Source organism: Pistacia vera, unplaced genomic scaffold (genome assembly GCF_008641045.1).
Source record: "Pistacia vera cultivar Batoury unplaced genomic scaffold, PisVer_v2 Contig320, whole genome shotgun sequence".
NCBI lineage: Eukaryota > Viridiplantae > Streptophyta > Magnoliopsida > Sapindales > Anacardiaceae > Pistacia > Pistacia vera.
The window spans coordinates 1,190,399-1,262,487 of record NW_022196136.1 but is presented as its reverse complement, the minus strand read 5'-3'; the positions used below and the strand labels follow the sequence as shown (position 1 = coordinate 1,262,487).

The 72,089-nt window shown below is 35.8% G+C and overlaps 2 protein-coding genes and 1 non-coding gene across 7 annotated transcripts; 1 reads left to right on the top strand and 2 right to left on the bottom strand.

Moving 5' to 3' along the window:
- Positions 1-17,036: 17,036 nt before the first annotated feature.
- LOC116137070 (ankyrin repeat-containing protein NPR4-like) lies at positions 17,037-20,872 on the bottom strand. Of its 5 annotated transcripts, none has more exons than XM_031422759.1 (5): positions 20,588-20,872; positions 19,941-20,426; positions 18,369-18,488; positions 17,798-18,246; positions 17,037-17,717 (listed from the first exon to the last, which is right to left on the bottom strand). In XM_031422759.1, the coding sequence occupies exons 3-5, from the start codon at positions 18,472-18,474 to the stop codon at positions 17,106-17,108; spliced, it is 1,167 nt and encodes a 388-aa protein (XP_031278619.1). In that variant the 5' UTR covers positions 18,475-18,488; positions 19,941-20,426; positions 20,588-20,872; the 3' UTR covers positions 17,037-17,105. The 5 variants fall into 5 exon arrangements, 4 of the variants coding, with proteins under 4 accessions (XP_031278619.1, XP_031278620.1, XP_031278618.1 ...); XM_031422760.1 differs by having other exon boundaries at positions 20,599-20,872; XM_031422758.1 differs by having other exon boundaries at positions 20,668-20,867.
- Positions 20,873-26,094: 5,222 nt separating this feature from the next.
- Positions 26,095-26,201, bottom strand: LOC116137205. The gene has a single exon (XR_004129130.1). It is a non-coding gene; the product is annotated as a small nucleolar RNA R71 (small nucleolar RNA).
- Positions 26,202-40,163: 13,962 nt separating this feature from the next.
- On the top strand, positions 40,164-59,800 carry LOC116137062 (ubiquitin carboxyl-terminal hydrolase 13-like). Its single transcript, XM_031422751.1, has 14 exons — positions 40,164-40,293; positions 55,580-55,689; positions 55,796-55,915; positions 56,085-56,207; positions 56,907-56,984; positions 57,318-57,406; positions 57,541-57,649; positions 58,443-58,511; positions 58,592-58,702; positions 58,933-58,991; positions 59,126-59,303; positions 59,391-59,492; positions 59,610-59,675; positions 59,753-59,800. Exons 1-14 carry the CDS (start codon positions 40,164-40,166, stop codon positions 59,798-59,800), a joined length of 1,392 nt encoding a protein of 463 aa, XP_031278611.1.
- Positions 59,801-72,089: the final 12,289 nt, after the last annotated feature.

Sequence of the window (72,089 nt, the reverse complement as noted above, 5' to 3'; positions counted from 1 at the left end):
GCTTGACCATGGCACCATTTACTCAACAGCACTTTGCATTCTCCACTTCAAAAGACCGACACCTCCTGCATCACCAGCTTGGACTGCGGGAAAAGGCCTATTAGGGTCCTTCAAGCCCAGTATTTTCATTGGTGAAGAGTTCTTTGTTCATATTAAAATGGGTTTAGAAAAGAATGGCCGAATTCCCTCCAGTCTCGATCTGAATAATGCAGGATATATTGTAAGAAATAACAGGAAAAATGACAACAACATGGACTGCAAATCTAAAGAACTACATCACACGCATAACATTTTGTTTTTTGAGATTGAAACATAGGTATAATAATTCATATATGTATATTTTGAATCAGTATTCTGTTCTAGGGATAAAAAAAAATAGTATCATAACCACTATTAACAATTATGTACAGTCACACCGGTGCACGTCACACAAGGGAAACAAAAGCAGTATCTGTAACCATAAACATTGGACCAAGTCATAGCTTTAGAGGTATCATTTGCTATCATAAGTTGAGAATATTAACATCTGAAAATTGTAAATTTTTGTCATGACAGATTGAAGCCATTAGAACTTAATACCCATAAACTAGATAAACTCAAATTTCTTACGTCCACTCCCATCAAACTGTCTAACTCTTGGTGCCTTAGAAGAGATGGAAGAGGTACATAAATCAAAACATTTCTCATATCAAACATTAAGAGATCACAACATTTGGCAGATAAAAAATAATGACTTAATAAGGAAACCAAAGGAACGATCAGAAGCAGAGAATGTCACAGGATAATAGCAATTTCATCAATGTGTTTTACATAACATCTACAAAGCACATATCAATCATTAAAAAAAAAAAAAAAAAAAAAAAAAAAAAAAAAAAAAAAAAAAAAAAAAAAAAAATTAGTAATTAAGCCACATTAGACGTCCTAAAAATCAATATGACAAGCAGATTATATTGGACTTTTAGCAAAAGTTCAATAGCAAAATCAATGGAGGAAGTGACACGATGGAGAAGGAAAGCAAAAAGCCGACTTCAGCTACAAGAGTGTACAACCGAGTAAAGCACTAATTTCTTAGGCCCAACAAAGTAGCTTCATTTCTCTCTTTCAGGAGCAGCCATCACTTGGCATACAATATAACCTGTCTTTTCATCAAACACCTTGTGCTGCAAAATGATTAACTGTCACAAAGCACTTAATCTAATACATTATGCAAATAATAATAACAACAGCCAGTGACAAAGTTCTCGATTTTCATCATGGGTTTAATATTCGACACTTTACAAGAGTTAGCAAGGGTACATTGTGTTAACAACTAGTGATAAAGAACCTTATGCTACTTCATCAATTGCTACTATAGTGCAGAATAGTTGCATCATGCTTGGAAGAAGAGTACTTTTGATAATGAACTAGGTGCTTTTGCATTCATTGCTACTTCATCAATCTACTTACTGTACCTATCTATTTATTTACTTGTCTAATGGTTGGTTAGACTTAGGGTAACAAAAAAATGTTGTGTTTTCTGTATATTATTATGGATTGGATTAATCTTTCTAGTTTCTAGTGGGTATCCCTAATTCTCTCATCTCTCATATGTTAGAGTAAGTGCTATAGAGCCAATCCATTTTGTAAATTTTGACTCTGGTAAATAATGTTTATAATCAAGAAAAGGCAGTTTCCTATATCATAGCATCTGATTATATTCGTATAAGAAAATGATATATGTCCTTAGGATGGTAGAACCGTGACAAGGGTATCGAGTGTTTTAAATCTCGATATTGAGAACCCTATGAGCACAAATGGTTATCATTCTATAAATGTCCGTAGCCCTAGTATTATCCTGACTTATGGCATAGATAATACGGTAAGACTATCATAGTGTTGAATGACATTGTCGAAAGACAATGACAAAACTCACTTGTCAAATTGTTTGGTGATGACCTGGTGCAACACACATGGGTACTTGCTGACAGACCGATTAGAGGATTCCACATAGATGATAACCCTAGTGTCTATGGAATAAATCCTCTAAGGGATGGTGGTGCATGTGATCCTTAGACTGGAGATCATCGGAGCACCTAGTGTACCAGTTAGTGTAGTTTGACACTAGCCTAACATAGCTTTATTAAGGACTATCAAAGCAGTAGTGATTGACTGTATCGAGAAGTGTATTAAGGCTATGGTGGATCAACATAGGATTCATCACTGCCGGGTACGGGAAAAGTTATCTCATTGTGCAATTCGGTTAAATTGGCAATGACAATAAATCTGTGGCCACAGTGGGATTGAGTTGTCACTCAATCCAATTTATTATTCTGGTTGTTGGTCCAATAATCGAATACCAATATATCAAGGGTGACATCTAAGGTAGACACTACTTATGTACCTTAGTCTTGATAAGATAACAAATGAAGAAAGAATTTGATTGCATGGTAACTATACCATTGACAGGTATCAGTACTTCATTGATCCCTATGTGTTGGGTGACCATGATGTCTGGCTAGAGGCCAATCTTGGTCTGTGTGTAGTGAGACGATTAATTAGTGGTTAATTATTATACTACTCACTGCTAACATATTAAGGAGCCCATGACTCACACACACAGAAAGTAGTTTGAGGATTTTGGTTTAAAGGGAATTTTCGTCTTTTAAGACGAAAGGGTATATTGGTAATTTCACAGTGCAATTAAATTTGCTGAAGTTGTTGCCTCTATTCAATTTTAATATTGAAATATGTATCCATATATTTAAATGGATTATTATTATTTAATATTAATATATATATACTTTAATATATTAATATTTGTGGATTTTAATAATAATAATAATTAGTAAGTAAATACCAATATGGCTTGTTTGGTTGCAAGGATGGATTAATAATATAATCCATGGCTATTCCTAAATGGAATAGGGTTTTAATTAGTTACAATATATAAGTGCAACTTAAATTAAAACACATAATATAATTTTTTTCTTTTCAAAAATCCCTAGCCACCCTTCGCTTTGTGAGAATTGTGTTTCAATTCTTATGAAAATTCCAAAGAAGCAATTGAATTAATCTAGCCAATTAATTCGATTATGATTGTTCTTGCCTTCATGTGGATATCATAAGTGCAATCCTTTTATTAGATTGATTTGTGATGAATAGTGTTGTGAACAGTACCGTGAACAACATCAACGAACAATATTTGATGAACAATGCGATAAATAGTATCAGTGAACAGTGTTCATGAATAGTACTTATGAACTATATAGGTGAATAGTGTTTCGTGAACAATGTGATGAATAGCATTGGTGGACAGTGCGATGAATAGTGCCAATAAACAGTAAAGATGGAGCCTCCAAATATGGGTATGAACTAAATCCTTGTATGAATTTGTAGTTTTTGAATTAAAAGAATGTAAAACATATTTTTATCAAACTCTGATCATGGGATTTGAGTAATTGAAGAGCCAAAATTTTTGTTTTATCCATTACCATGGTTCATCAATTACTAATAGTGGTTTCAGAGACTAGGGTTTGGTAATATATGTTTTAATTGAATTGATTGATTGATTGATAACCTGTATTGTTTACAAGAATTGCATCATTAGGTTTTTCATTCTATTCAATTGATTTATTGAACTTGATAATCTTTAATTTGTTGATGATTTGCAAATTGGTATGATTTAATAAGGATTTTTCGTTGGATATCAGTTGTTGAGTTGATTGGCAAAAATTCTTAGGCGTTTTGTTGCTGATTGAATTGATCTGCTTCAAATCAGTAATGTTCGCCGCAGTGATAAAAATCATCGCTACAGAGATAAGGCTATGCAAAATTATCCGAAATCCAATCTGATATGAAAAAATTGGATATCCGAAAATTCGGATCGGATTCGGATAGTAATAATTTAAAAATTTGAATATCCGGATTGGATACAGATTAACCATTCTAAACAACCGGATATCCATATCCGATCTAGATTTTACATTTTTAAACAAAACGACGTCGTTTTGTATTCCCTTTACATTTTGTATTTAAGTTTTAACTCTACCCTAAAAGGCTAAAATCTCACCCAAGCCACAACTCACTCACGATCTCTTCACTCTCTCATCGCCAACAATCAATCCAACACAATCTTCACTCTTTCCGTTTCTCAACAATTGTGGTTGCCACCGAATTGGACTCTCTATAGTCTGTACGCAGGTTTGCTGGTTAGGTGCAAGTGCTAGACATATATAAGGTAAAATGATGAAAGACAATCTAGGGTTTTCCAATTTCTAATTTTTTATGGCTAAGTCTTCAAATTGGATTCTCTACTACGATTTTTGGTCTCTAATTTTTGGACTAATTCAATTCTCTTCTCTCTCTTTTTTCACAACAACCATTTTGGCATTTTCCTCCATTGAGCCACTCCTCTTTTTGCCATATCAGTAAAGGTTAGTATTCATTGAGCATTGTAATGATGTAATATTTTTGGGGGTTTTTCCAGGATTGACAATATAAATATATTGGTGTAGTATATGATGAATTTGTGCTGCTTTGGATCTAATTTTGACCTCTTGAACCTCTGTAGCGTTAACTATTACTAAAGCCTAAAGTTTGCTTAAATTTATCCCTCTTATTTAGTGTTTTGATAGTGGAACCAGTTAGTTATTAGTTCATTCATTCTCTCTCTTTTTTTTTTTTTTTTTTTTTTTGGTAGAAATTAAAATAATTGGCCTAAAGGTTGGTTAGATGAGTGGTCTAGGACTCCAGGATGGTTTGCGAGGAGGCTTTCAGTTGTAGAATTATTGAATTAATAAGAACAAAAATGTCTAACAATAAAGAAGGAAGGTCTGCATCCAAGAAAAGAAAGCAACATCCCTTTACTCGCCATTTAATTTTTGTTATCATTGATTGTGGCTGTGCAATGTTAATTTAATATTTTAATTATGTTGAGAAATCAAGTCTCCTAGTTTTCTCATATTGTATCTTTAGTAGCTGTATAAGATAGATTTGTATTTTGTATTTTGTATCTAGATAATTATAGCTATTATTCTGGATCATAAACTTTAGGATCCAAGACTTGTATATTGGCTATTTATATATACTGATTGTGAAAATAATATTGTAGCTTTTTCCTTAACATCTCTTGTTTCCTACTATTCCTTTGTTTTCTACTAATTATTCAAGGTTTAACCTTGATTTTAATGGTGAAAATTAATTTTCAAAGTTATGGCCATAATCTATAATCATACACAACCTTACCCTAATATACATTTATTTTGTGTATACTAATTTGAGCATGTGCTAATTATATCTTTATGGTGCATTCAATTTATTGATATCATAATGATAATCTTAGAAGATTCATCTAAATCATGTAAGTATCACTTAAAAATAAAATGGGATTAAGTGATAAAAGAGAGTATACAAATATAAATGCATATACAAGCTGTAGAGTTTTCATAAAGCTAAAGATCTGATATCTACTAGAAGTCTATAACTATAGAGAATAACATTAACAAAATTAAGAAGCCATGAAGTGTAGGAAACTCCGGAAAGTTGATTCATCACAAGGCCAAACAATGCTCTTCCGGCTATCAAAACCATACTCTTCAGCAGTTTTATCAAGCAGTTGCGAGAAAGTTGGATTCTTCAAGTATGATAATGGAACATGAATCTCCTTAATTCTTCACCCACATAAACTACGAAGTGTCCCTTTGGAGCTCTTCTCCTATCGTTTTGCTGGAATTGCTTTGGCATTTTGGCAAAGTATATAGACACAAGAAATTAAAACTTAAGAGTTAAGAGAGCAATTGAAAGTAAGTGTGTTTATGTGCCCAGAAGAAATGTGTATATATAGAAGATGATGTTGTTTGTCTTTTTGTCCAATGTTGACAACGTCGAGGTACATTTTATGTAACGTGTGATGGGAAAGAGCTAAATAATTATACAAGTTGTTGTGTGGCTAATAAAGGCATGATTGCATTATTTCACTTTATTTTGTGCAGTTCACTTAATTTTGGCTGTTTTTACTTGTTAATTATTTATTTCAAATGTTTTAATTGATATATTCTTTTGTATTGATATTGTAGATGTCATCTACCGGTGAAAATACTAGTACTACTTGTGGGACTTCAAATGCCGTTCATACATCGACACCGGTGACAAGGGGCAATGTGAATCCTACTTCTGAAAATGTCGTATCTCCACTAGGAACACTACCACCACCAACACCATGAGCATCCAAACGTGTAAGTTCTACCACTAGTAGTACTAGAAAGAATGCTTTTGATGTGTGGAACCATTTCAGTAAAAATGATTGTGAGAATAGGGAGAAAATGACAGCTTCATGTAACTATTGTGGGGCTAGTCTTGGTTGTGGAAGTAAAAGTGGTAATACTGTTCTACATAATCACTTAAACCGGTGTTATAAATACCCTTTCAATTTAGTGGACAAGAGACAAAAAACCTTAGTTTTTCAACAACACTCAGGTGACTTCTCTAGTGGTGTTGCACCTACTTCCACCTCCACACCACATTCACTTGTGACTTGGAAATTTGATCAAGATATGATTAGACAGGTTGTAGCTAAAATGATAATTATTGATGAGTTACCGTTTAGGCATGTGGATCATGAGGGGTTCCGATACATTATGAGTGTAGCACAACCGAGGTTTCAAGTTCCCTCTCATACTACTGTGGCTAGGGATTGTTTGAACATTTATATTGATGAGAGACAAAAGTTGAAAAATTATTTTAGTAAATACTCTTATAGTGTTTGTCTAACCACTAATACATGGACATCTTGTCAAAATCTTAATTACATGTGTCTTACGGCTCACTTTATTGATGATGATTGGAAAATGAACAAAAGAATTTTAAACTTTTGTCCGATTACTAGCCATAAAGGTTTAATTATTGGAAAGTCAATTGAAAGATGTTTGATTGATTGGGGTATTTCTAAGGTGTTCACAGTGACGGTTGACAATGCAAGTTCTAACAATGTTTGAATAACTTATCTTAAACATCGGTTAGAACATTGGAATGGAAGTGTGTTGAATGGTTCCTTTCTTCACATGAGATGTTGTGCACATTTATTGAGTCTAACTATTAAAGAGGGGTTAAAAGATATGGATGACTCAATATTTAGAATTCGTTATGCAATCAGATATGTGAGGTCTTCTCCAGCGAGATTACATAGGTTTAAGGAGTGTGTGGAGCAAGAAAAAATTGAAACAAAAACTCTTTTAGTTCTTGATGTAGAAACAAGATGGAACTCCACTTACTTGATGTTGGATGTCGCTTTAAAATTTCAGAAAGTATTCGACTTGTTGGAAATCCAAGATAATAAGTATAGAGAAGAGCTTACTAGTAGGGAAAGGTCAAAGGGTTTGCCTACGCCTACTGATTGGGAATATGCTCGATACTTATTGCCTTTTTTGAAAGTTTTTTATGATGCAACTCTACGTGTGTCAAGTTCCCTTTATGTTACCACTAATGTATACATGGAGGAGATATATGGCATTGGCTTGAAGATTTTGACATGGTGTACAAGTAATGATTCGAGCTTACGTTTGATGGCAGCAAAAATGAGAGGAAAACATGAAAAATATCTGGGAAATGTTGATAATATCAACATGATTTTATTAATTATAGTGGTATTAGATCCTAGCAAAAAGTTAGAATATGTATATTGGCCTATTGATAAGTCGTATGATGATGATAAAGTTGGTAAACTAAAAACAAAAGTTCATGACACTTTGTTTGCTCTATTTGAGGAATATAGTTTGGCTAAGGCTTCTCCTAGTGCGCAATCAAGTCAGCAAACTAAACTTACAAGAAATATTGATTTGACTGATGCAAATGTTACTCCTCAAGTCGCTATGAAGGCTATGTTTAAAGAGCAAAAGGCTGGACAACATGCTTTGGAGCCTAAATCTGAGTTGGAAAAATATTTAAAGGAAGAATGTGAAGATGATGAAGACGAGAACTTTGATATCCTGACTTGGTGGAAGATGAATTCATCAAGATATCAAATTCTCTCTTTGATGGCATGAGATGTTTTGGCTATGCCTGTTTCTACTGTTGCATCGGAGTCAGCTTTCAGTATTGGGGGTCGTATATTAGATACATTTCATAGTTCTCTTACTCCTAAGTCAGTGGAGGCTCTTATTTGTACACAATATTGGATTCGGGCTACGCATGCACCGTTAGTCAATGAGGAGAGCTTGGATGAATTATCAGAAATTGAGTCAGGTGAAACTTTTGCTTTATTTTCAAATAATTAATATTTAGTTATAACTTACATCTTTTGTGTTGAATATATTTGGCATCATTACTCATATTATGTTTTTGTCCAACTTTTTGTAGGGATTTCATCTTTGGCAATGGAAAATTCTCGTGTTCATCTAGATGATTGTTGACTAAGACCATTTCTATGTCATTTTGTATTGGTGCAGCCCCCCAAAAGGTAGAATATTGATTTTTTATTGTTTAATTAGTTTTACCAAGAATATGATTTTTTTTTTCCCCAAATACAATTTAATTATATGTTGGATAAAGAATCTTGTTATGTTAATGTTGTTGATTGCCTTCTGGTTATTTGATGTTGTATTGTGTAATGTGTTGATTGTTGAAGTGGGAAAATCCAGCCAATTGGAGGGGCTGGTTTGTTTGATTGGAAAAATAAAAGTGTTTTAATTTATGAGTATGACTTTGTTGGTTGTATACTTGCTGTTTTGGATCCAATAACATTGCTTGGACATTTTAGAGGTTGCTAACATAATGTTGTCTTTATATATTAGTAGGTTGAATTAAATTTTAGAGATGAATAATTAAAGAAGCATAAATTCTAGACTTAAAGTTTGTATTTTGTAAATTGCAGGTTGGAAGCATAAAGGCATGCTTTAACTTGAGAATGAAGAACCCTGCTCGCAATTCAGTCCAGGAAGGAAATAGAGTGAAGCTGGTGTGATGAAGTTGGCATGAAGATAAAAAAATGTATTAGTATTAAGTTGCTGTTTTATTTGTCTTTTTATTAAATTTGTAATTGAAATTTGGGTAATAGATTTTGTGTTAAGTTGGCATTAAACAACTTGTGGATTAATTTGTTGATAATCATGCATTGTAACTTCAATTTTATTAGAAGAATTATTTGATTTTAAAATTTTAATAAGAATTTTCTAACATTTGGATAGATTTTGGATATCCACATATTTTGGATCAGATTCGAATCAGGATATATCCTGATCCGAAAATCTGGATTGAATAAAAAATAGGGCCATTCGGATCGGATATCCGGATTTGACTGCCCTATGTAGAGATGGGCCATAAATTAGTGCTCGCCGCAGCGATATAAAACATCGTTGTGGCAATCGCATTAGTGTGTGCGCGCTGATTGAAAATCAATGCATGCTGTGGCGATATAAACCATTGCTGCGGCGGTCGCACTTGTGCATGTGCACTAGTTGAAAAATCAGAGCATGCCAAGGCAATATAAATCATCGTTGCAGCTAGCACACTTTTAAGTGTGCAGAAGCGCAAGTGAAAAGTTTCAATACTTTTGGACCAAAACGTAGATCTACAAATTATCAAGGGGTAATTTGTAATCAACCCACATCAAATAAAAAATTGTATTTTTTTCATTGTATGCAATGTTCTTTGTTTGAAAAATTGCATGCTGTCTAGTACATGAGCCTTAGACCTATGGTTTATTTAATTTTTGGGTATGTGTATAAATTTCTAAATAAATAGGACATGCGTGTCTCTCCCTCTTTATGTACTTCTTCCTCTCATCTTACTCCCCTCGTCTATAACGCAAAGTTTTTGATTTATTGATGTAAATTAGAATAGCATTTACTTTATTATAAATTCCTTCTATAACGATCGTGATAAAGAAATGAAGGAGTGATGAAGAGGCAAACTTGAAGACCCAAGTTTTGTTTTGACCTTAGGTCGACCTATCGGTTTTGCTAGGCTCGAGAAAATTGGTTTTAGTTAGGCCATGTACCAGTACGTTGAATTTTATGCTTAGAATGCATGCTAAGGTTGAATTTTTAATAACATGCCTATCAATGATATTCTAACTAAGATAATAAATTGGTGAGATCGCAAAAATAGAAACCCTTCAACTAAAGTATATTAAATTAATTAAAATGCCTTCCATCACCATGACTTTAATCAAACTACTGTTTGTTGGAACTTTGTTCGCCAAAGCGAAGGGTACACTTCTATCAGTGGGAGGTTAAAGTTCAGTGGAGTTTTCCTTAATGGTGATGGGTCGACTTAAAATGATGTATTTTGCTTGTTCACCAAAGCGAAGGTTGATAAGCATGTCATAGGCATAGTAGAGAAGTACACTTATTATGTCTACGTGGTGACATATAGTGTCCACTTTACTGATACTAAGAATTACACTTGAGGACAATGGTTAGTGCCATTAAATTGTGTAATTGGCTTGTTGGCTTAGTTTACATTTGAGGTTGATAGTTGGAGCTATCAACTACTGTGAATTAAGTTTGTTGGCCTACCTAATCAACCAATTTTAGCTTGTTCGCCTAAGCGAAAGTTTGAAATGGGCTAGATGGGATATCAGTCCACTGGGAAAGCCAATGGGCTTTCTGGAGTTAATAGTGAGGGCTATTGGCTTGAGAAAAATAGTGAGAGCAATTGTTTAATAAAAGACCTTATTAAATAATAATAAACATTATAGTAAAGTTTGTTTTTTCTGCACTTGTAGAATTGTAAAAATTGAGCAACAACAACCTTGCAATGCGTCCGATAATCAACACAGGTCGGATGGTACTAATTCTTCAAACTAGTATAGAGATCTTTGGATTGTACTTAAATTTAAAAGTAAATTATATACCATCAATCGGGCTCTACCTCAAGAGCCTGGTGATGACATCACTGAGACCAGCGAGATGTTTGCTAAAAACATCTGGATGATACTAACATAGAACCTTTTAAGTATATTATGTTAGCATTAGTAGCAACTAAATTCCAAAAGCAATATGAAAACATGGATCTTTCTTTATGATTTTATACCTTCAACATAATGAGAGGTATGAGGTGTTGGAACAATTTTTAAGGTGTAAAATCGATAAGGGTGCGAAAGTTGGCCCTTATGTACTCAAAATGATTGGGTACATTGAAAGGCTTGAGACTTTAGGTTGTGGTTTGAATAATGATTTGACAATTGACTTAGTCTTGCAATCCTTACCTGATTCTTATTCTCAGTTTATAGATAATATGAGCATGAATGAGAGGACTCTTCCTGAGCTCCTAACCCCTTTTAAGACTATAGAGCAAGACATTAAAAGTCTAAACTAGTGATGTTAGTTGCTGCTAACATTAGTAGAGGGGTGGTCAAAAGTAAAGGTAAGGCTAAGGCCAAACTCAAACCTAAGTCCAAGCCTCAGGATGCTTAAAAGTCCAGGGGTGACACCAACAAACATGGGAAATGTGGTTTGCTTTTACTGTGGCAAGCCTGACCACTAGAGGAAACACTACAAGGCCTTCCTAGAGAGAAAGAAGAACCTCTTCTTCTAAAAGGGTGTGTATTGAAATTTATCTCCCGTTACATCTTGGGTCATTGACACTAGGTATGGTTCTCACATTTGTAATAATGTGAAGAGACTATGGCAGAGTAGATTACTTGATCGAGGAGATATGGACCTAATAGTTGGAAATGGAACATGTGATGCTGCATTTGCTGTAGGATCTTATTGTCTGACTTTGCCTATGGGCTTGTTATTTGGAACTTGTGGATTATTATGATTTTCCCTCAGTTTCTAGAAATAATATTTATGTGTCCATTTTGGACAAATGAGAATATTGCTTTTATTACTAATGGGTTGTTGTCTTTTAGTTTAAATAATAACTTTTATGGAACTGTTTCATAATAATTTTATATGTTCCTGAACTAGACAATATGGATATTCTTAAGGTAACAACTATGTCAAGTATGGCAAGTTGAGTTAAAGATACCAGAAGGAGTGTGGGATAGTATCACAACTCACTCCCCCATATACACCCCAACATAATGGTGTGTATGAAGGAGGAATAGGACCTTACTTGATATAGTTAGGACCATGATGAGTTTTAGTAATCTACCCATATCATTCTTGGGTTATGCTCTAAAGACTACAACTCACTCACTTAACTATGTGCCGTCAAAGTTTGTAGATAAGACTCCATATGAACAATGGAGTGGGCGAAAGCCCCTATCTTATCTAAAGATTTGGGTTGCGAAGCTTATGTCAAGAAATTGACTTCAAACAAGCTATGTCTAAAATCTAATAAATGTATCTTTCTAGGGTATCTTAAGGAGACCAAAGGATACTATTTCTACCATCCAGAAGAACGTAAAGTTTTTGTTGCTCGTACTAGTGTCTTCTTAAAGAAGGAATTTCTTCTAAGAGGTACTAGTACAGGAAAAAAAGAACTTGATGAAGTTTTAGTACCACAGGATACATTAGACGAAGGAGGGGATGATGTGCCACAAAAAGTAGTTGAACATTATAAGGAAGTTACTCCACAATCTGTGGATCAAAATGAACCACCTTAAGTAGCATAAAAGTTGCGTAGGTCTAGAAGAGTGAGCTTGAGAGATATGGTTTTCTCGTGACTCAGTATGATGATGTACTGGTCTACCAAGACAATGAACCCAAGACTTACGATGACGCTATATCGGACCTAAATTTTGCTAAATGGCTTGAGGCCATGAAATCTGAGATGGGCTTCATGTACCAGAACCAAGTATGGTCTCTAATGGATCCATTTGAAGGGGTAAAACCCATAGGGTGTAAATGGGTCTTCAAGAAGAAGACTGACATGGGTGGCAAGGTGTATACCTATAAGGCACGACTAGTTGCCAAAGGTTTCAAACAAATTCATGGCATTGACTATGAAGAAACCTTTTCATTGATTGCCATGATTAAGTGTATTTGGATTATGCTTGTGATTACTGCATATCACGACGATAAAATTTGGCAAATGGCTGTCAAAATAGCTTTCCGAAATGAAAAGCTAGGTGAGGATATGTATATTACACAACCGGATGGTTTCGTTCTTGATGGACAAGCTGATAAGATATGCAAGTTGCAAAATCCATTTATGGACTTAAGCAAGCTTCAAGGAGCTAGAACATTCATTTCGATGAAGCTGTAAAATAATTCGATTCATCAAGAATGAAAATGAGCCTTGTGTTTACAAGAAAGTAACTGGGATCGTAGTGGCATTCTTGGTGTTGTATGTCAACGACATACTTCTGATCGGGAATGAAATACCAATCTTGTAGTTTGTAAAAACTTAGTTATCCAAGTGCTTCTCCAAGAAAGACTTAGGAAAAACAGCCTACATCCTTGGAATAAAGATCTATCGTGATAGGTCACGTAGATTACTTGGCCTAAATCAAAGTACGTATATAGACAAGGTATTGCCGAGATTCAATATGGAAGAATCCAAGAAGGGATTTCTTTCGATGTTACATGGTGTTTATCTCTATAAGAATATGTGTCGTAAAACACATGATGAGAGAGATAGAATGAAGAGGATCCCATATGCGTCAATAATTGGATCCATCATATATGCCATGTTATGTACTCGGGTTAATGTCTCATGTGCATTAAGCACTTGTAGTAGATATCAATCAAATCCAGGTGAGCATCACTGGATAGCTGTCAAGAACATTTTTAAGTACCTAAAAAGGACTAAGGATATGTTCTTGGTTTATGGAGGGGAAGATGCGCTCACTGTAAGAGGATACAATGATGCTAATTTTCAATCAGATATAGATGATTATTGCTTATAGTCTAGGTTTGTATTTTGTCTCAATGGAGCTACAATGAGCTGGAAGAGCTCCAAGAAAAGCATTGTAGTGGACTTTATAATAGAAGCCGAGTATATCATATTATTTGACACGGTCTCACCAGCGATCCAAACACATACAGAGTTGATTTCATCTCATCAGAGAAATGGTTGAGAGAAAGGATGTGCAAATTTGCAAAGTACATACTTATGGCAATCTCGTCGATCCACTGACAAAGCTTTTGTGGTAGCAGAAGCATGAAAAGCACTTAAGGTCATTTGGTGTTAAATACATGAATGATTGACTATAGTGTAAGTGGGAGATTGTTAGAGTAGGTGCCCTAGAGCCAATCCATTTTGTAAATATTGACTCTTGTAAATAATGTTTATAATCAATAAAAGACATTTTTCAATATCATAGCATCTGATTATATTTGTATAAGAAAATGATATATGTCTTTAGGATGGTAGAACTTGATGAGGAGTGTTTCAAATCTCAATAATGAGAACCCTATGAGCATAAATGATTGCCATTCTAAAAATGTCTATAGCCCTAGTATTATCCTAACTTAGGGCATAGATAATACGGTAAGACTATCATATTGTTGAACGATCCTATTGAAAGACAGTGACAAATCTCACTTGTAAATGTTGTTTGGTGATGACTTGGTGTGGCACATGGGTGTTTGCTATAGACAAGTTCACTGGACAGACCCACCAAAGGATTCCATATAGATGGTAACCCTAGTGTCTGTGGAATAAATACTCTAATGGATGGTAATACATGTGATCCTTAGACTTGAGATCACCAGAGCGCCTTGTGCACCAATTGGTGTAGTTTGACACTAGCCCAACATAGTTCTATTAATGACTATCAAAACGGTAGTGATTGGCTGTATTGAGAAATGTATTGAGGTTATGGTGGATCAACATAGGATTCACCACTCTCAGGTATGGGAGAAGCTATCTCACTGCACAATTCGGTTAAATTGGCAATGACAATAAATTTGTGGCCACAGTGCATTGAGTTGTTGCTCAATCTAATTTATTATTCCGGTTGTTGGTCCAAAACCGAATACCAATATATTAAGGGTGACATCTGAGGTAGACACTACTTCTGTACCTCAGCCTTGATAAGATACATATGATGAAATAATTTGATTGCACGATAGCCATACCATTTACCGATACCAGTACTTCGCTAATCTGTATGTGTTGGGTAACCATGACGCCCGACTAGAGGCCAATCTTGGTTTGTGTGTAGTGAGACGATTAATTAATGGTTAATCGAGATACTACTCACTGCCAACATATTAAGGAGCCTATGGGTCACACACGTAGGAAGTAGTTTGAGGATTCTGTTTTAAGGAGAATTTTCATCTTTTAAGACGAAAGGGTATATTGGCAATCTTACAGTGCAATTAAATTTGCTGAGGTTGTTACCTGCATTCAATTTTAATGTTGAAATTAAAATTGATGAGATTATACTTAAATATATGTTTCCATATATTTAAATGGATTATTATTATTATTTATATTAATATATATATTTTAATATATTAATATTTGTGGATGTTAATAATAATAATAATAATAATTAGAAAGTAAATACCAATATGGCTTGTTTGGTTGTAAGGATGGATTAGTAATAGAATCCATGGCTATTCTTAAATAGAATAGGGTTTTAATTAGTTACCCTATATATGTGCAACTTAAATTAAAACACATAATCTAATTTTTTCTTTTAAAAAAACCCTAGCCTCCTGTCACTTTGTGAGAATTGTGTTTCAATCCTTATGAAAAATCCAAAGAAGCAATTGAATTAATCTAGCCAATTAATTCAATTGTGATTGTTCCTGCCTTCGTGTGGATATCATAAGTGCAATCCTTTTCTTGGATTATTTGCGACGAATAGTGTTATGAACAGTACCATGAACAATGTTGATGAACAGTACCCAATGAACAATATCAATAAACAGTGTGATAAACAGTATCAATGAATAGTGTTTGTGAACAGTCTTATGAACTGTATTGGTGAACAGTGTTTGTGAATAGTGTGATGAGTAGTATCGGTGAACAGTGCGATGAGCAGTATCGGTTAACAGTAAAGATGGAGCCTCCAAATGTGGGTATGAACTGATCGCTTGTATGGATTTGTAGTTTTTGAATTAAAAGCATGTAAAACATATATTTATCAAACCCTGATCATGGGATTTGAGTAATTGATGAGCCAAAATTTTTGTTTTATCCGCTATCATGGTTCATCGATTACTAACATCAAATCTATTAATTCCACAAATAGCAATAAAATAACCCCTACATGGAAGAGTCAAAACAGAATAAATAACCTAACAGTGTGTACACATACCAAACTAAAAGGATAAGTAAATGAAGGTCAAATAGAATGCTTGTGTGAGAGAAAAGGAGAGCACCTAAAATAGGATTTGACCATCTTCTTGGTTAAGAATTGAAGTGACAAAGTTCCTGCAAAATTAAAGTTTCTTAGTAGACCATCTCGCTTCAGACTCACATTGGTGGCGGCGTAGTCGACCTGGTTTGGCCTGCTTTTGGCTATACATCTTCTAGAATTACTTCACCTCCTGCTTTAAGAGATTCTAAGAATTGATTTGTCCATTGGGATATTACCAAGCTACATGCCAAAACCCTAAAGAGAATCCGTGTGGTTGTCTAATTTGTTTATAGAGGGACCAATAGGGCTCAATTACTAAAGTTTTTGTGATTGATATGTGCCTTGTAGATGCTTTGTAAATCACATTGATGAAATTGCTATTATCCTGTGACCCTAAGGAGGATATGTGGCATACAGAGTTATGAGTTGTGGTCAATTCCTAAACCATCATCAAAGTGATCCTGAAACACTGATGTCCACTAAGAACAACAAACAAATTTCTCAAAGACAGAAGATAAAGAGAAACAAATAACATTGCTTTTACTCAATCAAATGGTTAAGTAACATAAACATGGACTTTTGTTATAAGTTGTAATGTTATTGATTAAATATGAATTTGAGCCACGTTTACATCAGGCACCTAACACATCATCAGCCACTGTGGCCCATTTACTTTATTATAGACTATTTCTTAGCTTCCCCAGACCCGTTTACTTGTGCTTCACTTAATTGGGCTAGATTGATTTTTATTCCCAACATATTATATAGTCATATTGTAGTCTTCTTGACTAATAATATATGGAAAATTGAAAATTAACCTCTCAATTACAATTTCACCATCACTGCTTGCAACAACAATTACTTTAAGGAGAAAAAAATTATTGCATGATTAATACAATACAATAAACTTTCAAGTTCAAGCAAATTAGAACATGGGTTTACTTGGTTTAAACAAAAACCTAGAATGGTATGTTGAAAAAAATATATCTCCAAAGAGAGGATACTGCAACATAGCATATAGAATGGCTGGTACAAACGCAACTACACTAGTAACCATGGTGACACAATTTAATCTATCATGATAAGCTAATAAAAGGGTTGTGCTAAAAGCTACCATCATGGTGATTATGGATATGAAGAGTATAGAGAGTCCAACCATCAATTTAAATGGTAACAACTCAAGAAAATCATCTTCTATATACCGCGATGTAAGGATCGACAAAAACATCAGGATTGAGATAGAAGAGGAGGACAATGCGATTGCATCTGATATGACAAAAACTTGAAACCATGTCTCTTTCAGATGAAGAGGTAATCCTTTACTACTATCGTTACCACCTGGTACACTAAAAACCGTTGCAAAAATTATAGTGGTAATGATTGTTGCAACAAACATACATGAGTTAGAAGTATTCTTCATCCATTGTTCTCCGCTTTTCAATAACTCTTTGTTCTCCTGAGTGAATAACTCTTGAGGTGTTTGGCCATTTGAGTTTTTCTTTTCTAGGAAGGAAGGTTGCACTATTTTTTCTATCTCCTATAGATATCAAACATGTTATATTTCGAAATATGGCAATTAAAATTAGGACAATAATTGACTTTAGAAGATTGAATTACCTTAAACCATAATAATTCTTGCTGCATTTGTAGAGCTGCACCTGATACGATACCAATTCTACTTGGATGTGGTAATTTTGCAGCCAAATGCAATATATTGTTCTGCTGATCCTCATCTTCACAAGTCACAAACAACTCCTTAGTGAAACCTATCTCATATATTAGGTTGAATACGTTGGCATGACGGTATAGAACTGCAATGTGAAATATACTGTAACCATGTTCATCAAGTTGATACATCAAATCAGGATAACGGCCAATGAGCTCAGCCAAAAATTGGGAATTTCCGAATTTTGCAGCCTCAAAAATGAATTTTGAAGGTGTTTGTGTTAGATTTGCTAGCTCCAAGTCATATTGTTTTAACATTTCTTCCCACAGGCATTTGACTAATTGAAGAGCTGGATTTGATTCAAAATCCTTGTTGCGATTCAACTTCATTAATCCTGAGACTAAGAATCAAAGCATGCAATAAATTCTGTACTAATTAATTTAATGGTTGACTAAAATCATGGATAAAAAGTAGTTAAGTGTTGAAGAAATTAACATGAGTTGATAAGCCTCCTGAATAGACCTTGATTTTTGTTGGAAAATATTGAAGGTTTTCGGGCCAAAACATGTAAGGCAGTCTCACAATTTATATCACGTGCCACAGCTAATTCTGGATCATCCTTTAGCATTTTTAATGCGAGATCTGAGCAATTAAATAAAGAATTGTAAGCCAAAAAATTTAAAGCATGTTAATATTTAACTTGCTTCTTTAAATCTGTCTAAATTTTCTTTACTATTTTAAGTTTTTTTAACCTTGCTAGAAAGTTACATACTATTATTTTAAAAATTCCCTAAAGTCATGGTAGGGCAGTTGGCTTTTTAATTTTTTGAAATAAGAAAACATGTCAAGAAATATTGCTATAGTATATATTTATACTTATATTATTGATGGTTATATATATTCATAAGAATAATGATATCTATCTTGAACTTTTTGCCTCATGATATGTTAACATATGTTACACTAAGGGTGCGTTTGGTTGGGGGTTAATCCCCATTATTGTGTTTGGTTGGACAATAATACTCTTATATTTAAAACAAATTGTAGGTCACTTAGGACTACCGTCACCTGTCAGCCACTGGCCAAGCACTATTGGTCATCAGTAGCCACCGCCGATGGTCGTCGGAATGGCGTGCAACCAGCTGTGTGTCGATTTGGCTGTTTTTGGCCAGATCCACAACCATCTAGCCGTTTCTAACCATTAATCTGGCTGAAAATAGCTACATTGGCGCACGACCGGTAGATCCTATCGATCTGTGTCGTTCCAGCAGCCGAAGGTGGCTTGGGGTGGGGGTGAATTTGTTACAAATTAAACTTTTATATGACTAGGGTGTTTTAGCAAAATCTCAAATGTAGGGGGTTAAAAATGATTCACATAATAATAATAATAATAATAATAATAATAATAATAATAATAATATTTAAAAAAGATGGCAATTTAGTCATCTATATAGTATGCTCACCAATTTATTATTCCCAACCAAACATATTAATAGAATATATCTACCAATTTATTCCAACCTAATCAAACATATTTTCTTAAATATTCCCTAGCTCAAACACACCATAATATATAAATAAAGTAATACCTGCATGATATGACAATATTACTTATAATGACATGCTACTTAAAGTATGAAATATAAAAGTTTGAGGATAAATACCATTAATCATGTTTTAAACTTATTATAGATCACAATTTAATCCAAAATATCTCGGCTTCCATACCAATCTGTTATTCCCCTGTCAATATTATATAAAAATACATATATATCACTTGTGATGGAGTTTAGTATAAGAGTTAAGATGTGTAGTATATTTTTTTTTAAAGATTGTTTAAGGGCATACGCTAAGAAAATTAGAAAACAAAAAAGTTTGTATTACAATACATTAAAAATTATGTTTTTTTTTTTTTTTTTTTTTTTAATCTTTTCGTAAATAATATATATCGAAATAAGTAAATTTTTTTTATCTTCTTCTGTCTTTAACATGTACACTTAGAGACACACATTAGACAACCTTTTTCTCTTTAAAAAAAAAAAAAAAAAAAAGTTAATGTAATAAAAAGAAGTTAATTGGAATTTATAGTCTTACCATATAAACCATTGCTGAGACAAGTGAAAAATGGAGCAACTTCGTTGTTCCACTTGAAAACATGATTCGCTTGAGATAATTCATCATATAAAAACTATGTCATCTCCGCTTGTGCTAAAAGAGCAGCCAAAAACACAGGCATCATCTTTTCACCACCTCGAATTGTCAAAAGATCGGGATTCTTCTTCAACATAATCCTAGCAATTCCGGCAGCTCCTGCTGCAGCGGCGCAACAAAAGGCCGTGTTTCCTTTTTGGTCCGGCAGAGTCAGGTCTTTCGGTTGCATCAACTTTATCAGCTCCTCTACAAAGCCAGTTTGTTTGGCTCCTGCCGCAATATGAAGAACAGTTTCATGTCCCTTTGTGATACTGGCACATAACATCGTTGGATCTTTTTCTAACAATTTTTTGGCACTTGTCCAGTCACCTTTTAATGCAGCCTTATAAAGAGGCACACAATTGTTGAGATAAAGGTTTGAATTTTCTCCTGCATGTTTAAATTCAATAGATGAAAACAATTAATAAAGTGTTTGACATAAACATGCATGCAAACTTAAAGAGTGGAGATTTGTTCTTAGGTTTAAATAAAACATTCTTTGTAGAAAGAGGAAGAGAAATATTTATTATTTTAATGGACTCATGTATTACTTTCAGCAAACCTCAAGGACGAATATACTATTATCCCTCAAAGAATATGCGAAAGAGCAGGTGAAGGAGAGTGAGCTCACTAGAAAGGAGATGACGGGAAGGTTTCCTTCGTTCATGAGTTGATTCAGTTGAAGTCGCGTTGGGTGTTAAAAGATCAATAACTATTTGATGATCACCCATTTTGCTCTTTAGAAAGAATATCTTTGAAGAGTTGGTTAATTAAGTCCAGAGGACTAGGGTGGTGAATAAATAATAAGCTAAGTCTTCGTCAATTTAAAAGAGATTATTTTTGTGGGGTAGATGAGTCACTTTGTGGAAATTAATGATACTTTAATTGACTCATCACTCAATAGAATCTAGCGCCAGCTGAAGCACTAGCCAAGTGAAGTATTCATCACTATTTGTGAGCAATGGCCTCATCTATGTTACCATCATCACTTAGGTTTAGTGAAAATACTTGAAGCTCAATTCTACATTTGGTGGAAAAAAATACCATTATTATGTTGCTGTCAACTTTGAAGTGGAGCATACTTAAGACTTAGCCACTCATGAGAACAAAAGGAAACCAAATCTTGTAACTTTTGACTTACAACAGTTTGCATTTATTGACCAAGACCTCACTTTTTTTGTTTTTTGGTTTTAAGGAATCGTAAATAAAGAATATATATATATATATATATATACTCAATGTGGAGGTTTTTAGTTTGTAATTTTCTCATCTTCACAGTTTATGAATCAAGACTAAAAAAAACTGTCTGAATATAAAACAAAAGGTTTGAAGAATTTTAGAGATGATATTTACCGTTGGTATTTAAGTATGGTTCTTTCATAACTTTAGTAAAGATGTCTTTACTAGAGAATTATTCAAATATATAATAATAATTATAATAATTCTATCATTAGGATGTCGTGGTATTAACTTGTCTGAATTATGTATAAAAAAATAATTTGATTAAAATTTTGTTAATAATAATAACTTTTGCTTTGACCCCAGAAGAAAAGGCAAGAATCAGATCACATAATTTTTCCTGTTATTTCAACGGAGAAATGGTGGTTACCGATAAATATAAGGAATCAAAGAAATGGATATAAATCAATTGCACTTGTTTGCTTTTATATGTTGCTATAGCCGTATAAGATGTTAACATTGGTCCAAAAGTCATAACTTTTAATACGTATAAAGTAAACTATGAGCCTTACATCTACATTAATTTAATATAACTAGGCATTAACATGATAAAATGTTGACTGATCACTTGGCCAATAATCCTTTTTATAAGCGGCTCTCAAACAATAAGCTATCTAAAAACTATACTCATGACTAGGTATTTATACCATTTATGTTAGGATTAGATGCTTACTATTAGCTTAAAAGCTATAATTTTTAGTAGACAGAACCATTATTTTTTTACTTCTTTTATTATACAATTCGGAATCATTTGATCTCTTAATCTCTGTTGCAAGTTCACCTTATCAAAATTTTTTTTTTTTTTTTTTAATAACTGAGGTGTCTAGCCTAGCTTATGCGCATCTCAACTAGTCCGTATGGGAGAACTATCCCACAATAACCCACCACAATGGCTCTCTAGATAAATTACGGACAAAGGTGCTACTTTTGCACCTAGCGTGGGAATCAAACTTGGGACTGTGGTTGGACTGTTTGTAGCCCCCTTGGTTCGCCTTTACCGCTGGACTACCCACGGATGGGTTACCTTACAAACTTATTGTTTACATTTTTTTGTGTCCACGCCTCGACCACGAGCTTGAAGATTTACATTTCTTTCTATGGGGTTGTTGACGATTGACACCATCTTTTATTGTTTAGGTAGGGTTGTCAGTCGAGCCGAGCTGCTCGAGAGCTGGCTTGACTCGGCTCAGCACAACTCGTTAAATACTCAAGCTCGGCTTCAAATCCTTCAAGTTGAGTCGGCTCACGAGTGGCTCGCTGTAAGGGATGAGTTGACTTCAAGTGTCACCCAACTCGGCTCGACTAGGCTTGCGAGCTTTAACTGGCTTGAATGGGTTTTAGGTTATGTAAATTGACATGTAAAAGTTCGCAAAAACTAAAACTGACCCCCAATTCCAAATTAATTGAATTATCAAAACAGATTTTCAAAATTCGCAAAAGGCTAACCCAATTTCAATTGAAAAAAAACCCTAACCCCTTAATTCGTATTCTCAAGTCACCCTCAACCACCGCCTCAGCCGTTTGATTTTCTATCAGTCATGCTTCTTCTCATAGTGTCCTTTGCATACGACGGCAACTTTTGCTGCAATATACAAAACATTTCATATTCCAGCTCAAAAATCAATCGGTTTTCACCATTACAGGTAAGATTCTTCCTATTATGATTTTTTTTTTTGGTCAATTTTTGTTATTATGTGTGGCTTAGGGTGTATTTTAAATAAAAGTTAAGTTATCTGTTATGAAATTAAATAAAAATTGGTTTTCATTTTTTTTTTCTTCTGATTTTCTAGTTATCTGTTGTGGATTATTGATTGTTGTGTTGATTGGGAGATTTGATTGGAGAAGTTGTTGTTTTGGAGGTGTTGAAATGGATTTGTCGATTGAGTTTTTTTGGTTGTGGAATTCGCCATTTTCACCTTGCCCTAAATTGCCCAGGCTACTCTCAACAATTGTTGGTTTTGGACATTGATGTGTTGGCTCAAACTCGTTTACACGAGCTCGAGCTCGACTTCAAGCCAACTCGTGTAGAAACAAGTCGAGTCTCGAACTCGATTTTCCTGACTTGTTAGGCTCAACACTTGACTTGAACTCGCCAATGTCCAAAAACGAGTCACGCTCGTTTACCCCAAAACTCGACTTGACTTGACTATTTTACAATCATTGTTCTAGGCTACTGTTTTTGGGCTAATGTGTCTACTTTATTTGTGTACATATTGAAAAATGATTTTTTAGTCCCTAATATTTTCCTTTTTAAACCCTTTTCTAGTTTGGGTAAGAATATAACTATGATAAATAGAATAATACTACACTTTCAAAGACTCTATACAAAGTTTTTCATACAAAATGACGTATGAAAAATATGATTGGCTGAATTAATATAAATATTATTCACTGTCATTTAATATGGATTTATTAAGTTGATTTTTATATTTATTTATCCATCCAATCATATTTTGACATGTCACTTGATGAGAATGCAAAATGTCATATTTACCCCCCCTTAATGTCTAGTCTTTTATACTTATTTGTTGCCTAAATGTACTCATTATTATTCTATTTTGATTTAGGATGCAAATGGAGGCGTTAAATGCAAAACGGAACTAATTAGGTGAATTCGGAGAGTTTCGACATCGCTTCATAATCTGAGCATAACTCTCTCATCCGAGCTCCGATTGAGACGATTCAAAATTCTATGGAACTAGAAGAAACAGATCTAAAACTTTAATGTTTTAAGTTTGGAGAGATACTCGCTGAATCAAGGTTATAATCGGGCTTGAAGTTAACTCACCTGCACTGTCGACGTTCTGGAACATTCCGCCTTGTCATGCAATAAAGAGGCAGTTTATTATTGGAAGATTTGAAGACTTGTTGCACGCAAGTTACAGCTAGACACACCACTTTCCTATTTTATTTTAGGACTTTATTTTATTTTCAATTAATTAGAATCAGATTAGGATAAATGTTATTTTAGGATATTAGAATATTTTGAGGAGATTTAGTAGAATTCAAATACTTGAATGGGATATGTTTAAAAGGAGAGAGAGAGATCAGATTGAGAGATGACACACACGCCTCTCTTTCTATCTTTCTTCTTCGTTTTCTTTTGAGTTTTTCATGGCCATGAGCGGCTAAACTTTCATAATTTGGTCGAAGGAAACGGAGACCTCAAAATCAATAAAACTGTGAGATCTATCTGTTTTTACTGTTCAATTTATGTTTTGAGTATTGGATGTTCTTCTATGCATATTGTCATGATTGTTGCGTTTAATTACTAGGAGGCCTACTAGTTTATTATTTGTTGCAATCTACTGCTAAGTTAGATATCAAATCCGTAATTGTTTGATCTCTTTAACTTGTGAAGCAATTAGGGTTTAAGAATTTGTTTTGCGTCAGGAATTGTTAAGTCTTAAGAAGAACATTTGACTGAATTAAATACAACCGCTTGTCTTTGTGTTGTTTAGCTTCATCGATCTCTCTAGGTCTTAAGCGGCCACTAGATTAAATCTTTAGCACTTGTCTAGGGTTGTTTAGTAGTAAGATTAATTAGATCGCTTGTTTCCTAATTAATTACAACTAAGGAGAGATGGAAAATAGTTCCAACGGTGAATACTCAAAGTAAGAAGGATTTATTTTTTCATCAATGATCAGTTGTAAGATTCTGAGGGTGGTGTTGACTTAGACAAGTTTCGTTATTTTGATTGATTTCGGTAATTTAGGTTGAATATCTTTTCCTGAAATTGTTTCTATTTTACTAAAATCCCCCCCATACTGGTTCACGTAACATAAAACTCGGCTAGACACTCTCCGTGGGAACGATCCCTACTCACACTACTACGTGTATTTTTAGGGTTTTAATTATGGGTGCCTACAACAGCACGCCAGATTTTGGCACCGTTGCCGGGAGTGTTTCTAGTTGATTTTTTTTTTTTTTTTTTTTTTGTGATTCTTATTTCGTTCTTGTTGTTTTTTTTTTTAATTTTTATTTTGCAGAAAAAAAGAAGAAAAAAAAACTGTGAACAGTAGTACTATTCTGGATGAACAGTAGTACTATTCATAAGAAAAATTTTGGTTGAATTAGGAGTGCTGCAAGTACCCGTTTCGAAGAAAACAAAATTCTGAGCAAGACTAGAAAAAGCCCCACCCTGTTGAGGCCAGAAAACAACGTTTTGATAGAGTTTTTGGCTTTTTTGTGTTTCTATCATTAAAAAGAAAAAAAAATTAATTAATTTTTTTTTAATTTTCTGGTTGGTTTTTTATTATTTGTCATTTATTTCTTGTATGAAATTTTCTGTGTTTTATCCTCTTATCTTGGTGATTTAACATTCGACCCATAATTAGAGAGCACTTTGCACAGGTTAAGGAAGGAACTCGGAGAAATTCTGAGGAAAGCAATTTGGTTTTTGATTCCCAATTTGCTAGCAACTCTAATTTAGAAGAGGAGGACATCATGGTTGCAAATCGAACTTTGAAAGAGCTTGATGCCCTTGATTTGAATGAAGCACCTTTATGTATAACGTTTCCTATTTTAGATGCTGCTACTACTTTTGAATTAAAATCTGGACTAATACATCTCTTGTCCACTTTTCATGGCCTTGCAGGTGAAGATCCTCACAAGCATTTAAAGAAGCTTCATGTGGTTTGCACGAGTATGAAACTTACGGGGGTGATCGAGGAGCAAATTAAATTAAGAGCCTTTCCATTTTCTTTGAAGGATTCGGCTAAGGATTGACTCTATTATCTACCCTCCGGGACTATAACCACATGGAATGAGATGAAGAGGTTGTTTTTGGAGAAATATTTCCCACCTTTGAGGGCGGCCAACATTCGGAAAGAAATTTGTGGTATAAGGCAGCACAATGGAGAGTCTCTACATGAATACTGGGAACGTTTTAAGAAATTATGTGCAAGCTGCCCCCATCATCAGATTAGTGAGCAGCTACTCATCCAGTACTCCTATGAGGGCTTTCTATACACTGATAGGAGCATGATTGATGCTGCTAGTAGAGGAGCTTTGGTGGATAAAACTCCCGAGGTCGCGAGAAACTTGATTGCAAATATGGCGGCCAATGCTCAACAATTTGGCACTAGGCTTGACCTTCCATCTAGGCGTGATAATGAGGTAAATATTTCCTCCCTTGAACAACAAATCTTGAGTCTAACTTCTCTTGTTTTTCAAATGGCTGTAGGTAACATGCAAACAGTGAAGGCTTGTGGGATTTGTTCGGTAGTAGGGCATCCAACTGATATGTCAAGAGGAGCCCATTGAGCAAGTGAATGCAACAGGTGGTTTTCCTAGACAACCGTAATGGAAGTACGATCCCTATTCGACCACATATAACTTGGGATGGCGGGATCATCCTAATCTTAGCTATGGGAATCCACAAGTGAATCAGCTCGTGACTCAAAACCACCCAAGTTACCAGCAATATAAGCAGCCATACCCCCCTAGACAACAACCGGGCCAAACTTCTAATTCTAGTATGTCTTTAGAAGATATTGTTAAGTCTCTTGCCACTAATACTTTGCAATTTCAACAGCAGACGATGGCCAGTGTTCAAAGTTTGGAGAATTAGATGGGCCAGATGGCAACCGCAATAAGTAAGCTAGAGGCACAAAGTTCAGGGAAATTAGCCTCTCAAACGATGGTAAATCCAAGAGAAAATGTAAGTGCGATCGTCTTGAGAAGTGGTAAAGAGGCTGAGATTCCAATAAAGGCAGCCCCTGCATTGTTGAAGGAAGAAAAGGAGAAAAACGTCCTTGTAGACAGGAATGTTTTCAACGACAATGGTGTTCCTAAGTGTAAGTTTCTGCCTCTGTCCGATTATAAACCGGTACCTCATTTTCCTCAAGCTTTGGCAGAATCTAGAAAAGATGAGCAATACAGAGATTTTTATGAGACTTTTCGTAGATACTAGGTAAATATTCCACTTTTAGATGCTATTAAACAAGTACCTCATTATGCTAAATTCTTGAAAGAACTATGCACAATTAAGAGGAAACAGAAACTGAAAGGGTGTGAAAAGGTGAGAGTAGGAGAGAATGTTTCTGTAGTGATTCAGAGAAAACTCCCAGCGAAGTGCAAAGATTAAAGTATGTTTACTATCCCTTGTACGATAGGTAACACTATGTTTGAGAAGGCCATGATAGATTTAAGAGCTTCTATTAATGTCATGCCATATTCTATATATGCTTCTTTAAAACTTGGACCTTTGAATAAAACTAGTGTTGTCATTCAATTAGCTGATAAATCTAATGCCTATCCTAAGGGTGTAGTTGAGGATATTCTGGTACAAGTTAATTACTTAGTTTTCCCTACTGATTTCTATGTGCTTGATATGGAAAATGGAGATCAATCTGCATCTATTTTGTTAGGAAGACCCTTCTTAAAAACATCCAAGACTAAGATAGATGTTCATAGTGGCATACTTACCATGGAATTTGATGGTCAAATCGTTAAGTTTAATATTTATGATGCCATGAAATATCCTGATGATGATGATGATAATCCTGTTTATTCTATTGATGTGATTGATTCTTTAGCATAGGAAGTTTTTGAACTTGATGGAAAAGATGGATTGGTAGTTGCCATTAGTAAGCATCTTGAGGAAGAGAATGAGGAGTTAGCTTTGAGTACTGATTTGCAGGAAACTCAGCGTTGAATGATTCTCTAAAGTGACAGCAGTCAAGTAACGTTCCTTATATTGCATTACCAATTTCTAACGAGAGGCCTTTACCCTCTGTTTTGCAGGCCCCCATTCCAGATTTGAAGCCTCTTCCTAGTTACCTCAAGAACGTGTTCCTTGGAGACGGAGGAACGTTACGGTGATCATCTCAAGTAAACTTAGTGCATCACAAGAAGAAAAGCCTTGAGTCGAGCCAACAACAATAAACAAAGGCGCTGCTTGGGAGGCAACCCAAGGGGAGTTTGTTTTCTTATTCTCGCATTTTAAATTTTGGTTATTTTTGCCTTTCTTTGCATTTCATCTTACATTGGGGACAATGTCAGTTTTAAGTGTGAGGGAGCGGATTTAGGTTGTGTTTTAATTTGTTAAAAAAAAAAAGTAGTTTCTGTTTTTAGGAAGGTTTATGCTTTAAGTCATGTCTTTGAACGTCTAGTGACGCATGAAATAGTAACTTGACTTTGTTATTGAGCATATTCTTTGACTTACGATGTTAGCAATATTTCATAAAATAGAGTTAATCAGATTTGAATATTTGTAGTTTTGAAACAATATGTCTTGAGAAGTTGTGTGAACTTGGTGACGAAGCATGATTGAGGAGTGTATAACAACCCTTAAAAGAAAAGAAAAAAAAAAAAAAAGAAAAATTGTTTCTCTTAAGCTAGTCCTAAACTTTTTGGACTATATGCATAATCAACAGGTACACCTCCATGGTTCCTACTGCATTAAGAAAACTAAGCTTTTCTGTTATATTCATTTTGTTATATTATTGGTTTACAATCTCCCTACATTTGTGATTTATCTATTGGCTTTTTTGTAGTGAACATCTTCCTTGTCATCCCTCGACATTGTGTTTATTGTTTTTATAATTAACTGGTACTCATCAACTCATCATTAAACTTAGCTAAATTTTACATGATTTTGGGTGGTAGGTGGCTGTTCACTTCCGATCTCTTGAAAAGCTGAAGGAAGATGATTTTTGTATAGAGATGTAAGGGCTTAATATTAGATGAAGTTGAATTCTGTTATTTTACTGCGGATTTATCTTTGTTGATTGTTCATTATTTTATGTATATGTATATTTTCGAGTAATTTTACTGATGCTATTGTATTTTGAATGTCAAGGTCAAAGCTTTTTACGCATGATGCTGTTGTAGAAAGAGTAGCTCGGATATTGAATTTGGAGGATCCGTCCAAAATCAGGCTTACATCACATAACTCCTACTCTCAGCAACCCAAACCTCAACCTATTAAGTACCGTGGCATTGATCATTTGGCGGATATGCTGATTCAACAAGACCAGGTACTACTCTTGGTCCTAGTTGATGTGGGATGTTGAAATTTAATGGAAAATGTAATATTATGCTTTTTCTCATCATGTTCTTGGACAGACTTCTGATATATTTTACTTTGAAGTATTGGACATTCCTCTGCCAAAATTAGAAAGTCTGAAATTTCTTAAAGTAGCATTGACTCATGATATGAAGGGTGAAGTGAGTATGCTGATCAATTTCTTAAGTTACTATAAAATATGTTGAGCCTTTTTCCTGCTTTTTGGCGGAATCTGTTTGTGCTTCACATTTTTACTTAAATCTAAATTTGTGGAGCAGGTGGAGTTGTCTCATCCTGATGCAGAGCTCCGGTTGCTAGAAGTTTTCTATCGTAAAATTTACAAGGTTTGAAGTTTTCTATCATAAGATTAACAAGGTCTTATTCGTGCAAAGAGATTTAAATTTCTACTTGATTCCTCTCAGAACCTTGACGGAATTGAAAAAGAAACTCCTACTGGAAAGAAGGGAGCTGAGGAGGTCACCAGTGAGGTCATCATGTCTCTCACTAGGCTTGGGGAAAATTTTAATCGTCAAGTGGAACATATAGGTTTGCAGAACATATTGGAGAATCCAGCTGCTGCTTTAGAGCTATCTAAAAGGCTCCGCTCAGTAGGAATGAAGGATTTGAAAAATGATTCATCAGATGAGTTCATGGCATCTGTGCCTTCTGAAGTTTCCGTTGTTCGGGTTAATAGTCCATTTTCTTTTGTTTATTCTCTTCTCTTTCAACTTTCCATTTCATATGCATTTTTGAAGATGTTAGAGAGCAGAATGTCCAATCTGAGCGTTGAGGTTACCTTAAGTTCTAGTAAGTTAGCAGAAGCAGAGGCAAAGCTGAAGAGTTATGAATCATCTGAGGTGGATCATAACTCTAGAGTTGAATCCCTGGAGGCTGAACTGATCAAGAAGCAAGCAGAGAATGAGGCTTTGAAGAACCAAGCTATTGCTTCAGAGCAAAAAGCTCCCAGCTCCCAGCAGAATGCTCTATTCCTGGAGGCTGAACTGATCCGTAATGAAGCAGAGAATGAGGTTTTGAAGAACCAAGCTATTGCTCTAGAGCAAAAAGCTTCTAGGTCTGAACAAAAGGCTTTACTCCTGGTGCGGACGATTCTGAAGCGGGATAAGTACTCAAAGGATTTGTTTGATGCTGCGTCTAAGCTCATTGAAGATTCCAGTGGCTCTGGGGAGTCTAAGGATCAGGGTGCTGATCCACTTCTGTTCCCTTCTTCAAGCTAGCCAAGACCAAGCTCCCTGATCACTTGGACCTGGACTCCTTTGAATGTGGTACTTGTTTCATATCTACAAAGTAAAATTCCTGGAGACGCAAAACATTAAGAATTTGCATGTTGAGGTTTTGAAGTTCCCAAGCTGTTGCTTTAGAAAGAAAGCTTCCAGCGTTGAACATAATGTTCTTGTGTTCTTATAGTTTGAGAAATGTATGTATGTATTATTATTTTTAAACATAGTATCTGAAAATAACAATATATTTATTTTCATTATCTTATTATAAATGCGAAATATTTATCTGTATTCTACTTTAACAGTATACTATCACTTTGACACTTGCGATTGGTTCCCCATTCGTATTTGTATTTGGAATTGGATTTAGGGAAAAAACGTTTGTTTCAGTACTCAAAGAATCAAATTCTAAAAATTTGATTCTTGAAGCACAAAATGACCATTATGACAAAAGCTCAGCGGCCTTTTTTTTTTTTTTTTTTTTTTTTTTTTTTTTTTTTTTTCTTTTTTTTTTTTTTTTTTTTTGGCTTTTCCTCTCTTCCTGATTTTCTTCTTCTTCTTCCTTCACTACGCTAAAACATTTAAAAGCATTTAAAAACCCACCACGCTAACACATTTTAAGGCATTCAGAAACCCACCCTTAACTTGAAACCACCACCGGCGTTAGGAAATCTAGATTGTCATCCCCAACAGTCACCATCTTCCACGTTACAACCAAAGCTAGACCATCTTCCACTTGCATTCAAACTCAACACCCAAAGAACCTGAAACTCTTCCTACATTGATATTTAGCAAAAAAACAACCACTAGCGGAAGAGGACAATAGCAAAACACCTCACTGCCAACCTTGATAGATTGAAAAATTGAAGCCAAAATCCACACCCCCAGCCTAACAACAACAAACACCAGCCCATATCCAAAGCACCCCCCAACTAGATAGAAACACATTCATGATCTATTGAAGAAAAAGAAACAATTGCAGATAACATTTCCACACCATAGTCACAGATCAAGAACCCAAAGCAAATCATGTCACCATCATCATCCACCACCTTCGAGCGCCACCTCCAGCATTGAGAGGACTCCAAATCCACCAGCAAAAAAGGTTTTCTTCTCCAACCTGAGCCCACCACCTTCGACAGCCACCACTTTCGAGCACCACCACTGGCACACATTAGCCCAGATCCAACACCATTGTCGATGAAACCTCCCTTAACCTGAGGCCAGCAGCTTCTTCAACGAGCACTAGTTCCACCACCATCGTCGGCGAGATCTCATCTAACCTGAGGCCACCACATTCTTTAAGCACTAGCGGTGTTATTTAACTACTTCATTAACCCATTGTCGACCACCCTCCTCCAACCCCACACCGCTAGATTCGAATGATTTGTTAAGAGGTAACCCAAACAATGCAGCACACTGATTTGGTTTATGTTTAGGAGGCATTTGTTTTATTATGCATTTGTTTAGGGTTTAGTTTATATTTGTTATTGTTGTGAGTGAATGCTGAAACGCCGTCGTACTGAGTATTAATGGAACGGTGTCATTTTGAGACAACTCCAAGATGATCCTGACCGCTGATTCAGAGGAAAAACCAACGGCTAAGATCAAGCCTCCAGTCAACACTATAAAAGGATTAGGGTTTCTTATTGTAACAGTAGATCAAACATAAAAGTTGAGAGCCATATTTCGTTTTCTTTTGTGAGATTAGGGTTCTTTCTTTTGGGTCTGTTTTCAGTGTAATCTGTGGGTTTCTTGAGTGGTTTGGGTTAATCAATCAAGGGAAGAACTACTGTGTTCTTGTTATAGGGATTTCCAGGTTAGAGGATTCCTAGGGTAGATTACGGGTTCGAATTAGAGTTGTTTGATCTGGGTTCTTGGGTGTCATTCTTTGTAATCGTGACTGTAATTGGTTGTTCTATAATCATAATGCAGCGAACTCCCTTTTCGGAGTTCAACGTGGATGTAGCTTGCTCAAATCGGGCAAGTGAACCACGGTAAAGATCCGGTGTTGATTGTTTGTGGTTTCTGTTTTCTTGCTTGTTTCTGGTTGTATCTTGGTTGATTGCATAATAGTGGTATCAGAGTCATCGTCCTAGGGTGTATCTAGATTTTAGAAATCGTTCAATTTTTTGACGAATCGAAAAATTAGGGTTTGCTTGAAAAATTAGGGTTTCTCAGATTTTAGGGGTTTCTCAATCCAAAGGTTCCTAGAGCCTTAGAACTTTGATTCTTACTGAGTCTTGGGGTTATCTTTGTGAGATTAGATCACAAACACTGGTTAAGGAGAGTAATCTTGGTCATTGTCGTGAGTCTGTACCTGTAGTGTTCTTTTCGATTTTCTGTCGAGTTTAAAGGTATATAGACTGGAAACCAGTGACCGCCTTAAAAACTGTCTGGCAGTATTTGACAACTTCTGGTGTAACAACGCCACTTACACCTTAGACTGTATCACACTGTCTGTATAATACCATTAGCACTACACGTATGCAGATCTCCCAATACGATAGGAAGATCGATTTCGGGAGTTGGAAGAAGAAAATGAAGGCTCTGCTTTCACATAATAAAGTTGGCCTTGCACTGGAGAAGGATCAAAAGAAATGGTCCGAGGAGACATTGAAGGAGAAGGAGGAGATTGATGAAGCAACCTACAATCTGATCGTGATGAACCTCTCAGACAGTGTACTGAGGAATGTTGTTGGAATTGAAACCCCTCTTGGGTTATGGGGTAAACTCGAAACTTTGTATGCACTTCAATCTGCACCAAACTTAGCTTTTCTCAAGGGTGCTTTGTTTTCTTATAAAATGGATAGTAGCAAGACAATAGAGGAGAACCTAGATGAATTCCTAAAAATGACCTTAATTTTAAAGGGCACAGATCAGGAACTAGGAGAGACTAGTCTAGCCATGATACTGTTAAACTCCATTACCAAGGATTATCTTGTTGTTAAGAATGCACTTCAGTATTCCGGTACTATCCCTAGTGTTGACTTGATTGTGGCTGGTCTTAAGGCTAGAGAACTTGAGTTAAAGGTCCAAAAATGAAATGGGAGTAACCTGTTTGTTAGGAAAAAACCAAATACCTTTCAATCTGGTAAAGGTAGTCAACCTAGCCGGGGGTCCAAAAACAAGAAACGGGGTAAATGGAACTATAAGCATAAGGCAGAGTCTAGAAAATGTTTTTTCTGTAATAAAACTGGTCATCTGAAAAAGAATTGCTTTGAATGGCTTAAGAAACAAAAGCAAGGAAACACAGAGAGTAACCTAGCCTCATCCAAACACTTAGCTGAAGAAACAGAGGTGCTTACTGTCTTTGTTTCTGACAATACAAGAGAGTGGGTGTTAGATTCTGGGTGCTTTTTTCACATGAGCCCCAATAGGGACTGGTTTCATGACTTTAAGGAATATAATAGGGAGACTGTGTTCATGGGGAACAACAATGCCTCTAGGGTAAAAGGGAAAGGTAGTATAACCCTTAGACTCTGTAGTGGGAAACTAATAAAGCTTACTCATGTTAGGTACATTCCAGAACTCAAAAGGAACCTCATATCCTTAGGAACCTTAGATGAGGAAGGATGCTGTTACAGAGCCGAAAATGGATGGCTGAATGTGTATAGAAACCAGAATCTAATTCTAAAAGGAGAAAAAAAGAATGGGTTATACATCCTATGTGGAGAATATTATTATGATTGCCTAGGTTCTTCTCTTGTCACCCCAAATATGTCAGTAACAGAAAAATGGCACCTTAGGATAGGACATATGAGTTAGAGGGGACTAGATATCCTAAGTAACCAAGGCATGTTAGGAAAGGACACTGCTACAACCTTAGAATTTTGTGAGAACTGCATTTTAGGAAAACAGCACAGAGTCGGTTTCCCAAAAGGCATACATCTGGCCAAAGGTTGTTTAGAATACATACACTCAGACTTATGGGGACCTGAGAGAGTGAGGTCTCATGGGGGCAGTAGTTACTTTATGTCCATTGTAGATGATTTTAGCAGAAAAGTGTGGATTTACACCCTTAGAACTAAGGACCAGGCACTGTCTAAATTTCAAGAGTGGAAAGCCCTAGTGGAAAACCAACTAGACAGAAAGGTAAAAACTCTAAGGACTGACAATGGATTAGAGTACTGTAACACTGAATTTGATAAGTTTTGTAGTGAGCAAGGAATCCTAAGACATAGAACTGTGAGAAGAACCCCTCAGCAGAATGGGGTAGTTGAGAGGATGAATAGGACATTCCTAGAAAAAGTCAGATGCTTGTTGTTCACTTCAGGGTTACCTAATACCTTCTGGGGAGAGGCCTTGTCCACTGCAGCCTATCTGATAAATAGGAGCCCCTCTACTGCCATAAATTTCAAATGTCCTAAAGAAGTATGGTCAGGAAGAAAGCCTGGTTTAAGCCATTTGAGAATGTTTGGGTATGCAGCCTATGCACATACAGTGGGAGGAAAGTTAGAGCCTAGATCCACCAAGTGTGTGTTCCTAGGATATCAAGATAGTACCAAAGGGTACAGACTCTGGGACAGAAATTCACCAAGGGTAAAAATCATCATTTCCAAGGATGTAGTCTTTAATGAAGGGGTGTTCCCTTGTAAAACCATTGAACAGAACACTGGTACCAACACCCCACCTGAACCTACCAAGGATACAACTGAGACTACAACCATTGAGGTGGAGCCTGTAGGTCAGCAGGCTGAACCACCTTAACCCAATGAGGAACATGCACCTGAAAACCAATCAGGACCAGAGGATCCTGGATCTGATAGCGAAGAAAATGAAGCAGATGCCCCAGAGCCCCAACATGCACAATTAGAACACTATCAACTTGCCAGAGATAGAATAAGGAGGGAGGTAAGACCCCCTGCCAGGTTTTCTTATGCTGAACTGATATACACTGCTTTGCTTGCAAGAATAGGGATTCAAAGAACAGAACCAGACTCATATGAAAAAGCAATGAACTCTAAGGAAAGGGAAAAATGGAGGCAAGCAATGGAAGAGGAAATGAGGTCACTTGAGGTAAACAGAACCTGGTCCTTGGTTCCAAACCCAAGGATCAAAAACTAATCAAACGCAGATGGTTGTACAAGATTAAAGAGGGAATCTCAGCTACTGAGCCCCTTAGGTACAAAGCCAGGTTAATAGCTAAGGGTTACACCCGACGTGAAGGAATAGACTTCAATGAAGTCTTTTCCCCTGTAGTCAAGTATAAAACCATTAGGTTAATGCTCTCCATTGTTGCCCATTATAACCTAGAGTTAGAACAAATGGATGTTATCACTGTCTTTCTGCATAGTAACTTAGAAGAGGAGATTTACATGAGCCAACACCTAGGTTTTATTGATCCCAAGAAACCTGACCATGTGTGCATTCTGCACAAATCACTGTATGGACTGAAACAGTCCCCAAGACAATGGTATAAGAGGTTTGACAATTTCATTGTAAGTATAGGATACACTAGGAGTAGATATGACAATTGTTTCTATTTTAATTTGAATCATAATCTGCCTGTATATCTTTTACTGTATGTGGATGATATGTTACTTGTGAGTGAGTCTAAGTCTAAAATTCATGAGTTAAAGGGTCAGCTTAGATCAGAATTTGACATGAAGGATCTAAGAAATGCCAAAAGAATCCTAGGAATGGACGTTATCAGGAACAGGGGTAAACATGAATTAATCATTAGGCAGAAATCATACTTAGAAAAACTAGTGTCTAAATTTGGTATGGCTGACTCAAAACTAGTGTCCATGCTTCTTGCAAACCATGTTGTGTTAAACAAGAGCCAATGCCCCACAACTGAGTCTGGGATAATCAAAATGGAATCTGTCCCCTATGCAAATGTTGTTGGATCTGTGATGTATGGAATGATCAGTACCAGACCAGACCTGTCCTATTATATTTCCTTACTAAGCAGATTCATGGCAAATCCAGGTAGTGAGCACTGGACTGCCTTAAAGGGAGTATTAAGGTACATTAATGGTACCCTGAATGTTGGTTTAAACTTCTGTAAAAGGCATAATACACTTGACTTGGTGGGTTTTGTAGACTTTGATTTTGCAGGTGACAAAGACACAAGGAAATCCACCATCTCATATTACTTTACCCTTGGAGGAATTGCATTAGCTGGAAGTCACAGCTTCAGCTCATTATTGCTCTCTTAACAACTAAAGCAGAGTATATTGCTATTGTTGATGTGTTTAAGGAAGCTGTATGGCTGCAAGGTTTGTTAGCCGAAGCAAAACTGACTGATGGCAAGGTTACTATATTCTCAGATAGTCAGAGTGCAATCCATCTCAGTAAGAATCCAATTTCCCATGAGCGGACCAAGCATGTGGATGTTCGCTTCCACTTCGTCAGAGACTTAGTAACACAGGGGGTAATTGATCTTGTAAAGGTATCCACTGAAGATAATCCTGCTGACATGGGAACCAAGGTTGTCTCACCTGTAAAGTTCAAGCACTGCTTGAACCTGCTGCGTGTAAGATAACCTATGAAGACCAGAACAATGATGGAACTGTTTGGGTTTGCTGCACTGTGAATGTTTAGCATTCAATGTGGAGATTGTTGTGAGTGAATGCTGAAACGGCGTCGTACTGAGTATTAATGGAACGGTGTCATTTTGAGACAGCTCCAAGATGATCCTAACCGCTGATTCAGAGGAAAAACCAACGGCTGAGATCAAGCCTCCAGTCAACACTATAAAATGATTAGGGTTTCTTATTGTAACAGTAGATCAAACATAAAAGTTGAGAGCCGTATTTCGTTTTCTTTTGTGAGATTAGGGTTCTTTCTTTTGGGTTTGTTTTCAGTGTAATCTGTGGGTTTCTTGAGTGGTTTGGGTTAATCAATCAAGGGAAGAACTACTGTGTTCTTGTTATAGGGATTTCCAGGTTAGAGGATTCCTAGGGCAGATTATGGGTTTGAATCATAGTTGTTTGATCTGGGTTCTTGGGTGTCATTCTTTGTAATCGTGACTGTAATTGGTTGTTCTATAATCATAGTGTAGTGAACTCCCTTTTCGGAGTTCAACGTGGATGTAGCTTGCTCAAATCGGGCAAGTGAACCACAGTAAAGATCCGGTGTTGATTGTTTGTGGTTTTTGTTTTCTTGCTTGTTTCTGGTTGTATCTTGGTTGATTGCATAATAGTTTTATTTTGCATTTGTATTATATTTGTTTATGGTATACTTGTACGCAATGGTATGTATGAATTTCATTAGTTGTTTGTGTTTTATTCATAGTTGGTTAGGTTTTAGTTTATATGGTTGTATATGGTTAGGAGTAATTAGTTTAGTTAGTTGAATTGGTTACTATAGTTACTGTCAACTATAGATAATTAAACATGGTTACTGGAAATTTTGGGTAGATTCGACATCGTTATTGATTGTAAGAACAAATTATGATCATATGAACAAAAGTCACTATAATTTGGCCCACCGGCACATGATCGACTACTACTTTCAACAAAAGAGGAAGTTTCGATGTTTTTCCAGACTTGGAGTTCGTCAAACACCCTGTTGGTCAACACTGCCCGTAGCTTCCCCTGCATTGACAACTTCAAATAGTGTTGGATCGAACGAGGTAACAATTTATCTGTGTTTAGTTTATGAGGTTTAAATGTGCGTATGTGTGTTGGTAATGTGTTTGCTGATTATTATGGTGTCCCAATCTTGGTTGTCATTCTCACCATACTATTATTAGATGAGTGATAATGTCAACTGGTTTGCTGAGATGACCCACAAATTTCTGGTTTTGTTGTCTGAGCGTGTGAAAATTTCCCACGGTACTTGTTGGATGACTTATCATTATTGGTTGGGAGGAGACTCAACATGACACAACTAGCCTCTAAGTACTTTCGCTTGAGAAAAGCATATCAAGCATGTCGGAAATTGCTTCAACACATGAGCTTTGGTTGGGATCATGAGTCACAAACTCCAATGTGTCCTTTACAGGCTTGACAAGAATATATCAAGGTAAATTTTAAAATTTTAAATTCATATTAATCTACGGCACTGTACTTTTACGAATTTTTTTGGGGACTAACAGATATTAATATATGTTTATTTTTCATTACCAGCAAAACCCACATGCGCAACAATTCTTCCACAAGGGACTTCCTCACAAGGAGCTTTATAAAGTCATATTTGAGAAGCAAATTGCCACAGGGAGATATGCGTACACATCTACGTCTCAATTTGTGGAGAACTTCACTTCTTTCGATTAGAGACTGGTTGGCATTGATGATAGTGACTTTGAACCTGATCTACATCGGACGATAGGGGAAAAATAGTCAAACACATCTGGTCATGAAAGACCGACAAATAGGAGGAAGAAAAGCGGCCTAGGATAGACACTTGTGAATGTCATTGGTAGATTGACGGATGTGCTTATGGAGAGGAGTATGAGATCGAGGGCTAGCAATCGTAGTGGAGATAAGGGGGACGAAGAGAACACCAATGCTCCATCTGATCCATTTTCCATGAGCCATTGTATTAACATCTTGACGGCCATGCAAGTACCCACAGAGTTTTACATGCTGGTTGTCAAGTACTTATATCAAAATCCAGGGTGGTGGGAGGTATTCGTAAAACTGCTGCCCGAGGAAAAGGCTAATTGGATTTACAATGACTTTCGTAATTTGTAGATGACCCTATATGTCCTAAGTATTTGGCCACAGTTTTGTATGCGCCAGTGGGCACTTATTCCTTTTACGGCTAACCCAAACTTTTTTCTGCACCTTGATTTGAAAAATTTACCCAAATGTCTACTACTGTATGAACTTGTTCATTATGCTATTGTTTTATGTGAGATAACATGTTTCATATAAGTTTAGGATTGTAATTAGAATTAAAAATTGAATGTTATATTTTGCTAAGTACTACAACAACTGTTAAATGATGATCAATGTTTTACAAATGTACAGGTCTAAATGGCATCGTCTAGGCGTACAGGAAGAAAATGAAGCACTGTAGATGACGAAGAAGAAATACTGACACATATAACAGTTGCATTGTGCACTGTTATTGCGTTGGAAACAGATAGGTGCCCTTACTGCATACATTCGTATTAACTGGTCATGATTGCATGTTGCAAGTACTAAATGGTCATGATGACAGAATCTTTGACAAGTGCCGCATGGACAAAGACTATTTTACAAACTTTTGTTACATTTTGGCACAACAAGGGAAATTACGAGCAACTAGGAGGATGAGTATTGAAGAATAAGTCATGACATTTTTGACAATCGCAGGTAAAAACGAGACAATTAGAATGATGATGGAGGATTTCTAATAATTGGGTGAGACGATCTCTAGATATGTTGGCGAGGTTTGCGAGGTGATATGTGAGTTGAAGACAGAGTTTATCAGGCCACCAGACTTCAATGATGTTCTACTGGAAATATCGACCAATTGAAAATATCACCCTTTCTTTAAGGCACTTCTTCATTATGTTTTATATTAGTGGGTAGTTAAGTTCATTGTGTTATTAATATTGATAGTCAGTTAATATTACTAAAATTCAATTTTGATGATAGGGCTATATTGGAGTCATTGATGGCACACATGTTTATGCTTCGGTTCCACAGGAGTTTGGCGATAGGTACCAGAATCGCAAAGGAACGTTGTCATAGAATGTAATGGCTGTATGCAACTTTAAGATGATGTTCACTTATGTCGTCACTGGGTCGGAAGGATCTGTGCATGATTCAAGAGTGTTAAATTCAGTTATTGATGATCCTAATTCTAGATTCCCATATCCTCCACCAGGTATAAGTATCTTCTTTACATATTATAGCGTATTGGTTCTATTTTTTAGGCCCTGGAATTCAAATAACATGTGTGATTTTATTATAGGAAAATACTATTTGATTGATGCGGGTTATCCAAATAAAAGGGGTTCCTCGCCCCTCATAGGCAAGTGGCTTACCATATTCATGATCACCGCCATAACCGGAGGGGCCACAAATGTTGTTTAACTACAGACATGCATCACTTCGCAATGTTGTCGAGAGAACCTTTGGTGTCTTAAAAAAAAGGTTCGTATTCTCAATGGAATGAACAATTACCCGTTGGACAAATAAGGGAAGATTTGTTAGTAAACGGTCCCATATACGTAGTGGAAACAAAACAAATATAATGTAGAGATCGTTTACATGAGCCAAGATCAAGGGTATAATTTTACAATTCATATTAAAATAAAATCTGCAGAAAAATAAATCTGAGTTTAAAGAAAAACAAACGCACATTGGAGGCTCCTCCAAATTTGTCAACGAATGTTTTGCTACCAATCCAAGTGTAGAATCGAACCCACGTAGTCCACACGAAGACAGTCTCAAAAGTACCAAAGAGGGATTTGCTAGATCCTCTTTGGCTTCAAGATTAAGAAGAAAGGAAATCAATTGAATTGATTTTTGAGCTTAAAGTGTTTCTGCCGTGGGAGTGTATTGAGAGGGGCTGCTGTGTGTGTTTTAATTTCAAAAGAAATCAATTCATTAGAAACAATTAACACACACTTTTCCTTTTATATTTAATCAAGTTGCTCTAATCCCATATGGAATAGGCTTGGGCTCCAACCCAAACGCCCCATGTTGCCAAACACTCCCAATTTGATATTTTTATTTTATTTTCCATCATTGTCTCAATTAAAATCAATTAACATATATTTAAATATATATTAACATTTAACAATAATGATAATATATTTAAATATGTGCGAACATACATTTACACGTAATTTCACTTATTTAATTTTTCTAACAAATTAAATAAAGGCTACGACCTCAGCAAATTTAATTGCACTATGAAATTACCAAAATATCTTTTCACCTTAAAAGACGAAAACGCCCTTCTTTCTTCTTGGATCTTAAATTATTTTCTATGTGTGTGACCCATAGGCTTCTCATCATATCGGCAGTGTATAGCACCAATTAATTGTATCACCAATACACAGACCAAGATTGGCCCCTAGCAAGGCATCATGGCCACCTGATAGATTCAGATTCAAGAAAGTAGCTACCTGTCAATGATATGGTTACCGTGCAATTCGATCATTTCATCATACGTTATCTCAATGAGACGAAGGCATATAAATAGTGTCAACCTTCGGTTACTCTCGATATTATGTAATCAGTTTCTGGACCAATGACCTGTATTATAATCCTAATAGAGCAACAACTCAATCCCACTGTGGCCACAGTTTTTAGTGTCATTGTCATATACTGAATTGCGCCGTGAGATAACTTTTCCCGTACCCGGGAGTGATGAATCCTCTATCAATCCACCCTAGTCTTGATACACTCCTTGATGCAGCCAATCACCATCGTATTGAAAACTCTGAAAAGAACTGCGTTAGGCTAGTGTCAAACTGCACCAATCGATGCACAAGACGCTCTAGTGATCTCAAGTCTAAGGATCACATACACCACTATTCGTTAGAGAATTTATTCCATAGACACTAGGGTTACCATCCATATGAAATCCTCTGGTGGGTCAGTCCAGTGAACTTGCTACTGTGTATCCGCCTACAGCAAGCACCCATGTGTTGCACCAGGTTGTCACCAAACAACCTTGACAAGTGAGATCAGTCACTGCCTTTCGATAGGGTCGTTCAACACCATGATAGCCTTACCGTATTATCTGTGCCCTTACTTTAGAATGATACTAGGGCTACGGACGTTTCTAGAATGACCACCATATGTGCTCATAGGGTTCTCACTATCAAGATTTGAAACACTTGATACCCTCGTCACGGTTCTACCTTTCTAAGGACATATATCAATATATATTGCAATAATAATGATTTACGCGATATAGAATAAAATGTCTTTCATTGATTAATGAACATTATTATAAAGAGTCAATTCTACAATAATTGATTGGCTCTAGGGCACCTACTCTAACAATCTCCCACTTGCACTATAGCCAATCATTCATGCACTCAACTCTGAATGACCCAAGTGTCTGCACTATAGCTAGTCATTCATGCACTCAACATTGAATGACCCAAGTGCCCATCATGCTTCTGCTACAACAGAAACATTAATAGTGGGTTAGTAGGTGTTCTGCAAATCTGCACATTCCCTTTCTTATCGATCCTTCAGACCAGATTGAATCAACCAAGTAAGTGTTTGGATTACTGGTGAGACCGTGATTCCTCAGCCACAACAATGGCTCCATTGTTGTCGCAGTACAACTATACTGGATTAGCAATGCTTGAAATCACATCAAGTTCAGTAATGAACTTCTTGATCCAAACCACCTACACGGCTGCATTAAATAATGTGATACACTTAACATCAATTGTAGAATTCGCTACAATACACTGATTCAAGCTCTTCCAGCTCACTGCAGTTACATTGAGACAAAATTGTGTAATCCCAAATTGCAAACTATAATCATCCTTTTCTCATTTGGAAATAGCGTCACTGTATTCTCTTACAGTGAGCTCATCTTTCCTCCATAATCCAAGAATATATATTCTTAAGCCCTTTTCAAGTACTTAAGAATGTCCATTGTTACTCACCCAGTGTCATTTACTTGGATTTAGTTGATATCTTCTACTAGTGCTGAACGCACATAAGACATCAATCTAAGTACATAACATATTGCTCACTTGAGCCTGATTGATATCCACTACAAGTGCTGGATGCACATTAGATATCAATCTTATCATACAAGATGGATCCACTTGCTGAAGCATGTGGGATCCTCTTCATTCTATCTTTCTCATCGTGTGGTTAAAGACACATATCCTTATAGAGATAGACACCATATGCCATCAGAAGAAATCCCTTCTTCGATTTTTCTTTATTGAATGTGTTTAGTACCTTGTCTATGTACTCTGACTTAGTTTGAGCAACCTACACGATCTATCATGATAGATTTTTATTCCAAGGATGTAGGTTGCTTCCCCTAAGTCCTTCATGGAGAAGCACTTGGATAACCAAGTCTTTACCGACTGCAAGTTTGGTATATCATTCCCGATCAGAAGTATGTCATCGACATACAACACTAGGAATACTACTGCGCTCCCACTCACTTTCTTGTAAACACAGGGCTCATCTTCGTTCTTGATAAAACTGAATTCTTTTATGGCTTCATTAAAATGAATGTTCCAGCTCCTTAAAGCTTGCTTGAGTCCATAAATGGATCTCTACAACTTGCATACCTTATTAGCTTAACTATCAAGAATGAAACCATCAGGTTGTGTCATATACACATCCTCCTCAAGGTTTCCATTCAAGAAAGCAGTTTTGACATCTATTTGCCAAATCTCATAGTCATGATATGCAGCAATTGCAAGCATAATCTGGATGGATTTAATCATGGCAACTGGCGAAAAGGTTTCTTCATAGTCAATGCCATGAATTTGTTTGAAACCTTTGGCAACCAGTCGTGCTTTATAAGTATGCACGATGCCATCCATGTCAGTCTTCTTCTCAAAGACCTATTTACACCCTATGGGTTTTACCCCTTCAGGTGGTTCCACCAAAGACCATACTTGGTTCTGATATATGGAGTCCATCTCAGATTTCATGGCTTCAAGCCATTTAACAGAATCTGGATCCGATATAGTGTCTTCGTAGGTTCTGGGTTCATCGTCTTGGTAGACTAGTACGTCACCATGTTGAGTCATGAGATAACCGTATCTCTCGGGCTTATGGCGTACTCTCCTAGATCTATGTAGCTCTTGTGCTACTTGAGGTGGTTCACTTTGATCCACAAATTGTGGAGTAACCTCCTCATGATGCTCAACCACTTCCTGCGGCACATCATCCCGTCCTTCATCTAGTATATCTTGTGGTTCTAGAACTTCATCAAGTTCTACTTTTCTCCCACTAGTACTTCTTAGAAAATATTCCTTTTCTAGGAAGACACCAGATCGAGCAACAAAAATTTTGCACTGTTTTGGGTGGTAGAAATAGTATCCTTTGGTCTCATTTGGATACCCTACAAATATACATTTACAGGATTTTGGGCCTAGCTTGTTCGAAGTCAATTTCTTAACATAAGCTTCGCAACCCCAAGTCCTTAGATAAGACAAGTTAGGCTTCCTCCCATTCCATAGCTCATATGGAGTCTTATCTACAGACTTTGACAGCACACGGTTCAAAACGTGAGTTACAGTCTCTAGGGCATAACCCCAGAATGATACAGGTAAATCACTAAAACCCACCATGGACCTAACCACATCAAGTAAGGTCTTATTCCTCTTTTCTGACACTCCATTGTGTTGGGGTGTATAAGAAGGGGTGAGTTATGATACTATCCCACATCCTTTTAGGTATGTTTAGCTCAACTTGCCAAAGTTGGCATAGTTGTCATTTTTGAGATTATCCCTTGTTGTCTTTCTTAAGAACATATTATTATGAAACAGTTCCATAAAGAATATTATTTATACTTAAGGACAATAATCCATTAGTAAACTAATATTCTCATTTGTCCTATGTGGACACAGAAATATAATTTCTAGAAACTGAAAAATAATCCACAAGTTCCAAGAAACAAGTCCATCGGCTAAATCAGACGATAAGATCCTATAGCAAATGCAGTAGCACGTGCTTTATTTCCAACTAGTAGGTCCACCTCTCCCTCGGCGAGCAATCAACTCTGCCGTAGTTCCTGCACATCAATCAAATGTGAGAACCACATCTTGTGTCAACCAGATGTTTACGAGAGAAGTTAATCTCAAGAATGTACCTGACGAAGAAGTGACATTCTTCTTCTGTTTTGCTAGGAAGGCCTTGCAATGTTTCCTCCAATGGCTGGGATTCCCGACAAACGCATTTCCTTTCTACAACAGTTCTTTCCAATGACTTCTGAGCCCTTTCCTTTTTCACTTGAGTTAGCTTTAACCAAAGTCAATTTTTCTGACATTTTCATGCCTAACTCAATAGCCTTTAACAAATTCAGAAGCTCGGAAAGGGTATTCTTCTTATCTTCCTCAATGAAGTCATAGACAAATTGAGAATAAGAATCTGATAATGACTATAATATTAGGTTTATTGCTAAACCTTCTTTAAGTTCACATCCCAAAATCTCAAGCTTGTTCATATAATCGATCCACTTGAGTATATGATCACCAATTTTGGTACCCTCTTCCATCCTACATCTGAATAACGACCGAGACACTATATGCTTCTCATTTCTTCGAAGAAAATGAAGAATAGAAGCTAAATCCATTTTCTGGCACTGCTGTCACAGTAATGGTGCCATTGATGCAAGCACAATATATCTAGTCATTTCTACTTTTGCATCATGTGTATGCTTCACATATACATACCCAGTCTCATGGATAGAACTATCAGCAGGCTCTTGTGATAGAGCTTGCTCAATGGTGTATAATCTATCGCTTGACTGAAGTATATTATTTATACTTCTATAGCAGTCAACAAAATTTTCTCCATTCCATTTCTCTCCCAGTTCGATGATTTGTCGCAGTGATGTTGGGATCATTTTGCTCAAATTTAAGTGAATCTACAAGTGCAGGAAAAGTAACCGTTATTACCATGTTCATTATTATTGTTTAATATGGTCTTTTATTAAACGAAGTTCCCACTATTTTACTCAAGTTAATAGCCCTCACCATTAACTCAGAAAAGCCCGTTTACTTTCCTAGTGGACCATGATCCCATCCTACCCATTTCAAACCTTCGCTTTGGCGAACAAGCCAAAATGAGTTGATTAGGTAGGCCAACAAACTTAATCCACACCAGTTGATAACTCCCATTATCAACCTCAAATGTGAGAAAGCCAACAAGCCAATCACACAATCCAATGGTCACTACATACCATCGTCCTCAAGTGTGATTCTCAGTATCAGTAGAGTGGACACTATATGTCACCACGTACACAGTATATGTGTACTACTGTACTATGCCTATGACGCACATTTATCAACCTTCGCTTTGGCGAACAAGCAAAACCGTCATTTTAAGTCGACCCATCACCATTAAGAAAAACTCCAATGCATTTTAACCTCCTACTGGTAGAAGTGTATCCTTCACTTTGGCGAACAAGGTTTCGACGACCAGTGGTTTGATTAAAACCATGGTGATGGAAAGCTTTCTTGACTTAATATACTTTAATTGAGGGTTTTGTTATTTAATGTCTCACCAGATTATTATCTTTGTTAGAATGACATTGTTTGGCATCTTATTGAACATTCAACCTTATCATACATTCTAAACAAAATATTAAAATGTGCCGTTACATGGCCCAACTAAAACCAATTTCCTCGAGCCTAGAGGAATCGGTAGGTCACCTAGGGGTCCTGTAATAAACATCTTGAGTTTTCAAGTATGGTTGTCTCGTCCTTTGCTCCATCTTCAAGTACATTACAAAACTTTTAAATTTACAAAAGAATAATAATACAAAATTCTTTACATCAATAAATTTAGAAACCTCGATTTACATTCGAGGGGAGTTAGATGAGAAGAGAATGTACATCAAGAAAAAGGAGAGAGGCAGGACACGCGGACCCTATTTAACAAATTATACAACCATACATACCCAAGAATATTTTAAAACATTCACCCTTAGGTCTAAGGCTCATGTACCGGGCACCATGCAATATACAAACAAGTACAAAGCATATATTTCAAAAACAATAAATTTAGGAAATTTATAGATTAATTACCATTTACCCCTTGACAATTTACAGATCTATAGTTTGATCCAAAAGTTTTGAAATTTTGCATTTTAGCCCCTACACACTCGGAAGTGCGCTCGTTGCAGCGATGAGTTAGATCACCGCAGCGTGCATTGATTACTTGAAGTTCACGCTTAACGTACCTTCACCGCGGTGATTTGGTACAACGCCCGTCCTAAGAACAATCGTCTCGGCGATGGGTTATATCGCCGCGGTGAGCGCTGTTTTCATACAACGCTCGTCCATAAGACGATCACCGCGGCGATACTTTATATCGCTACGGCGAGCATTGGTTTTATACAACACTTGTCCATAAGACGATCACCACAACGATGCTTTATATCGCCGCGACGAGCGCTGGTTTCGTCACCAGCTTGAGTGTGAACAACGCTCGTTACGATGATTAATTATATCGCTGCGGCGAGCGTACATAGATCTGTAGCTCCGAATCTATTCATACAGTACCCATATACACTTTAAACAGATTTTGCAATCAATCAAACACATTGATCTCATCAAAAATTCATTAACCACTATACCAAACATGCAGATCATCAACAAATTAAAAATTAATCGATTCATAAATATATTAAAACATGATTTTAAGGCAGATTTTATAAGGCAACATTATATCATCAAATACATGTTATCAACCATCCAAATAAAAATTGTAAAATTTGGTACCTTAGGCTCTGATACCACTGTTAGTAAACGGTCTCATATATGCAGCGGAAACAAAACAAATATAATGTAGAGATCGTTTACATGAGCCAAGATCAAGGGTATAATTTTACAATTCATATTAAAATAAAATCTACAGAAAAAAAATCCGAGTTTAAAGAAAACAAACGCACATTGGAGGCTCCTCCAAATTTGTCAACGAATGTTTTGCTATCGATCCAAGTGTAGAATCGAACCCACGTAGTCCACACGATGACAATCTCAAAAGAACCAAAGAGGGATTTGCTAGATCCTCTTTGGCTTCAAGATTAAGAAGAAAGGAAATCAATTGAATTGATTTTTGAGCCTAAAGTGTTTCTGCCGTGTGAGTGTATTGATAGGGGCTGCTGTGTGTGTTTTACTTTAAAAAGAAATCAAATCCTCAAAAAAGAATCAACACACACACTTTTCCTTTTATAGTTAATCAAGTTGCCCTAATCCCATATGGAATAGGCTTGGGCTCCAACCCAAACGCCCCATGTTGCCAAACACTCCCAATTTGATATTTTTATTTTATTTTCCATCATTATCTCAATTAAAATCAATTAATATATATTAATATTTAACAATAATGATAATATATTTAAATATGTGCGAACACACATTTAAACGTAATTTCACTTATTTAATTTTTCTAACAAATTAAATAAAGGCTGCGACCTCAGCAAATTTAATTGCACTATGAAATTACCAAAATATCTTTTCGCCTTAAAAGACGAAAACGCCCTTCTTTCTTCTTGGATCTTAAATTATTTTCTATGTGTGTGACCTATAGGCTCCTCATCATATCAGCAGTGTATAGCACCAATTAATCGTCTCACCAATACACAGACCAAGATTGGCCCCTAGCAAGGCATCATGGCCACCTGATAGATTCAGATTCAGCAAAGTAGCTACTTATCAACGATATGGTTACCGTGCAATTCAATATTTCATCATACGTTATCTCAACGAGACGAAGGCATATAAATAGTGTCAACCTTTGGTTACTCTCGATATTATGTATTCAGTTTCTGGACCAATGACCTGTATTATAATCCTAATAGAGCAACAACTCAATCCTACTGTGGCCACAGTTTTTAGTGTCATTGTCATATACTGAATTGCGCCGTGAGATAACTTCTCCCGTACCCGGGAGTGATGAATCCTCTGTCAATCCACCCTAGTCTTGATACACTCCTTGATGCAGCCAATCACCACCGTATTAACAACTCTGAAAAGAACTGCATTAGGCTAGTGTCAAACTGTACCAATCGATGCACAAGACGCTCCGGTGATCTCAAGTCTAAGGATCACATACACCACCATTCGTTAGATGATTTATTCCATAGACACTGGGGTTACCATTCATATGAAATCCTCTGGTGGGTCAGTCCAGTGAACTTGCTGCAGTGTATCAGCCTACAGCAAGCACCCATGTGTTGCACTAGGTTGTCACCAAACAACCTTGACAAGTGAGATCAGTCACTGCCTTTCGACAGGGTCATTCAACACTATGATAGCCTTACTGTATTATTTGTGCCCTTACTTCCGAATAATACTGGGGCTACAGACGTTTCTAGAATGGCCACCATATGTACTCATAGGGTTCTCACTATCAAGATTTGAAACACTTGATACCCTCGTCACGGTTCTACCATTCTAAAGACATATATCAATACATATTGCAATAATAATGATTTACGTGATATAGAATAAAATGCATTTTATTGATTAATAAACATTATTACAAAGAGTCAATTCTACAATAATTGATTGGCTCTAGGGCACCTACTCCAACAAGATTCTTATGGCATGTTGTGTGTACTTCATAATTTTATCAAAATGTACAATATGGAGGACCCTATCTTCCAATGGTATACTGAAAATACAGGTAATGAGCAAGTATATTTTGATGACCAAAACAGGGCAGAAGATGGCAGAAATTGAGAGGGATCGAGTCAATTGCAGCAAGGTATTATAGATGACATGGCAACATGATAACATAACGACTGAAATTTGGGCAGCACATATGACCATGTCGTAGTTGTTAATGAAGTATAGGTGTAAAAACGATTCTAAGAGTTGATAATTAGTAGCTTTGTCATATATGTAGTAATGTGGTGTTTTTAAACTGTTGAATTAAATTAGTATAGGAATTTTTTTTTTTAATTTAGTGGTTACAAAATTACCAATCAAATGTTTAATATTATTAAAATGTAAATTGATAAGTTTTTAGGTTATAATAATAAATTATTTTAACTAAATGCACCAAAATATTGTATTAATAAATCATTTATAAAAAATATACTAAACAAATATTCAACAATTTATTCAACTCAAATAACAAGGTCAAAATACTCTATCAAACACAGTTTATTCAAATCATATTCTCGTAATAATAACTAAACTCAATTCCACAATACTATTTTAAAAATCCTACCTAAAATAACAAAACAAACACACCCTTAAATATTTATTTTGAATTTAACCATCTATTTGATTGTGAACTAAATAGTAAATATATGAATAATAAAAATTATTATATACTTTTCTGTCCTACCTGCCTGAAGTGGAAGACACCTTTGCACTTGAATTAGCTATTTTGCTAAATTTGAATAATATGTTTATTTTGAGGGAAATGTCATCTAAAACCCATTTTTTTCTTCTCTAGTTTGGTATGGCGAAAAGAGAAAACTAAGAGCAATTGCCAATTTCGTTAATGTCTAACAAAAAAAGGTTTTATGTAATTACTAGTACTTGAACTATAAGTAATTATCTCTATATTATGAGGGTGTTTGTCTAAGCTTATAAGTTGGTTAAACTAGTTTATAAACTCTAAAATTAAGCTGATATGTTTGTTTATAACTTTTTTGAGTTTATAAGAAGAAAAAAAAAAAGTTGGGGGGAGGTACTTTTTTTTTGGGGGGGGTTTATAAGCACTCTGCTTATAAGCTAGTTTGACGAAGTATATTACCACATTATCTTTGTTTAATTTTAAAATTTCATAGTATACACTTGTTTAATGTAGTACCATTTTTAGTCATTTTATAATAAAATGTACTTATAAGCCACATTTTACCAAACATGTCAACTACTTAGTACTTTAACCAAACACGTAATTACTTAAAATTTCAAATGCTTATAAGCTAAAATTAGCTTATAAGCACTTGTTACTTATAAGCTAATTTTGTTAAGCTCAGACAAACACCCTCTATGTATTTGATATGAAAACTATTTTTGGATAGTTAAAAGGTTTTCTTACTAGGGATTAAAAGCTCTTTTTGGATGGTTTAAAATGGTAAATAAAATAAATGTTATTTCATTATTTATGGAATCTGAATTAATATTTAATCTTTTTTTTTTTTTTTTTGGTAAATAAAAGTTTATAACATTCAATGGTTTACAATTTTTTTTTTATGTAATCTTTGCTTATATAAGCTTCCAAAATCTTTACAATAAGGTTATGGGAAAAAAAAATGAGAAAATATTGTAATACAGTACAAGGTAAGGAAAATTAAAAAGATGTAATAATAATAAAAATTACTGGAAAATGGTAAATTAGTGTACATTTTTAATAATTTTACAACTTTTTTATTATTATTATTTTTTTTTATTTTAAGATAAAAAATATACTTAATAACTTCTATTTTCATTAAAAAATAAAAAAATAAAACCCTTATATAATTCCTTGGCTTTGTGTTTGATTCTTTGTCTTTTCACAACACGCAAAAATAAACTTCATTTCCTTTAGCAAAGCGGGGTTTTAGTGGAAGAAACTAGAGGGTCATTGAAAGTTTCGACTTTTAGCCACACAAAGGCTGACTGTGAGCATTAAGGTCAGTTGCTCTGGCTCTTTTTTTTTTTTTTTTTTTTTTTTTTCATTGGGTTTTGTAATATGAACTGGTATGCCTATTTGTTGATTAACTTTATGTTCATTCTTGCTGTTTCTTCATATCTTGGTGTCTCTTCTTGCTCTTTGAGGTTACAAATAGTTTTATTAATTTAAAGTTGATGCCTTTTGAGTTTGCTTTTGGTTCTGCATCAACTATTATAGTTTAGTTTATCTGTCTCTCTTCAGTGCTTCATTTTTGTAGCAATGCAATGTTTTGTACATTTACGAGTTATTATTTGTTGTGCAAGTGCATGTAACATCTCCGGCTTTAAGTGTTACAATTTAGCTTTCTGGCTAAGGTGTTTGTGTTCTTGCTTTCTTAGGATATAATTTGTTTAGAGATTTTGCTCTTCCCAGCTTTGGATATTAACTTTTATTTTAGAAAATTGAGATATTACTATGTTGAATGCAATTTTTTTTTTTTTTTTTTTTGGGTGGGTATGGAGTGGAATATTTTTCATATAAGAGTAGATTTTTTGTTTCAATTCTGTTTATGAGGAGCAGGCCTTCTGTTTTGACTAGAGAGAGCATAGATTGGTACTTATTTTGGGAATTAAATGTTCAAATTTTGTCAAGGGTTAATGAAAAATAAGTTTGTTCTGGGTAGAGATGGAGTGTGAGTACTCTGGCCCTTTGCTTTTGGGGAAACCTGGATGTTTACACTTTTCTGCTTTGCAGAACAAAATTCATCTGTTCTTCTCTGTTTGTTTTATTTCTTGATGCCTCTTAGTTTCTCCTTTTTTTTTTTTTTTTTTTGTAAACTTTCCTTAGTTTAGATCCCAAGCTTGTTTCCTAGGAAGTCTCAGAAGTTGAGAATACTAAATTGTTTTTGTTAGACTTAAATATTAATGTCGAACTCTTACATACCAGTTATGTTTGGGTCAAGTGGTAACTTCACATGCTATATGTGTGATGCAGCTATATATGCATATATCTATCTTGGTTTAGTCACTTCACTTTGCCATCTCGTGTTTTATCTATCTGGTCCATCTGAGTTAAATGTTAAAACAACGATTTGATAATTTTGTTTCAACTGTAAGAAATAGGAAGGCTCCTTGTATTCAGCGGAGGAATCCTATTTTTGAACTAACATCTCGACCCCATAGTATTCTGCAGAGATGGGTTCATCGACTTCTAAAGATGGTACGAGAAGGTTTCCGGCTACGGTGGCCCGCTACCTTAGATGCTGAACTTCAACAAAGCCATGGATAAGGACCATTAACATCAATGCATTTAACTACCTCAGGAAGATCCCAATAAGACAGTGATCAAGCATGCATTCATCCTGAATTGAAGGTCGATCACATGACTAACAATATGTCGAATCTTGGAATGCTAGGCTCAATGAATCCAGGACCTTACCAATTATGAGCATGCTTGAGATGATAGGGACCATGACTATGCAAAGGATTGATGATAGAAGAGTTGAGGCTGAAAAATGGAACACTTCGATACCTCATAGTGTACAAAGGGTGATCGACAAAGGTAGTAGATGGTTGAAGAAGGACAAAGAAGAATGACAAAGATGAAGGAAAGAAATTGACAACACTAGTGGAATATATGGAAAATTGGGTCATAATAAAGGACGATGTGAAAACACCAACCTGCCAAAGTCAAAGAACAAAAGTAAATGACCCAGGTAAGTGTTTATAATAATCTTCATTTTTTCAATATAAACATATATATGATTAATAATATACACAAATCCAAGAAAATTAATTTAAATATTTCAAACAATTTTACGTTTATATTATTTTTTCTGATTTTATTTCATCATACAAAAAGATTTTTAAGAAATAAGAACGATTAATTTAGGATTATGGTTGAGACTAAACAAGGAGAGTGCAGTGGGACAAATTTTAGTACTGTCTCGTTCTCCCAAAAGAAGAGCCAAACATAAGGAGAGGACTAAAATTAAAAAAAGATTATGGTTGTGCTCAAGAAAGAGTCCAAAATATCATGGAATACATTATTTTTAATATTCTTAGTGTTAATAAATGTTCTTTTTCATTAATTTTTAATTTTTTAATCACAAATTTAAATTTATGTTAAAATTAATTTTTAAAATGATAACTAAATTTCAATAAATACTTATTAAAAATTTATTACAAAAACTAAAAATAAATTAATAAATTTTGTGATGGAATATTTGGAAATTCCACGACTCTGTATATGTAGCCCGATGGCATATGTAATAGAAAACCTCTTGGCGTTCGAGCAAAGCCAGTGTGATGATAATCTCTTGTGTGACTATGTTATCTTAATGAATTATCTTGTTGACACTCCCAAGGATGTGGAATTGCTTGTTTGACAAGAAATTATTGAAAATCTACTTGGGGATAGTCAAGCAGTGTCAACTCTTTTTTCATAAACTTGTGGAACAGGCTACTTTTGATTCTTTTATTTCTAGTTTTCTTCTCTTGTTGAAGATCTGAATGCGTATTGCAATAGACCCATGGACTGCCATTTCTGCAATTTTTGCTGTCATTCTTCTCCTACTTGTATTCACTTTAATACAGGCAGCATTTGTGTCCTACAGAAAGCATATATAGATTTCTATCATTTATTGATACCAAAATGTTGAAAGAGTTATTCATATGGCATAAGTTTTCTTTTATGATCTATAATACATGTTTTGGTTGAGAGGAGGTTTAAGAATACTATATACTTTCCTTCTTGCCAGGAATTTAATTAATTGCTTTAGTCTTTAAGAATATTTACCTTTAGCTTAGATATAGATCTATTTGCTTGTGTTCGGGTCAATTTAAGAATATTAATGCTTTATTCTTAAGCATCTTCTTCAAGAATTTCATTTTAAATTCTATGTAAGTTGAATCATTTGTTTGCTGGGACTTTAAGTAAATAGAGTTATTGTAGCTTCAACCATTAGACTCACTCAGCTTTTATATTTGGTCTATGAATGTAATGCAACAACAGAAATTCTGAAGGTTGGATGTGCAGCTTGAAATTGTAATTATGCAAATACTCCCTCTTCTATATATGTTTGTTTTATTAATTGAAACAGTTATCATATATTGTTAAGATTACATTATTTGTTCATTTTCCTCGGCTGAGATTTTCACTTTCTTGCCTTTCAAATTTTAATAAGATTGTGCGTAGGTACATACATAAATTTCATTCTGATTTCTGTTTTTATTTCTTGTAAGACATGAATTTTTTTGATCATTCCTTTTCATCTTAGCAGTGGAATGTGTTAAATCAGATAAGCAATAGACCATAAGAAATATTAAAAGACCTATACTGCTATGCTATGGATTTTCCATTCCCATTTAAATGAAATATAGTGCTTGTGGTTGAGTCCTTGACACCCATGACGGCTTAGCTGGATCGTTCATATGATATGTTCCCATAGATTTGGGGATTGAGCCTCCTCACAGTCACCTACATGACCAAAGACCATTGTTTCTCACTTCTCAAAGATTGTAGTGTTTGGCAGGGCTCCAGTTTCAAGCCAAGCTTGCGAGCGAAGCAAAATTAGATCATTATTTTAACATTTCATGATTTATCTAAATTACGAAGCAATAAGAGAACAGGCATAACTTGAGTGTACTTATTATGGCTAATCAATGTGTGTTTCTTTCATGCCACCATTTTCTTCTCCAAGTCAATTAATATTTACTACTGGCCAGTAACATTAGCATATCCAGCCAGTTGCAACTGCATTTTTCAAATGAAAACCAACTAATATAATAAAAGACTCCACCTCTTCGTGTCTCGTGATTTTTCGACCACCTTCTGGTGATCTCCTTTGCTCTCTCTCAGTATAATCTAATTAACTACTCTTTTAGGTTTCAATTCATTGTCTCTGCTGCAAAACACGTTGCCGTACATTATGGATTTTTCCCAGGAGAGGTTGAAGAAAGAAAAGGCAGAGGCACACCTTTATAGAATTATAAAGGTTGGTACTCTCAATCTTTGTTTTAGTTACTACTAAATTTATTGATTATAGTTAAAATCGAGACCTAGTTGAGCATATCTTCTTAGTAGTTATATGATATCTCTAGGTTGCACGAGATGAGGACCTTGTGGAACAAATTGGAAGGCATATATATTTTGATCTTGTGGATCATGACAAAGTCAGGAGTTTCTGTATTCAAAAGCAGATACATTTTTACCTCTTCAAGGTACCATCTTTTTGGAGTATCTAACGTGTTTCTACCAGCAATTGTGATGTTTTTATTTCGGTGAATTTACACTCCTCCATCTCTGCCTCTCTGACTCTCTATGTGTTGCATTAGTGTGGTTTTTCAATGTATTGAATCAGTGACTTGATGTGATTGATGGTGTGTGCAGCAAGAGGTTGCTAAAGAGTTTGGTATTCCAGTGCAACTTCAGCGGTTTTGGCTGTGGGCAAAGCGCCAGAACCATACATACCGCCCTAATCGGCCGTTGACACATTTAGAGGAAACACAAACTGTAAGTAGTTCTGCCTGCTATTACTACCCTATAGTTACTGTTTCAAGAGTTTTGTGGCAGGTTTGTTTAGTTTCGGGCAACGCCAAATTTGTTCAAGGGACTCATTGTGATGTAATAATTATAACAAACATTCGTCTTTTGGGCCATTGCTAATATGTTGCTTGCAATTGTCTATATTAGGCGAATATGTAATCCTGTATGATTTGTAATTTCCTTGTGAATTAATATCCATATGTTTCCTTGGAAGAACCAGTGAATTGTTCTGATCATTGTTCTTCATTTATTCAGGATTATGATTTTGATCATTTGTTTCAGTGTATGTGCTAATTCCCATCCACTGTATTTCTTTTCTGCTCTTGCTAATGGTACAACACTTTGTGGTAGTTGTCACAAATCTATAGTTTTTATGTTTTTAGGCTTTCTATATGAAAATATACATTTCAATTTTGCTATGCATTTGTTATGAGATAATTGATGTTGCTTATCTCCAGCATTATGTTTTATTTCTGCAATATTATATCAAATTGTCATCAGCTTTGGCAATGTCTTCTTCCATTTTGCTGTAGGGGGGTCATTATTCCAAATGGTTTTACTATATAAATTGGGCACTTCTTTTAGTGGTTTTAGTGCCTGAGGATGTGAAGATATGATTACCTAGTTTCCTTTCTTTTTTTTTTTTTTTTAATCTTGGTATTTTAGGTTGGGCAGCTGAGGTGGATATCAGATAAGGTTCATAATGGAGCGTTGAAGTTGTTCTTGGAAGTACAGCGTGGACTGGTAATCCTTTCCTTCCTATTTAGGCTTTCTGGTTTCTTCCTTGAACTATCATCATACTTTAAGTTATTAATGTTATCTCTATTATTTTTAAAGAAACATGGAAATTATATTGAAAAAAAGTAATGGATACATGTGGGCAAGTGTCCACTAGCAGAATAGAAGCATCCCTTAGTGAGGCTACTACTATAAAGTCAATATGCTGATTTCTATAGCTATCTGTACAGTTATGATAATACCAAAATTACCTGAAGCTAAACAGCCTTAAAAAATATTTAATTTAGAGTTGCTTACCTATCAAAATAAATGTTATTTACGTTTGTATTTTCTGTTCAGGATTTACGGCCTATTGCTTCACCTGACAAGACAAACGAAGATATATTACTTTTCTTCAAGCTTTATGACCCTGCGAAAGAAAAGCTACGGTACTTTGTTGTTTTCTATTGTATATTTGTGTCTGTGAGTGTATATATATATATATATATATTTTTTTTTTTTTTTTGTTTTCTCTTCTGGAATAACACCATTTGATTTAGAGATTATTTTTCTATGATAACAGCTATGTTGGAAGGCTTTTTGTGAAGAGTACTGTTAATCCAATGGAATATTTGGCAAAACTAAATAAAATGGCTGGCTATGATCCTGATGAAGAAATCGAACTCTATGAGGTTTGTTTCCTGTTGCTTATCTTTCATGAGAATGGTGGCGAACTCAAGCTGAGTAGTTTAAGAATTTCTTAGTCCATTACTTTATTAGTAAAGCTGCAAAAAGGATAGGTTTCTCTTCAATTGTTGTTACTAAGGAGTGGATTGCTATAGTATTTCACACTTATTTTCTATTTTACTTATTCAATAGTTAATGCAAAATTATTTAGTACTGTATTTGGAAAGAAAAAGGATCCGAGCACTCAAAATTCTCTCAAGAAAAAATGGTCTTAAATTAAAAAAAAAAAAAAAAAAAAGCAACTTCCGTGTTTCTTAAAATGATATATGTTAGTAGTAGTTAATCACACCGTTTTATGAAATTTAAAGTTTGGGTGTGCTAATAGTTTGTGGCCCCTTAGAGACTTACATTGTTTCTTATTTTTTGGAGATGATTTCGTTTAGTTATGCTTGGACTTGAAGCCAATGTCATCCTTGCCTGGGAGAATAAAATTATGATAATTAGGTGCTCTCTGCCATAAAGTGTGTAGGGTACTTGCTGGTATGCAACTTGTCTCAGGTCCACTTGTCTATCTCTCCATGCTTTGGTTATTTGGAGTGACTGGTGAATTAAGGGTTGACTTTTAATATTGTCTGAGAGCTAAGATCTCTAGTGACTGGATTTTGTGGTTTAAGTCCTTTCTTGAGGTTGTATTTGAACGTTGGTTTATTTGATAAGGAATTAGCATGTCATATTTAAATTTGCATGGTTGTATGCATTATTTTGAGGATGGTAGCTTACTCATGTTTTGATATTCAGGAACTTAGGTTTGAGCCCATTGTGATATGCACACCCATTGACAAGAAAAATACATTTCGAGCTAGCCAGGTAAGTGTTATGCATAACAAACATGGTGTGATTTGCTTTCCCTGTGATAATGTTTAACTCCGGCATTGTCCCTGTTGCAGCTTATAGATGGAGATATTGTTTGCTTTCAAAAATCTCATACAGTTGAAAGTGCTGAACAATATCGCTATCCAAATGTTCCTTCATTTTTGGACTATGTGCATAATCAACAGGTACACCTCCATGGTTCCTCTTGTATTCAGAAAACTAACTTTTCTTTGATATTCATTTTGTTTTATTATTGGTTTACATTCTCCCTATATTTGTGATTTATCTCTTTGCTTTTTTGTAGTGAACATCTTCCTTGTCATCCCTAGACATTGGGTTTATTTTTTTATAATTAACTGGTATTCATCAACTCATCATTTAACGTTGCTAAATTTTTCATGATTTTGTGTGGTAGGTGGTTGTTCACTTCCGATCTCTTGAAAAGCCGAAGGAAGATGATTTTTGTCTAGAGATGTAAGGGTTTAATATTAGATGAACTTGAACTCTGTTATTTTACTGCAGATTTATCTTTTTGATTGTGCATTATTTTATGTATATGTTTATTTCCTAGTAATTGTATCTGATGCTATTGTGTTTCGAATGTCAAGGTCAAAGCTTTTTACGTATGATGTTGTTGTAGAAAGAGTAGCTCAGATATTGAATTTGGATGATCCATCCAAAATTAGGCTTACATCACATAACTCCTACTCTCAGCAACCCAAACCTCAACCTATTAAGTACCGTGGCGTTGATCATTTGGCGGATATGCTGATTCAACACGACCAGGTAGTACTCATGGTCCTAGTTAATGTGGGATGTTGAAATTTAATGGAAATGTAATATTATGCTTTTTCTCATCATGTTCTTGGACAGACTTCTGATATATTGTACTATGAAGTATTGGACATTCCTCTGCCAGAATTAGAAAGTCTGAAATTTCTTAAAGTAGCATTTCATCATGATATGAAGGGTGAAGTGAGTATGCTGATCAATTTCTTAAGTTACTCTTAAAAGATGTTGAGCCTTTTTCCTGCTTTTCGGCAGAATCTGTTTGTGCTTCACTTTTTCACTAAATCTAAATTTCTGGAGCAGGTGGAGCTGTCTCATCCTGATGCAGAACTCCGGTTGCTAGAAGTTTTCTATCGTAAGATATACAAGGTCTGAAGTTTTCTATAATGAGATTTAAAACGTCTTATTCGTGCGAAAGATTTAAATTTCTACTTGATTCCTCTCAGAACCTTGAAGGAATTGAAAAAAACTCCTGCTGGAAAGAAGGGAGCTGAGGAGGCCACCAGTGAGGTCATCATTCTCTCACTAGGCTTGGGGAAAATTTTAATCGTCAAGTGGAACAGATAGGTTTGCAGAACATTTGGAGAATCCAGCTGCTGCTTTAGAGCTATCTAAAAGGCTCCGCTCTACAGGAATGAAGGTTTGAAAAATGATTTATCAGATGAGTTGATGGCATCTGTGCCTTCTGAAGTTTCCGTTGTTCGGGTTAATACTTAGTCCATTTTCTTCTGTTTATTCTCTTCTCTTTCAACTTTCCATTTCATATTCTCCTTTCCAGGACAAGGTAGTCTTATGCATTTTTGAAGATGTTAGAGAGCAGAATGTCCAATCTGAGCGCTGAGTTACCTTAAGTTCTAGTAAGTTAGCAGAAGCAGAGGCAAAGCTGAAGAGTTATGAATCATCTGAGGTGGATCATAACTCTAGAGTTGAATCCCTGGAGGCTGAGTGATCAAGAAGCAAGCAGAGAATGAGACTTTGAAGAACCAAGCTATTTTTCAGAGCAAAAAGCTTCCACCTCCCAACAGAAGGCTGTATTCCTAGAGGCTGAACTGATCAGGAAGCAAGCAGAGAATGAGGCTTTGAAGACCAAGCAGAGAATGAGGCTTTGAGAACCAAGCTATTGTTTCAGAGCAAAAGCTTCCACTCCCAACAGAAGGCTCTATTCCTAGAGGCTGAACTGATCAAGAAGCAAGCAAGAATGAGGCTTTGAAGAACCAAGCTTTTGCTTCAGACAGAAAGCTTCCAGCTCCGAACAGAAGCTATATTCCTGGAGGCTGAACTGATCCGTAATGAGCAAGAATGAGGTTTTGAAGAACCAAGCTATTGCTTTAGAGCAAAAAGCTTCTAGTCTGAACAAAAGGCTCTACTCCTGGCGCAGACGATTCTGAACGGGATAAGTACTCAAAGGATTTGTCTGATGCTGCTTCCAAGCTCATTGAAGATTCCAGTGGCTCTGGGGAGTCTAAGGATCAGGGTGCTGATCCACTTCCGTTCCCTTCTTCAAGCTAGCCAAGACCAAGCTCCGGATCACTTGGACCTGGACTCCTTTGAATGTGGTATTTGTTTCATATCTACAGAGTACGCAGAACATTAAGAATTTACATGTCGAGGTTTTGAAGTTCCAAAGCTGTTGCTTTAGAAAGAAAGCTTCCAGCGTTGAACATAATGTTCTTGTGTTATAGTTTGAGAAATGTATGTATGTATTATTATTTTTAAGCATAGTATCTGAAAATAACAATATATTTATTTTCATTATCTTATTATAAATGCGAAATATTTATCTATATTCTACTTCAACAGTATACTATCACTTTTGCACTTGCGTTTGGTTCCCTATTTGTATTTGTATTTGGAATTGGATTTAGCGAAAAAACGTTTGTTTTAGTGCTCAGAGAATCAAATTCTAAAAAATTGATTCCTAACGCACAAAACAATAACATTACGAACACTGAAAAAGTAGCACCGAATTTTTGTACCGGCCTATGTGTAATGCGCGTCTCTATTTTTTTACAATTTTTTTCTAGTGAACAGCCGTCCATCAAATTTGGACGACCGTTCATTCACATGGACGCCCATCCATATTATATGGACAGACGTCCGTATGCAAGGGACGGGCGTCCCCATTTAAAGGACATCCGTCCCTGATTAAAATACAATTAAAAAATTTGTAAAACATTTGGGACGGCCATCCATCAAATTTGGACGGCCGTTCCCATTTAAAGGACGCCCGTCCCTGATTAAAATATAATAAAAAAATTTATAAAACGTTAGGGGCCATTAATTTTGGATGGGCGTCCACAAATAATGGACGCCAGTCCTTCACCTAAATATGAAAAAAAAAAAAAATTCTTTGGGGACGCTCGTCCACCAATTGTGGACGGCCGTCCATAATTTTTGGACGCCCGTCCATGTATTTGGCTTTTACAAATCTAAATAAAAACGATGGACGGCCGTCCACAATTTGTGGACGGGCGTCCGTAAGTAATGGATGCACATCCAAGAGTAATTCGTAATAAAAAAAAAAAAAATTTTAACACTGGACGACCGTCCCTAACTTGTGGACGGCCGTCCCTTCATTGTGGACGGGCGTCCATACTTAATGGATGCCCGTCCATTCATTATGGACAGCCGTCCATAAGGGTTGGATGACCGTCCCTTATGTAAAGGACGGCCGTCCAACCATTATGGACGGGCGTCCATAATGTTATTAAAATTTAAAAAAAAAAAATTTACGCGTTTTAGGTTAAAAAATTTGGGGAAGTTTCAAAAATTAAAACACCTAGACAACCATTACCATCTTCTTCGTCTTCCATCTGCATTACTGCGTCTTCGCGCTGTTTTTCTTCTGCACTCCTGTTCTGCGCTTGTTCTTCGTCTTGGTAATTAAACACTTTCCTTTTTCAATTTTTTTTTTCAAATTTTTTTTTTTTGGTTGGATGAATGTGTTGAATGGAGTTGAGTTGATGAAATAAAATCCAGTCAATTTGGTGGGACTGGTTTGTGTGATTGATGAATAGAAGTGTTCTGCCATTGATAAAGATAAATGTAGTTTATTTTACATGTTGGTTTGTGTGAACTACCGTGAAAGGAAAATTGATTTTAGGCATATTTTAGGAAAATTGATTGTGGAATTCTGGAATTTATGTTTTGTTCTTCGTTGATCTATTCATGATGAGATTCCTTTTACTTTTTTCTCCTACACACCCACACACACACACATATGCCCCTTTAAGTCCAAAGTCCAGCCAGTATCCTTTTCCCCAATGCATGAAACTTAATGATCTTGCCCTGTGAAACTTTGGAAGAGTTTATTGAAAGCAATGAACTTACTGTGCAGCCCATTCACTCCCCTCCCTACGTTAGTGCATTATCATTTATCAAATAGAAAAGGCAATTAGGTTCTCTACTCAGCTAAAACGCTTGAGGGATACTCAGAATGATGAAAGCTTTTCACCTTGTTTGTTTACTTAATTATGATGTCTTTCAGTTGTAAAACTCTCCTGATTTATTTCTGCTTTTTTACAATCTTGTGTAAATTGAATCCAAATTCACGCATCTCTAGTCCACAACTAAGAGGAACTTTTCTTTCACAATATCTATCAAAAGTCAAGACAATTACTTTTTACTTTACTATTCTTGTGAGAAGTTGAAGTTTGCCTTGTTAGACCATAATGACACCTTCTGTATGAGCAGATTGTTCACTTTATAGGCTTGCACTCTGGTTTTACAAATAATATGGACAGACTTCTAACAAGTTATTGCATTAATTAATTAAGATTAAGATTTATATAAGAATGTTTGTTTTGTCTATAATCTTAAGCTAAGTCTGACGAAATATGAATAAAGAAAGACAACCATACAGCATTCATTTCATTTACCAGTAAGGAATAAAAGAACATGGGCACATACAAAGGGCCCTTCATCTGTGTACACGAGATGTGGACAGTTTTGCTTAGTGATAATTGTTAGCTTTAAACTTCTGCAGGTTTGTGTTAAATTGGTGCATTGCTGAATTACTACCAATATTGATATACATATTTGAAGAGTATTTGTTTGATTGTTCTATGTTGGTTATTGTGTTTTTATGAATTGTTATTTGGTTTGGTTGTGGAATTCTGGAATTCTGGAATTTTTGCTGAGCATTGAAAGAGAAATTACATTTTCTAATTAGCTGTGCCTTTTTGTTACAAATATGACAACAAATGTAGTCTAAATGCAAAACAAGTGCCTGAAGAATGAACCATTCTCTTTGTTTGAGAAATTAGTTGGGTATTCTGTTTTTTGCTTGATGATTCTCTTAGTTTTCTAGTTTAATTTGGACATTTGTTAACATTACCAGATTTACAGTGCCATGTAGAAATGATGATGAGCTCAAAATGTATATGTTAACAAGTTATGATGACGTTTTTTTATGTATACAGTTTTTAGAAGAAAGCAAAAAATGGTGGGGGCAAAAAATACACCCATTCTGCAGGAAGGCACATCCTCATCTGCACTTCAATTTCGAGACTGGCGACATAAAAACAATACGAGGACGTTCAAAGAGATATTTGCCTTGGAAGAAGTTTGGATTTAGGACTTCTAACAAGTTTAGGTTTAGGTATGAAATCAATGGTTGGATTAATCATTTGAAATGGGACCGTTTAGTCAGTATGAGATATGATGGATATAGGCATTTGATAATTGAATTTTTTGGTAGTTTGGAAGTTGTAGAGACAGATAGTGATGAGTTTCAGGCATATACAATGTTCTTTAAATTAAAGAATCAGAACTTGTAATGACACCCCAAGATTAGCAACCTGATAGGATTTGATTGTGAAGGTTTGGAAAACGTACCTAGAAACTAGGATTCCAAACAAGCTTGGATTGATGTTTCCGGAATAAGGACTTACCATCCACATAGGTGTAAATCTACAAAGTTACAGAATCCTGCTATGAGAGTATTTCACAGATACCTGACTTTTACATTTAATGGTAGGAAAGAAACAAATGGAAATGTGACGGTTAAGGATTTATTGTTCATGGAAGCAGCAGTAGCAGGAGGCAAGTTAATTCAGCAAGTTATTGATTAAAAGTTGGGAGAGATCACCGTAAAAAAAGGAGAAATATATTGGGGATGCTGGTTCGTTAATATGGAGAAGTTGATGTTAAGATCACCCATGATGATGCAACAAATAAGATTACATTTTCTACAACTAATGTGTTGGGGATGTGACATTATAGAATGGGTTTGATTAAAAGAATGTGGCAAGACAATGGTATCTGATTAGGGATGAAATGGAGGGAGATGCAATGGTTCAAGAAGGTGTCAGTATTCCAGAAGGGGTTACTGAAGGACAAGTCTATGTCGCAAAAGAAGAAAAACGGGTACTGAACCTAGACCATCTGAGAATGTAGAAGATATGGCTTCTCATACTTTACAGGAAATAGAAAGCAGATTTGAGCGGATGGAAAAGTTTCAAAGAGACGTTTTTCACGTAGTGAGAGCAAATGCAAGAATTGCAAAGTGATTTCACACGTTTACATCAGGAATTGAAGAAACAGTTGACATCTTGGAGACCGCATGACAGAGATTTTCAACAGTGAGAGAACTTCTCAACAGCCTCCTTATCCTCTAGTCAACCTCCACCCCTTACACCATGATGAAGAATTTTTCCCTTTTGTTTATAAATAGATTGATTTGAGCGGAGGTTGTTATAAATATGAGTGTTTAAAATAAATCTGTCTTTTGTTTAAAATAGATTTGTCTTTTGTTTATACACATGTCAACAACTCTTTTCAATGTTAGTATATGTAATACTAGACATACCCAAGACATAAAAATTCAAATCTAAAAAAAATGCATATCCAAAATGCCATGTACATAACGTCATTATCATGAATTCACTATCCTACACAATCAATGACGAAAATACAAAAAATAAAACAACTGTATAAGCATACAACTCAACTGCATTCGGTAGAAATTAACCAAAGCATGAAAAATTTCTACCAAATACAATTCTATATGCTTCAACCTGGCAAAAATATCAAACATCTCCCAACGAGACATGTTCATTATTTACAAACTCCTGTCCAGTATAGAAACTACTTTGTCCTACGAGATTTGGAACCGGACCAGTGGACATCTGTCATTGTTTAACAACCACAATTTAGCACACGGTATAGAAAACTTAAGGCAATTACAATTATACAAGATATATGGACATCTGATAGGCTTAGATGATGAACATTCCTAGGTAGTGTTTGAAAAGAAACACTTTTAAGAGTCGAAACTAAGGGCATGGATCTTTAGAAAATCATTCTTAAAATTTTTTAGGGTTTTGGCGGCTATGGAAAAGAAACCAGAGTTCTTTTACTCTTCTGAGTCGTTGTACGAGGTCACTTATGCAGAGTTTGAGTCACCCCTACATGTCACACCCTTACATAGTCTAAGGGTAATGGACACCCTTACATATTCTAAGGGCAATAGACACCCTTGAGGTGAAAACAGTTGGAAAGGGAAGCTCGCAACCACCAGGCACCTCGGCAGGTCTCGAAAAGGTGATACGATAATAGTTATAAAGGACGAAATTTAGAGAGTAATAGACCAATATGCGATCAACTTAAATGTGTACCAACACAGGTCGCACACTGCTTAAGATCCTCTCGAGGGAATGGCCGTGATCTCGGAAGCGATCTTCAAATGTGGAGTGAGGATACCCCTTCACCCCTACACCAGGTCGATTCTCGACCACTAACCGCAAACTTGCTTTCTTCTGGTTGAAGGTAGAACTAATCTATATTAGAGTCAGCAATCACAGAACTTGAGTACCGTCCTACCCTCCACTTTTAAAGCTAGGGACTTTTTGGTCTGCCTATGGATTATAAGCTTTCCAAAAGTGAGATGCCTACCCACTGGTGCTTTCACTCGTCACAAGACCCTAAAAAAGCTACTTGAAAGTAAAAACCCGACACCTTTTATTCGTCCTAAACATCTTTGCCTTCCTAACGAGTCCTTTGTTGTTAGCTTGCCAAGGTTTTGTTCACCAAATGCATATATGATAGCGATCGCTATGTATATTGTAGTTGGCGAACACAACCTTGGCAAGCCAACAACAGAGGAACTTGGCTGCACCCATTACTTAAAAAAGAGTAAAAACAAGGATTCGTACTACCTCTCTAAGCGATCAATGATTGAAGGAGGGATATTCGGTTACCCTAACAATGTAGGGGCTTATGAAACCAAGTATTTTTTCTTCGAGTACGATGGAGTCTGTAAATTTAAGGAACCAAGTAGGTTTTCCTTTTAATTTCTGGATTGCTCGTCTTTTAACTTTAACTTTTCCTTAACATATTAGGCTAATGAACCTTTTGCTTTCTTGTAGGAAACAAAATGACTAGATTATAAACGCTAGTTGATCATAGCTGCATCTAAGCATTTGGTCTATTGCTTGACCATAGTCACGATGCAAAGCTGCTCATGACTATTGCTAATCTTCAAAAATACAGGTTTTTCAATCTCGACACATATTTGGACGATTCAACTCGTAAATATTTCTTACACAGAAAAACTTAAGTCCTTTTAACAAAAGAAGACTTTTTTTCACTGATGTGTTCGTATGCCATGCAGCAACTATACCACCGAAGGTTGCAAAGAAGACAAAGAAGTCTAGGGGGGTTCACATTCCTCGGAATTAATCCAATTGAACCAGCTAGAGCAACCTCCAGTGATATCCCTATAAGGGGGATACAAATTGGTGTCGAAAAGTAACCAACCGCTGAATGACATGAAGAAGCTTAGCGGCCTGCTACTGCTTGTCCGCTGAGGAAGAAAACCACGACCCTGAAGACAAAGAAGAGAAAGACAATAACCACCAAAGAGGAAACTAAATCTAAATAAAAAAGCTTTGGGATATTGTCAGATAGGTTACAACCCTATCAACTCTTCTCTATGAGGACGACCTCGAGGGATGCTCTTAGGATCTCGACTACCCCTGGGAGTTTACAAGGGAAAGAGGGAACTACCACGATTGCTTAGGGGGAAGCAGGCGAGGAACATGTCAAAGGGGTCCCTGCTGCAACGAGGCTTGACTCGTCTATATTGGATCTTTTAGGGCAACTACAAGACCATTTACAACCGATGGTTTACACATTTTTGGAATGCCAACTTGCCATAACCTTTGACAAGAATGTGGCCTCTCGACCTACCGACCTAGTGGCCACTGGACTTTAGATGCAAAGTCATGTAAAGTGACTTGTTCTCTTCGAGAACTCTTTCATATAAGTCGATCTTTTAGCTTTAAGAAACAAAACTAACTCTTTATTCCTTTCTATATGATGCGTTGTTACTACAACATGCAAATATAGCAAGTGCACTAGTCACACAAAGTAATAAAGTGATGAGTGAGTATCGTTCCCACAAGGATTGATTGCTAAGCACTGATTTTTCTATTTGTTTTCAAGTTGGAGAAACCAAAAGTGTTTGGATTTATGGGAGAATATAAAATTAAATTGAAGGCAAAATCTACTATGTAATTAAAAGTCTAATTACTGAAAACAAGATTAAAGCAAGAGTAATATCAAGTAAGCAAACGGTTAGGGTTTTGACTTTATCAGGATCCTATGGATTAATTCTACAAATTATGCTACTTTTACACTCACATGCACAGATTGTAAATCAAATTCCCTAAGTTATAAAACATGCATTCTCAGGCTATGAATTCCTACTTTTCCCTATTAATCTTCCGCGCCCAACAAATTAAAGATTAGCAAATCTAAGTTCATTAAGCTAATGGAATTCTAGATTGATTTCATTGTTTCTGAAATCTATCTCTAGCATTCAAAATAACAATGGTGATTAGCCAAGAAGCTCAACATGATTCATTTCTCAATCTCATCATCTTCAACAAGTAAAATCAATAAAAATCAGAACAATCACACAATCTATGCAATAGAATATAAAAGCAACAATAATCAATTGATTAATCCATAGAAATCCGAGTTACATCAAAACCCTAACCCAAAATGGGTTAGTTCATAACTAAATTAACACAAACAGCAAGAAAAACATTAAACACAGTAGTTAACATATTGAAACAAAGAGAAAAGAGTAGAGATCTCCCCTAGTTGAAGAATCCACAAGATTAAAGCTCAAATCTTCTCTCCAAATGTAAAAGCTACTCTAAACCAAACGAAAACCAGATGAACATAGACGATCCCCTCCGAAAATGGCAAGGTTTCCCTTATATAGTTCACCCAAAAACCTAAAAATTTTCGTAAAATAAAACTATGCGTTTTGGAGAAAACGAAATTTCACAAATTTCGCTGTTGTGAAGAAAGAATTTCACTGGTGACAAGCTAAAGTGAATCTCATGCCTAGCTTCTCTCGCCGCGGCGAACCTTCCTGAAAAATTCTAAATTTACAGAATCACCCTCCGCTTGCTTCCTTGCTTGAATCTTCAATCTTTAATGCTTTCCCATGGGAACAAGCTTCATAGTGCTTCAACTCCGCTTCAGAACTTTCCCAAATTCTGAGATTCGCTTGCTTCTGGGTCCAGAAACTCCAATCCGCTCATTATTCACTCAAAATACATGTTTTGGCCTGAAATAGAAAACATGTGAAATTAGGTAGCAATTCAGGCATAAACGAACTAAGAAGTATCCAAAATTCGGTTAAAAAGTCTAAATAAAATACTATAATCCTCGGATTATCACTATGCCGTCTTTGCTCACCTTGAATAGGCCCACAACAAGATGAAAATCAGCTTTTTCAGCAAGCTTCACAAGAAGAAGGAGGAGATTGCTAAGTTGAAGCAAGATCTTATGGCTTCAGACGAAGAGGCAAAGGCTGCCCACATTCAGGCGAATGTATATTTGACTGACTGAAAAGAATTATGTCATGCGAGCAGCAGACTTCCAAAAGACCGAGCTTGAAAAGAAGGATAACGACAATAACGAGCTCCAACGAACAGTAGTGAGGCTCACTAAAGAGTTAGGCTAAAGAGAAAAAGAGTTGCAAGCGAGCTTAGAGCACAAAAAAAATAGCAAAAAAGACTCGAGTTGAGTTATGGAAAAACTCAGAGAAAGAGAAGAGGGCATTGTAGACAGATCTTGAATTGGCTCTCAGGCAAATCACTTCACTGATCGAGCAAACGAAGCAACATAACCTCGAAATGGAGAGGAAGGCTGCTTACTGGGCTTTGCAAGATATGTAAAGCTTGCAGCTAAACAATCCTAACATGGATATCTTCGACCTCCCTGAGGAATACTAAGTTGCTCTTGCTTTTATGGTTGTGGCCGAAGAGCAAGAAGAACAAGAGCTTGCCCCAAAGGACAACCAGTAAGAAATGGATGTCATTGAGAACCAAGCGAACGACCCAGAGCTCGGTGATCAATCGAACGACCCAAAGGTCGTGATGACTGAAGTCAGAGATCTGGTAATCAAGACCAATGATTGTTCTCTCCTTTGCTCGAATAGAGTCTTTTGTACTATCTTTTTGGGGGCGTTTGGTTCAGGAATGTTAGATTACTGAGAATGTTAGATTACTGGAAAGATAGATTACCTTGAAAGATTACTGGGAATCTTTAAGAAAATGTGTTTGGTTAGTTGGTGGGTATGTTATATTAATATGGTTGGTTATGGGAAATAAATTGGTGGGTATGTCATTTAAATTACTAAATTGTCCCCTTTACAAATATTAATATAATATTATTTTTATTATTAATTTTTGAATAATTTTTTTTAACCCCCAATATTTCAGATTTAGTTAAAACACCCCTGCTTATATAAAACTTTAATTTATTACGAAATCACCCCCACCTCCTGCCGCCGCCTGCCGCTGCCGCAGATCACCGCCGGAAGTCTCTGAAAGTCCCCATCAGCAACTCACTGTGACCAAGAGGCTTCGATATGGCCGTTAATGGCCATATCCTTGGCCATTATCGGCTAGATCTGAGTGAGATTTGACCGTTAACGGCCAAATCTATTTTGATCGGAATTGATCTGGCCGTTAACGGCCAGGTCTGTGGCTGTTGGCTTGATATGGCCGTTTTCGACCATATTTCGGCCATCAATATGGCCGAAAACGGCCATATCGATGACTCTCGGAGCCTCCCACCGAAACTTGTTCTTTTTTTGGGATTCGGCGAGTTTTTGGAGGTGGTCCGTGGTGGTTGGCCGCTGTAGGCAGTGGGTGGTAGTGGTGGTGGTGGCTGAGTGGCAGTGGTGGTGATGGTGGTGGCAGTGGTCTGTAAATTGTTTTAAATACAAGGACATTATTGTCCAAAATTTTAGCTAAACAAGGGTAAAATTGAAATAGGATATTAATGTAAATTTATTTTTAAATGAGGGCATTATTGTCCAAATTTTTTATTAATAAGGGATAAAATTGTAACAAAAAAGGATAACCCTAGTAATCTCAGAATACCTAAGAAAATGGAGGTAATCAGATTACCTCCAATATTACCAATAGTAACTACTATTGGTATTTGAAGATTACCAGAATCTTATATTACTTGACAACCAAACATGGTAATCAAGAAATATAGATGACATTACCCAATAATCTGACATTACGGCCAACCAAACGCCCCCTTTGATGTAGCTCTAAGTCATCCTTTGTAAATATTTTTGAAATATATAAAAGAACTTTTGACTACTTATGATAGCACTTTTATAACTTAAGTACTTCACAAAACAAATATAGCATATTTAATCATAAAACTTGTAAAATGTTGTAAACAACAAGATTATTTAAAACTTGAGATTACGACACAAGTGATTCTTTGAGAAGAATTGGGATAATCTTATTCACATCATTTACAACAATGAAAACTTTACAAGTAAAAAACCAATCAAGCTATAAATAAGTTCAGAATTATTGATAATAAGGGCAAAGATGTTCAGCATTCCAAGCTCGTGGTACTTTAGAACCATTAAGCCTTTTGAGGTGATATGTTCTAGGTCGTACCATTTTTGCTACGCGATATGGGCCTTCCTAGTTTGGTCCCAATACCCCCACACATGGTTCTCTTGTACTGAGAAGGACTTCTTCTAACACTAGGTCGCCAACCTAGAAGTCTTTTCTCCTGACTTTAGAGTCGAAGAATCAATTTGCCCACTACTAGTAGAAAACTATCCTTAGCCAAGCCTTGTTGCGGTGTTCTTCAACTAAGTCTAGACTTGCACACAAGAGTACTTCATTGTTTGTTTCATTTTAGAATTCTCTCCGAAGTGAACCAGCTCCTACTTCCACTATAACCATTGCCTCGCAGCCATATGCTATCGAAAAGGGTGTTTCTGAAGTAGAGGTTCTCAGAGTTGTTCTATATGCCCATAGAACTTCTGGGAGATCATCAGCTCAATTGCCCTCGACTGTGTCAAGCTTGGCCTTCAATGTGTGTTTGATAGTCTTGTTAACAGCTTCAACTTGATCATTAGCTAATGATCTTGCTATTAAGGTGAATTTCTTATGAATCCCCAGCTTTTCTCAAAACTGTTTGAATTTCTCATTATCTCCCGTTATCAGAGATGAGTATATGAGGAATCCCATAGCGACACACTATATTCTTGAAGACGAAGTCTTTGAGCGTTTTTGTAGTGATCACGACCAAAGGCTCTTCTTCGACCCACTTAGTGAAATAATCCATTGCGACCATTATATATTTGATGCCACCTTTATGTTAGAGTAGGTGCCCTAGATCCAATCAATTACTGTAGAATTGACTATTTGTAATAATGTTCATTGATCAATAAAAGGCAATTTATTCTATATTGTGTAAATCATATCTATATGTATTGAT

Excerpts from the sequence above, each read along its gene's own strand:
- LOC116137070 (XM_031422759.1), bottom strand. The coding sequence starts at position 18,474 with ATGCTAAAGGATGATCCAGAATTAGCTGTGGCACGTGATATAAATTGT. Across the intron at positions 18,247-18,368 it reads ATTTTCCAACAAAAATCAAG|TCTCAGGATTAATGAAGTTG; the intron begins GTCTATTCAGGA and ends TTTGATTCTTAG. Across the intron at positions 17,718-17,797 it reads AAGAATTATTATGGTTTAAG|GAGATAGAAAAAATAGTGCA; the intron begins GTAATTCAATCT and ends TGATATCTATAG.
- LOC116137062 (XM_031422751.1), top strand. The coding sequence starts at position 40,164 with ATGGCTGTATGCAACTTTAAGATGATGTTCACTTATGTCGTCACTGGG. Across the intron at positions 40,294-55,579 it reads ATTCCCATATCCTCCACCAG|GTTTCAATTCATTGTCTCTG; the intron begins GTATAAGTATCT and ends CTACTCTTTTAG. Across the intron at positions 56,208-56,906 it reads ATTTAGAGGAAACACAAACT|GTTGGGCAGCTGAGGTGGAT; the intron begins GTAAGTAGTTCT and ends TTGGTATTTTAG.